Below are 72,089 nucleotides of genomic sequence, written 5' to 3'. Positions count from 1 at the left end.
CTGCGACTTTGAGCGTATCTATCTATCTATCTATCTATCTATCTATCTATCTATCTATCTATCTATCTATCTATCTATCTATCTATCTATCTATCTATCTATCTATCTATCTATCTATCTATCTATCTATCTATCTATCTATCTATCTAGCCGCCTACGACTTTGTGCTCTGCTGGTCGCTTGGTTAATCGAATGTACACCAAAGTTGGTATGGTGTAACATGACTGCATGACGAACATAAATGACAAGTCATAACATGAAAATCATGACACGCATATCATGTACAGCATGATTTACATGCCACGCTCATGGTGCGCTGGCGGCCGTTGCGCTAGCTTCATATACACCAAAATTGGTTTCTTGCGACGTGACTGTGTAACGGACATAAATAATACGAGTTAACGTGAAAATCATGACACTCATGTACAGCATGACTTACGTGCCACGCTCATGGGGCGCTGGCGGTCGTTTCGCTAGCTTAATCTACCCCGAAATTGGTATTGCGCGACGTGACTGTGTGACGAACATAAATAACACGAGTTAACACGAAAGTCATGACACATGTCATGTACAGCATTACTTATGTGCCAGGCTCATGGTGCTCTGGCGGCCGTTTCGCTAGCTTGATCTACCCCGAAGTTGGTATTGCGCGACGTGACTGTGTGACGAACATAAATAACACGAGTTAACACGAAAATCATGACACACATGTCATGTACAGCATGACTTACGTGCCACGCTCATGGGGCGCTGGCGGTCGTTTCGCTAGCTTGATCTACCCCGAAATTGGTATTGCGCGACGTCACTGTGTGACGAACATAAATAACACGAGTTAACACGAAAATCATGACACGCATGTCATGTACAGCATGACTTACGTGCCACGCTCATGGTGCGCTGGCGGCCGTTTCGCTAGCTCGATATACACCGAAGTTGGTATCTTGCGACGTGAATGTGTGACGAACAAAAAAACACGAGTTAACATGAAAATCATGAAACACATGTCATGTACAGCATGACTTACGTGCCACGCTCATGGTGCGCTGGCGGCCGTTTCGCTAGTTCGATATACACCGAAATTGGTATCTTGCGACGTGACTGTGTGACGAACATAAATAACACGAGTTAACACGAAAGTCATGACACACATGTCATGTACAGCATGACTTACGTGCCAGGCTCATGGTTCTCTGGCGGCCGTTTCGCTAGCTTGATCTACCCCGAAGTTGCTATTGCGCGACGTTACTGTGTGACGAACATAAATAATAGGAGTTAACATGAAAACCATGACACGCATTTTGCTAAACGACACACAAGACGATGTATGCAGCTCTTTGCTGGCTGCTTCGCATTACATCGATTCCCACAATGCGTGGGATCTGCCGGCTTTTTTTTTCTTAATGCGAAGCTTAGGCACTTTGGGCGTTTCAATATACGTATCTATCTATCTACCTAGCCGACTACGTCCGGGTGCTCTCGTGATCGCCTCCTTAGCTTGGTGTAGACCAAAACTGGCATGAGAGAGTAGGAGGGTTTGACGAATATGTCTGTCTCGTCATGACATGAATAACGTGGCATTTCTGTCGCGTACGTCGTCAAACCCTTTCCTCCAGACACGGGTGGCACATACCCATAAGGTCACAATTTGCACGGTAAGCGCGCAGGGGCCACAAGTTATTGACAGTTTATATCTTCTAGGGACGGCGAGAACAGACATTGTTGATGTAAATGCGAGAGCGTATAGAAAGACCGATATCGGCAGCGTTGACCTGGCGAATGCAAATAATAAAAATCAGGATCCCAGCAGGAATCGAACCCTACGCCACGTCTTGACACTGCTTTGGAAAAAGACCCTATGCAGGCGTAATGTCAATGCAGCGTTACTTGTGGTTGCAGTGCTGGCTATCTAATTTTATAACAAAGCAATAAACATTACATATGTACTACTATGATACAGGCGTCATGTCTTGGTAACGTGAATTGTGGTTCCAGGGTTCGCTCCGCTTTCATAGAAGTCTAATAAGCAATACATTTGTATTCCTATGATTCAGCAAGCTATATTGAAGCGTTGCTCGACCCCGGAGGCATACGCTAACTAAAGTTGCGTATGATATTCACATCATCGCACCGTAAAGTGCACTTCGTTTCGATAGTACTCACGTATCTACGTTAAAATGAGTGCTAACGTTACGTCAGACCATAAGTTACCCTTTTAACGCCCCTGTAATCGACGTCCCTGTAAGGTCACAATTTGCACGCAACTACTACGCTTACAAAAACACCTAAATCCACCTCGTAACGCTTGGCTGAAAGCCAAAAAAAGTCAGGCCATATCCACGAAGCGAAGATGTTAGAGGACATAGGCGTATCTACCGTGGGGCAAGGGGGGCGCTAGCCCCCCCACTGAGAAATGTTGAGGGGGCCGAGCCCCCCCCACCCCCACCCTCTTTGGACAGTGGTTATTGTCGGCTGCAGACTGGGAAATTAATAAGTCAGGCAACGTTTTACTTGAACGCAGCAATAACGTAATTATGTAATAAAATTTGTCCTATGAATCGCGCTCAGCGATTGCCCGCCTTCTACGCTAGAAGCCGGTTTGGGGATACTCCATCATAGCGACCGCGTGCAACGTGCGATCGCTACACGCATTCTGTGGGAGCGTCTGTAAAGAATTCTAAGCTTTCTTTTTGTCCAAGAGTGCTATTTTAACTGTAAACACTTCCTTCGCTTCGGAAGTGTTTACAGAAATGTCTAGGATGCCTTTTCTAGAGCGCCGACAGACAAACCTATGGGGAGCGCACCGAAGTTATGCTGCCTAGCGCTACGGCGTTATGCTGCCTAGCGATAGAGGGCGACTCCCTGACTCCTCGCCACCAATATTCTTGATTTCCAACCAATAAAAAAGCCCAGCGTATACCCAGCATGATCCTTCACTTCTGGCGGAAGGAATTGTTGATGTACGACGCTGCAATGGGCGTGGAAACGCACTTCGCAACCAAATAAAATATCAAACGATTTGCTCTAGTTGCTTTCACTGGTGCGACATGGGTTATCAAGACCCATAGCAAGCAAACGACCGATAAAAGCAGGATGCGTAATTTGTGATGTAGGACCTCTTTAAGGAGTCCATCAGGCTCCGAAATTTCGGGATTGAAAAGAAAATTTAGGTTTCCGTTTTCATTCTCTTTAACTTGTCCCCGACCCAGCATATAGCTGCCGTACGTCTGCCTTTTATCTCAGCCGCCGTGGAGGTACAGAGGTTACGGTGCTGACCAGAAAGTCGCAGGTGCAATCCTAGCCCTTGCGTGCGCATTTCTGGGAAGGCGAAATGCTTGAGTCCCATAGACGTCAGACTCTGGAGTTTCCAAGACGTGTGGCGCCACCTGTCGGAGAAGTATTGAGTTGTGCATAGACCGACTCCCTCGCACAGATTGCTATGGGACCAGGTGCAACTAGCGTGTGCGAAACAACGATTGAGCTTAATATCGCGTGTGTTTGCGCATTTAACACACAGAACGAAAGCTGTGAATTGCTCTCCGCTAGTCGGACGCGCCACCGTACCGTTACTCTAGTACCGTCGTGGAGTGCTTGCTGGATCACTCGCCAGAACGACGGCGAAAACAGCAGCAGACGAGACCCCTCCGTACGCTACGAAGAAACGCCGCAAAAGACGCACTGTTGCGTTGTGAATTGCCACGGACGTAAAAGACTGAATAACAACGTTCAGTTTTACCGATTTTCCATAGTTGTCGTACGAAGAAGAAACGCGAGAGCGCTGGATATGGGATGTTGCGAGCGTGTTCGGTAAGCGAAGTACCCGCGTTCTCCACAGCCGGTCGCATGAGAAAGTGTGATAATGTTGCTCTGCAGTTGTTTTGCGTAGCCCTGATGGAGACCGTGGTAACCTTGACTATGAAGCTCAGCAGAGGCTCTGACCGCGGTGCTTATCGTGTAACACGAAGTGAGCAGCTAGAGGCAGTCTGAAGACGCGTGATACGCACACCGCGACGAGGTGGTCGTCACAACACATCATTGCGGACGTACGTTTTGAAGGCTCAGAGTTCTGGTTCTAACTAGCTAACACGTGCGCCATACAAGTAAATCGCAGAATGTTGGTCGTGACCACCTTCAGGATTGTTTCGCCCGTGTCCTCCGCGGTTGCCGTAGCTATCTCGGAGGCCACGGTTTTGCCTTTGGTTGTACCCCGCGAAAGTGGACACGCACGTATCCCCATTTTGCAGTACAAAGAAACGGAAGACGACCATCAAGAGACCATTTGAGGATGCGTAATAAAACAGTCCAATGCACAGGAAGCGAGAGATGAATTAACGGAGAATGCAACTGCAAAGGCGAAAATTGCCGGGCCCATTCGTCCCTCATGAACGGAGTTTTGTACCACTGATCATAAGATGCATAACTAAGTAAATTGATTGATCGTGTATGTACCTTATCGCTGTGGCATTACGTATATACTCGACTTTGACGCATTTAGGCGCTAGAGAACGGGTGTCGGAGGGCTTGCCTCGAATTCGATGACGTGTGATGCTCGCTTGTACTTGCGAGTTGCAGCGCGCGGGAATAACAAACTTATTTTGCATTGTACTCGCAGTTCGCTTTGATCAGTTTCCTTTGTTTCTGAAGCGTGGATTGGCGGAAGAAGCTTTCCAAGTCCTTGATTTTCAGGAAACGGCGCCTCGACACCAACGAAAGAGGAGGGATATATTGTGGCCTATGCACATCCGCTTGCGGACGGCTCTCTTGCACTACCCAGTTAGTGCCAGGGCTGCGATGAGGGCGCTGGTGGCGGTGTTTTTCGCAGCGCCGCCTGGGCAGAGTCTGACGTCTATGTACTTAGGTCCACGTGCACTTGAAACCCTAGGTGGTCGACATTTCCGGAGCCTTCGACTACAGCGTGCCTCATAATCATACCATGATTTTGACATGGAAGACACGTGATAATATTATTACCTATTATTTCTTAAATGAACAAAACTGAAACGTCGGCAACCCGGTTGACGCAAGCAGTTGTTTATACCCGTGGTATACATACCGGTCTTGTGTTTCGACGTAACCTTTTTTATTTGATTTCACGGTAGATTCATTACCCCTGTAGCCATTGATCTGAAAATTCGCCATCTAAATAAAAAAGTGCCCATTCTTAATAAGACAATGTTTGGTCCTATGAGCCACCACAAATGGAACGGAGAAGAAGAAGAATATGTGTAACAACGCGTTCTTGGCCGAATATTGCATTCTTTTAACTCTAATCAGAATATTTTAATTCTGATTATCGCATTTGCTGCTGTAATCATTACTGCGTTAAATCCGGAATTCCTAGCCCATCCTCTGTTGTGGGTGCGTGGCATGTATTGAGGACTCATAACCATCATCAATGACTTCGTCTTCCGGTATGGCATGAAAAGAAGAAGTGCTGATAGGCTGCGTGTCACGGGTTCGACGAACGGCTACTCACTGTTCACTGCTTGCAAGTTTCGTCGTCTCTGCCAGCTACGCATTGCAGTAGATGAGTAAGACTTCTTCCATATCTTACAACAAACATTCTTGCACAATGTGTACTGTATATAATAGCCGATTGCCGGTTTCATGACAGGGGTGACACAGAAGGCGCCCCCTTTTTCATGTCACATGCATAGCAGGTCTAATGAGCGTTTATTTTATCCTAGACAGGTAGTATAATACTGGTATGAACCTTGCACAAAGAAACTTGCAGCTATTGATCCTAACAATGACATATATATATTTTACTCTCAATGCACAATTTCGCTCGACTGCCCCCCAACTCTGGTCAATGCCGGCCTCGCTGTCTAGCACACTGGCTGGTTAAATTTGAGGCGCTTAGGAAAATATGACCTGACGTGAATTATATGTGTGTGTGCGGCTGCTACTATATTTGTATACGTGTCGGTGGGGGCATAGGTCGGCAACTTCACTCATGAATCGACTGATCAGACTCACTCAGATCACGCCTTAAGTCTGAGTGAGTCCGTGTGCGTAACATTTTATTGAGCTTGAGTCCGAGTGAGTCCGGTTTTGAAAGATTTTAATGAGCCGGAGTCCTAGCGATTCCGGTTGAGGAAAATATTAGTGTATTAGTGAATGCGAGTCCGAGTGAGCCTGAAGCGCAAAATATATTACTTGAGTGAGTCTGAGTGAGCTCCACATCGTTTAACGACCTATGGTACTATCTACTCATCATCTGCCCATTACTATCAGCGCTATATTGGCTCACGTTTATACTCATGTCTATAGACATACTCGAACATATTTCAGCGCATTAGCTTTCACACGCCACCTCGATATTCATTGAGCAGAAGCGTGAGTTACGAAAAAAAAAGGGGGGGGGGGGCAAGGGCGTACCTTGATTTCTCCTCGCAAACTCTTTTACGGGAAGTTTTTGATACAAATATATCGTGTGAGTCGCGTCTTTTCTAAAAATGTCCATACTGGATTGCAACCACTGATAACTCGTGGTAGAAGGGTCGAAATCAAAAGGCGCCATGCAGAGCACCTATTATATGAGATATTGGGGTTAAAGAGCGTTCAAACCATGATCGACAAAGATAATTTTACGCTAACGGACTCATGAGTCGACTCACTCAGGCTAACGCAGGCTCAGATCGAGCCGCGAGTCTGGTCTGAGTGAGTACGTCTGACTAATATATTCGTGAGCTTGAGTCCGAGTCAGTGCGGTTGAGAAAACGTTTCGTGAGTCGGAGTCCGAGGGGTTCTGATTGAGGAAAACTTTCGTGAGTCTGAGTCAGAGTGAGCCCTGAGAGCAAAATATATTTCTTGAGTGAGTCTGAGTGAGCTCCAGTTCTTTTGCTGACGTGTGGTTGTGGGGAATGAAAAAAAAGAAAAGTGTGTGTGGCATAGTGGTTAGAGAATTGGACATCGGCAATAGAGGCCCAGTAGCCCCACCGTCGGAACATTCTGAACGGTTATTCATGTCTATTTACCTTTATCCATGTTCCTGTGCGCTGCGCTGGCTCCTGTCATGCACACACGTGCCTGCGTGTGTACGACACTACTCTATGTTTATGACGTCACTCGCGTCCACGTGTCGACACCTGCATAATACATTGCCCGCCCTATGCTCGTCGCACCAGCTAAGAAAATGCTATTCGTATTTATGCTATTCGTATTTAAGACATTCCATTGCAACGTAACCTGTGCTACGGAAGCAGAGGTTCTGCCTTCCAAGATTCTTGACTTTGTTCTTTTGGATTTAAAGTTAGGCGTGCTCTCGCTTGCCTTCTTTCGAAATGGCTTCGTCGAACCTTGTGGGGCGCTCTGCAAGCATCTTCAAGACAGGCGTTAGTGGTAGCCTGAGATGAAGGGCACCGTTTGTTATAGAATCATCAACGATGTAGGCTCTTCTTAAAATCTTGTTTCGGTGCCACCCTTCCCGTTTATTTTCTCATTCACACTAAATTACTTTTAACGAACAGGATTATGCCACTTGAGAAAAGAGCATGAGGAAAGCAAGCAATAGAACGATTTATCTAATCCATAAACGCACGCGCAGCACGAATAAGTCAAGCAGTTTACGTGCGAGTAAGCTCCTTTCTCGGCTTGTTTTCGTGGCTGACGCGAGAGAGAGAGAGAGAGACGAAACCTTATCACGTCTCCTTGCTGGTGACAAGGGAATCGGGAGCTGGGAGACTAGCCCTACCGCCGCGTAAGCTTTGCAATGTGGCGTATGAACACCTGAGTATATAGATGCGACTATACAGCGACTGTGTGGGGAATGTGCCTGACTATAGTAATCACCATGCTGTCGACTCGTTAATTAGTGACTTGTCAGGGGGTGGGTATATCACGGTACTTGAACCGTGATATACGGCAATGCATAAAATTCCACCGTACGTGGACCATTCTGTCATTTCCGTGGCCGTGTCAGGACTCGACTGCCTCGGCCTCAGCCTGCTGGGAGGTAGAGAGGTGGGTGAGTTGGAAACGATGCATTCTTGGAAAATCAGCGCGAACACGACGGAGACACAAGCTTTTCCTACTTATAGGTTTTTCTCAAACCGAAATATAGGGAAAGATTGTGCTGCCATTGAAAAGATGGCAAGAGGAGCAGCCGTTGTAGGTTGCTCGGTGAAGCATCGCAATCCCGCCGTTTCTTGCGCCGTTGGGTTTGTCTATAGGAGTCCTCTCTCCTGCGGAAAGGCGGACACATGCCAATAAAGTAATTGCATTAATGAATGACGTCGCCAGCACAAAAGTACCTTAAAGGGCCCCTCACCACGTTTGACAATTTTGAGCTGACGAGCGCAATGCATACACTGGGCGTTCACGATCACGAATGCCAAAATTTGCAACGCTGCGCGCCGCGGAAATGGGTCAAATTTCAAGCTGAACGCTGCTTGCCCTTACTCTCGCGGGCGCGCGCACAGACAATGAGGGGATGACGTACGTGAGGGAATGGCCCTACGTAGATGGTAGTGCTGTGACGCCGGTCCTCTACGTAGACGACTGTGCTCTGACGTCACCAACAGTAGCACGTGTCACTGCGATAATTATTTGACACAACATCTGTAGTTTGTGTAATTTGTTGCTTGAATAGATGAATAATACTTGAGAGGAATAATGAGACACACAAAAGCAATGTGTGTGTCTTTTTCATTTTTTCCCCCTGAATTGAGATGCGGGGCTAATGTGCCTCCGTTTCGCATGCGTTTGTGCCCCCGCGGTTAGCGCATCGAGCAGACGCCAGCCCTGGAAACGAAAGTAATGTTCTGGCGCGTTCGAGCACTCATTGTGCTCATTTATTTTACCGCGTCCAAGTAAACGTTAATGCGGCACTGGCTCATGATACCGCCACTCTCGTGCCCGTACAAATGTCGCAACTTTCATGCCCGTCCCGCAGAAACAGGCAGTACGCCACAGAGAACGTCGACACAACGCCCACGGCGGCTGCATTAAAAAAAATGTAGTGGCCGTGCAACGCCGCTCGCGTGCTCGGGCCGGGTCGGGCACGTCATGCGCACGTGACCATGCATGCGCATGACGTGTTCATGCGTATGTGTCAAGTGAAGAGGGCAGGGAATGGATTTGGCTTGCGAAGGCTGCACGGGGCAAGTGGCAAGGGTTTGAAACTCGCCTCCTCGCGTCATGGTTTCGCGCCGCTACAAATTATTGTTTTTCTCAGCTCGTAATGAACTGATTTAAAAAATTCTTGCGGCATACTGCTCTTCATTCAGCACACAACAACTTCCAGCGTCTAACTAAAATTTGCTGTGTGGCCTGATGAGGGGCCCTTTAAAGGGAACGGCGATGTCACGTCTTTCAGCTCATTGCAAGTCATGTGGGTGTAACCATTTTTTAAATAACACAGGCATTATGTTCAAGCACAAAGACGAAAGGGCTCGTGAGCTCATGCAAGCGTTCATCATCAAAATGATGGGTGATTATTGCATATCTGAACTTTCTGTTTCTTTGCTAGATTGCGAGGTCCGCACGCTTAACAATTTCTTTCACGTGACCTAAAATTCCTGGCCGCTGACCCGAAAGTCGTGGGTTAGACCCTGGCCGTGGCAGTCTCATTTTGATGGAGGCAATGTGCTGGAGGCCTGCGTACTTAGGTTTACGTGCACGTCAAAAAACACCTCAGGTGATCGAAATTTCCAGAGCCGTCCACTACAGCGCGCCTCAATCATAGTCATAGCGTGGTTAAGCACGTAAAACTTCATCAATTATTATTATCGTTTTCTTGCTTTGGATTGCGATTATGTCGGGAGCATTCAGTACGCGTACACGCAAAGCAAAGAATTTCGCAGAATTAGGGTATTGGTTTTGTTCATGGCCCACACCCTTAATACAACAATAAATTATTGTTGCCTAGTCTGCAGAACAACCTCCGAAACTAATATAAAACAGGCTATACGTTCAGCAAAAAAAGGCTAAAGCTCTTCGGGCTATTGTAATAACCATATGATTCTCCAATCAGCACCTTTACTTCAGGATCTCAAGATACCAAAACTAATGGCTCTGTTAAAGTACCGCTTAGTACTTGCGTACAAAACAGAGCTGAAAAAAAAATTACACACATTGCTACTATGGCTGACCTGACGCAACATGAAGCCGCCTATAATACTAGAAAACCAGATTATTGGAGAGTACCACATTCTCGTGCCAACTACGGATCTCAGATGTTGCGCTCAAGAATGCCTCGTTTGCTTAATGACAAGATTGTTGGCAATATTGATGTTTTGTCCTGTTCTTCTCATGCCATTCTTGATTTTTTTTCTTGTGTGTAAGTAACACTCCTTTCATTTATGTTATGCAGTTTAGTGACAAGATTTCTTTGTATTTTATATAATATGTGTAATGTATATCTATGTGTATTATGTAAACTGCTTGAAAAACTGTATTTCCGCTCTGCTGCTTCTGTGCTATATTTTCTTGTTTTGTAAGGGTTTTGGGGCTGGTCAAGCAGTTATGAGCCGTTTTTTCCCCACTCACCTTCCGCAAATTTGTACTTGTTTTTGCAGAAAATACATACATACATACATACATACATACATACATACATACATACATACATACATACATACATACATACATACATACATACATACATACATACATACATACATACATACATACATACATGCATGCATGCATACATACATACATACATACATACATACATACATACATACATACATACATACATACATACATACATACATACATACATACATACATACATACATACATACATACATACATACATACATACATACATACATACATACATACATTAAAGCTATAGGAAATGTAACTGAACACAACGAGCTCCACGTGTGCCTGCGCAGGAAGAAAGTCTAGTTCAAACTTTTTAATAATTATAACTAAATGTTTTGCATGTCTGACACGTAAGTTCGAAAACTATTCTTGCAGTTATCGCGTGGTCTTTTGTAGCTTTCTTTCCCTACTGAGTAGTTAACCAACTATCCAAACAGCAAATGATTTTGGACTTTCCTAGCTATTATGAGGCTTACTTGCCACAACATGTGACCAAGCTAGAACCTGAATCTTCCTTTCGTCTCCCCTAAGAATTTGATCTTGCGCCTAATATACGCAGGAATACAGGCCACAAAACAAACTAGCGTTATGATAAGTGCACACATATCTTATAGCGCGTCGAGTGTCGCTGCACTGTTAGAGCGCCACTTATTTGCCTGTGCTGCCTCGGCATCGGCGCAGGTCTTGAAGAGACAACGGCAAAGCAAGGATGCGCCTGAGAGGACTTGATAGTGCGGCCGCTGTGGTTCTGTGGGTTCTGCCTAAAATCCTTGTTCATGCTGGGGAAGCCCTCTCGTTCGAGGAGAAGACCAACAGATGGACGTTTCAAGCTGCGACGGATCGTCAAAAAAGGTGCCACACCTTTGTAGTTATCGTGTCAGCACTGACATCATTCACATTCTGTTATTCTGGCAGGGATGCAACCTACCGGTGTACTTCTGAACTATGTCCTGAAATTTAGCGACTGGCAGTGCTGTTTCGATAACGCCAGTGAGCTTACCGGAAAATAAATAAATGAAAATTCGTATAAATGCAGCTATGATTAGGCTACAGACTCCCACTGGTAACTAAAGCCGATCAATGAGAATTCCTTACCAGCTGAAATATAACTGCTTCCTGCTAACGCGCAGAATAATGTTCTCATGTATAAAATTACTACAGCGGTCAGTAACACGTCACAAGGATGATTCATAAATGCATATATGTGCGTATCTGCAGTACTGAAAGCAAGTTACTTCGCGGAAGTTAAGCAGATCAGCGGCTTTTTGACGCTTCTTGGGATTTAAAAGAGACAAAATAGAGCAGCTCGACAGAACAACTTCAGCTAACAGTCATACACTCTAAAAACTGCTAAGTGTAACGCAGGGGTAAAAAAGCCGACTTACTCTTCACAGCGTTCTTCTACTCTCGCAAAGCATCGGATGCAGTGAAATGCATTTTTCATTCTGTATGAAAGGAAATAATGAAATGTGCTTTATACGCCACGTTCCTCGGAGAGAGTGGAATGCCGATATACTCTTCAGGCATGAGAGAGTAAAATGCAGTTGTACTGCTGCTCCTAGTCTATATCGATGTGCTGGCATCCCGCGAGTGATGGCCACACATCATTAAGCACATATATATGCAGCGCAGAGTGCTGAATTTGTGTTGTGGCGCTTGTAGCCTGTGAGATACACAATGAATGTACGGCGACAGGAAAGCGATAGGAAGAAAACGTGTTGTAGGTATACCATATACATTCATTGCGTATCTCCCAGGCTTAAGAAAGTAAGAAGTAGATACGGCATGAATGTTGTTTTCGCGGCAGCCAATAAGCTAGGTAAGGTTTGTGCCGCTGTGCAGAAAAAGAGTTAGCGAGTAAAAGACAAGAAGCGGACCGATATTTGTTTCGCAATACGCACCAACAAATTCACTGATTGCCGTACAAGTGTGGTGTACAAGGTCCCTTTCACCTGCGGGCCGCTTCTACGTAGGACAGACGGGCCGATGCATTAAGCAGAGATTGTTTGAACATAAGAGATCGCTAACAGGAGGCTCACCTTCTACTCTATCTTTACATTGTCGAGAGTGTAAGTGCACGCCAAAATTCGATGAATGCGCAGTGTTGTACCGGCATAGAAATGAAGAAACGCGCGTGATGATTGAGACGTGGCATATCGAGAATAGTGGTAGCGCATGCGTGAGCCAACCGTCGATTAACTTGCATAAAGATGAAATCAAATGCCTTAACAGCTATCTTCCACGTAAACCCCCACGCGTGCAGGATTGATACGTTCGCCTGTTGCATGGGCATGCGCAGATAAGTTCTCGTGCCTTCGTTCTTTTCCGTCGTTGTGCGTCTCTTCAGTTGTTAGTCGGCGTTTGTGGTGTCGTGAATTCTTTCTTGTGTCTGCGTTTGCACGCCCTGTCTTTCTAGAATGTTCACTCAATTAACTTAGCGAACGCTGATGTTAACAGCGAATCTGTCTGGCGTTCCCTAATTGCAAGGCTATAGGCTTCATAGAACTTCTCCAACTCAGCAGGTCGATTTGCACACGCTAAGACTGACTGAGTGGTGATTATTATTATATGGACTCTCTCGGCTGGTTTTTGCCGTCGCCGTCCGTCGACGCCGCCAGGGCCCGTATATATATATATATATACATATATATATATATATATATATATATATATATATATATATATATATATATATATATATATATATATATATATATATATATATATATATATATATATATATTGTGATGACAAAGACTACGATGTTCGGGCGGCGCGGGCAGTGGTATCGAGGCAGAGGAAGAAGAGGTTCAGAGAATAGAACAGCTGGCCTGCAGCAAGGGTGCTGTCTCTGTCTCATTCGTTACAATGGCGCAGCCTACGACGCGAATCGAACCTTGGAGATGAAGCCACCTGCCATCGAGGGTCGTCGGCAGCACGGGTCACTCCATCTAACGAACGCCGTCCACGATTCCTCGATCATGGACTCCACGACTCGACCGCTGCTGCCGCCACGCATCGAATCATCCGCGGACGGCGTCCATGCCTCTTCGGTGGTTCCAGCGTACGACCTGCCAGGAACCATGCCATCACCTTCGTCTGAGAATCCGCACGGGTTCCTGTCGTCTGGGAACGCCCCATACGCTTTCTGTGACATGCGCCCAGTGCCCACGACTCTTCCAACGCGTGAGCATCCAAGGGACGCCGTTCAGGCTTCCTTGGACGTGGATGTTGCCGTCGGGAGTACTGCTACCACCGCATACTTCGCGGATGTGAGTCCTCGCTCTTTCTGCGCCTCATCCGACAGCGCCGCGGAGCTGTTGCGTTCCATCGCGCGACTCCGAGTCACGGTGAACGGCTTGGCAGCGTCAATCTCCGTGCTGTGTCCTGCCGTCTTGCCAGCACTGCACTCGCTAAATGCCGCGTTGGCCGCCGCCGCCGCCTTGCAAGACCATGAAGAGAGCTCACCCGAGAGCCGCAGAGAGCTGCGGTATGCCCTCACGGAGCTCTCATACCAACTCGGCTGGTTGGCGTCGTCATGCTCCGGAGTATCGCCTACCGTATCACAATCACCGGCTGCCTGCGAACTACCGGAGTTCCACGGTTTCCAGAACGACGTCGTCGACTGGGTGGCGACCGTAAACGCAATCGGAGCTCGCGAGTGCTGGACGGACCAGCACAAGTGGTGCGTGCCCATTGACCGCCTTCGGAATGGTGCCGCGGCCTGGCACAGGTACGAAGGCGTGCGGCAGCAATCCTGGCCGAGTGGAGCACCAGGCTCATAGCTGCCTTTGGACCAATTGACTACCACCTCGCTGCCACCACCCAGTCCAACCTCACCGCTACCGAGGATGGAGCTCTGAAGGGGCACCACCTCGAGGCTGCTACTGCGCAGTAGCTTACCACCACGACAACTCGAGACAACATTCTCTCCACGGCAGTTGGTAACGCGTTCCCCAAGCTCATCTTCCCTTCGGGACTTGGATGTGCCGGCTCCTCTGGTGCTTCACACCCTACCAATTCAGGAGGCGGACGAGTGCATGGCCATCAGCAACGTCTCTTCAGGCTCGGCGGAGCCACATCCGATCCGACTTCAAGCGCAAAAATTGGCCGGGTGCGCAGATGGCCACCTTGTGCTAAGTGAGCCAGATAATGTAGCAGGGGAACTCAGAAGCACAGCGCCGGAAGAGCCACCTATACCACCTCCAGAGCCGTTGGGCATCGATGAAAAGAAAGAGAGTAAGCGCCCCGTTGCTAACGTGCAGAATTTGGCTGAAGAAAAGCATTTTTCAGTCCTCCCAAAGCCACAGAATAATCGAAACGATTCTGCGGACGATCTTTCCGATTCTGACAATCATGCGGATGTAACAGAAAGGAAGCCACCCCAAGTGCCTCCCACGGGGCCTCCTCGGATGCTGTTCCGGCATCCTCTTCCGGGCATGCGGCCACCGTTACCTCTGCAACAAAGCCAAACCCGGCAGCTGCAGAAGCATGTTTTACCGTTCAGATGACGTTGCAGCGTGGCCGAGATCGACCACTGCGATGCAGCCAGGGTCGCCCACCAGACCCACTTACGGCAGGTCCACGAGCCAAGTCACAGCGTGGCCGGGACCGTCCACTACGATGCAGCCAAAGCCGCCCACCAGAGACACTGCCGGCAGCTCCGCGCGCTTGCAGTCATGGCCGAGTGTGATGACAAAGACTACGATGTTCGGGCGCGCGGGCAGTGGTATCGAGGCAGAGGAAGAAGAGGTTCAGAGAATAGAACAGCCGGCCTGCAGCAAGGGTGCTGTCTCTGTCTCATTCGTTACAATATATATATATATATATATATATATATAGATATATATATATATATATATATATATATATATATATATATATATATATATATGTATATATATAAGAGCCACAAAGAAAAACAATTCAGAAAAACTTTTTCTAAAGCGAGTAACCGAACGGGCGAAGACCTCTCGCTCCGCAGCGCGCTGCGTTAGACGGCTAGGCCACGAGAAATAAGTCTTTCAGCATGCTCACGGCGAGCTATTTATATACACCATTTAATTCAGCATGCTTTCTAGGTCACCAGCGAGATGGCGCGAAGTGCGCGCGGGGCGCGCTTTAAAAGTCGTCGCCCCGCTCCTGCCAACACCGATGCTCTTCGCCCTACTGGGCGTGGTCGCCTGCGCGTGCTTATCTCGAGGAATGAGGGGGGAGGGTGTATGTCTTGTGCTTTCTCTGTGATGTCCGCGCTGGAGTCACAGAGCGTGCGAAGGTCACTTTGCTCGCTGCATCGGCCGCGTTTGCGAAAGGAGCGCGCTGTTCAAAGAGAAATAAGTAACAACTGTGACAGTTCGCGCTCGTCCTGTGTGTACATGTGCGTTCGTTTCGTGCATCCTTCTTTATGTTTGAGAAGCGCGCTTCAAGTGTCCGCTGTGAAGCATGGTAGTTCGAGCGCTCGTCCTGTGTGCGTTCTTTTCGTGCGTCCTTTGGGCTTGAGCGACACGCTGGAAATTTCGAGCTGCTTTCCGTTCTTCGCGTTAAATTCCAATTTGTTGCTATCACATTCATTGCTTCGCCGTTGCGGCAAAACTGACCTTTTTTATCCATGCCACGCTCTCCCCTTTTCTGACGACTAAAGCATATTTTTTTGCAGACGGATATATTGCAAAGGCATATCCGAAGCCCTCAGCTTGCGAATGGCTTCGGTTTCCCTGGCGCGGGCCTCTGAATTCGCCCAACAACGTCGTGCCCATTCGGGCTCCATGTTTCGCTGGCGCTCCCGACTGGCAGCTTCTTACTCCGGAGAGCGCGCGGCTTTACTCATTTTCCGAACATTCCAGAACGACCGCTGTTACGCTCTTCAGTTGACCGACTCCTTTACCCCTCTCCTTCGCTCTGCCCTCCTGAGCTCGGCGCATGCCCTCCTCCTCTCTCCCTCCCCCTACTGCGTTGCACCTGCGCTTGGCGCTTGCTCACCCCTCGCTAGGCTATGCCCATTTCCACATCGGTGTGCCGCGCTACCACGCATCGTCGATGAAAAGCCAAGAACAGGGGTGCTATGGAGGATGACCCGAGCTTCTCGGGAACACGAGTTTTCTCCCAGCTCGCACTACGGCGGTCATGATAGGAAGACAGTGCGAAGCGCGCGATAGCAGCGTTGATAAAAACGGCTGCAAGACGAGCATGGCGTCACACACGCATTATTAATTCGCGGTGGTTTTCAAAAGAACACCTCGTCAACATTTTCAACAGTCAACATTTCAATAGTGCAGCCACATCAGCGTGATTGTCGCGCTATCTTTTTGCCCACTGAACATCGCGCCTCCCACAGGCGTGTTCGTTAGCGTTTGTCCTCTTTCGGGCAAGTTCTTTCGGTCCACCTGCAGCGTGGAAATTTCCACTCTCGAAGGCAACAAGGGCGCACACGCAGCACTCTCGCGCAGCTCGTTTCGCTTCTCTCGAGTGTTACAGATGAATAAATGGACAAGTTACTGCTACACGTCCAAAGATTTTTCTGGTGTAACGAATCGGTAGAAACAATGTTTCCACAAACAAGTAAATAGTAACCCGCCGCTAATGCCACCCCGCCGCTAATGCATTTCCCGCCGCTAATGCCACCAGAGGTGCTTGCTTCACGCCTGTGAGTGGTACGTCGTGAGCGCGGTGAAACTGAATGCGAGACATCGTAGCCACGTGATGGTATCGCCTTTGGTTCTTCGTGCGCGTGTGCATATAGTCTGTGCGATTAAGCTCATAGATGAATCGTCACGCTCGCTGGCGTTGCAGCGTGAGCACTGCTCCTCCCCAAGAGCAAGCGCGGTGGGCGGAACCAAACTGATTGACGCGGGAACTCGGGTACAAACTCGTTAATTCTGAAAAGGCCCCAGTTCAACTCATGACTGTCATAGTGCCGGTGTGCCTGTCAACGTTTCATGCGGTGGACATTAAGCAGCAGCTTCTTTGCATATAAAATAATTTGGTGAGCTTGCAATACTTGTGAAAGGCTGGAGCCATCGGGTGAGGTTGTGATCACCTAGCTTCCTCCAGCTTTTTACGTAGCTTGTGTATACTTAGTCTGCTTGGTCTGCTTCGGACTGAAGACCACCTCAGTTCAGTCTCAATTTTGATAGTGTTAATTAGCTAGGCCCTAATTAACATAATACTGAATAGTTATGTATTAATTGGTAGTGTTTAATCAACACGGCATTGCTAACTCGGCTTTAATTAGCGTAGTTTTAATTAACATGCAGCTCATTAGTGTAATCCTAGTTATTACGATCCTAATTAGCGCTACCTTAGTGAGTAGGGCCCTAGTTAAGGTATTATTAAGTAGCAATCCACTAATTAGCCTCATGTTAATTATTTTTTATACAGCTCGGCCTTATAGCTTTACACTGCTTTATTAGCATGGCCTTAGTAAGATGCTTACTAATGATCTCGGTCTTAGCATTACTTGGCTTAATTAACGTGGTCATAGATTGTCCTGGCTTAATTAGCTGGGTATACCGACCAGCCAACTAGCTAATCAGCCGGGCGCACGTGCTCGGGGAGCGAGAAGACTGTAGAGAAGCCTTGGGACATGGTAATGGGTTACCCTCTCCAGCGCCTTCTAGTGGGTCGTCCTCTTTGGTTGCTTGAAAAAGAACGCCGCTCGCGCAGGGAGTTCGTGCCTTGCAGTGACTGTCGCCATTACTCATTGCCGTTCAGTGCTGTCTATTAAACACCCTAACAAGACGATTAATAGGATGACGAAGAGGGCGCGCGCCGGCCGAGCAGCGCGCTAGAATGTATAGGCCGAACATGATGATACACGGCCTCTGTGAGATCCGGCCGCGGTGTCGTAAGGTGCTCGGCCGGAGCTAATCTCGCAATCTGCAGTGCTGATAATTCTAAAGGATACTTAGTGACAATAAACGCTTGAAAATAAATTTAAACAGCCCGTACCTCTAAAAAATATCGTCAGTAAAAGTTTCTGACACTTTTCTTGCATGGTACACTTCTGCACTTAGTGGAACGAGAAACAAATGAAAGAAGATGCCTCTGGTTTGAAGACACCACCCAACTTCGTCGACCGACCTTGACGTGACGCCACGTTCCAACGTAACCAATGGAGCGCAGCGCGCGCTGAGGGATGGATTTCACCTTTTCCCACTGTTGGCTCGTCCAAAAGGGGGGTTTCGCCAGAGCTCGGAAAGATTCCGAGTTTCGCCGAACTCGGGCCATCCTGCATAGCACCCCAAATTCGCTGTTTTTTTAAAAAGCCACAGCTTCGCCGCAAGGACGAAGCAATGAATGCGATAGCAGCAAGTTGGAATGTTATGCGAAGTAAGGCTACCAGCTAACTCTTTTATCATCCCGCATGGCGTAACTCAGCCAAAAGGCAGCGTAACGAAACGCGGCCCCTACATCGAGCGAAGCTACCCTCCTTTCTCAACGCAAATTCAGTGGTGAGGAGACAGCATATACAAAGATGTTAGCCGTATGCTGATTTCTGTCTATATATATATATATATATATATAAACAATGAAGTGCTAACAAAGGACCCGGAAGTAAAAGTTGAAAAAAATCAAGCACGTAGGAAAATTGTTCTGTAAAGGACTGACGTTTCGGCCGCGGGACCGACCTCCGACGAAGGCCGGTCCCGCGGCCGAAACGTCAGTCCTTTACTGAACAATTTTTCCTACGTGCTTGATTTTTTTCAACTATATATATATATATATATATATATATATATATATCGAGCGGACGAGCCCGCCCGGTAAATCAAAGTACGGAGTTGCTGCTGGAATCACGCATATTCCCCCCCCCCCCTCATTTCAATTACAGCATCAGTGCTCTTCACTGTTTATTTCAACTATTGTTCGTAGCAATAAGTGCGAATTTACTGGAGTCACTAAAAAGCTTAGAAATTTAGCATATTGCTGCTCTCGGGGTAGGGGTCTATCATAGGACTGTCGTTGGCTCTACGTCGGATGGTATTGAAATTTTAGCGCATGCCATGAAATATCACTGTGTAAGAAATTTTTTGCTTTCATTCTTTGACATGTTCACGTGGCTGTGATTAGTGAGGGTGAACGCGTAAGTACAATGTGGTTTTCGGTAATACCACGTGTGTCTTCTGTCTAATCTTTTACTAGCGCTCAGAAAAACCTATTCAAGATGTGATATCGACAAGCGCACATTGCTACCTTATGTAATGCCCAGGAGTCGTAAAGGGCTTTATGGACCTGAATAGTAAGATTTTCCTTATTTTACTGCCGTCCTCGTTCCCAATATTTTTTTTTTATTCCTTCTGCTGGTGGATTGCAGTGGGCGGTATGACAAGGTCTTGCAGACGTTTCAGTGAGCTCAACAACGCGACCATGCCATGTAATCGCTTGCATGCCAGTTAGTTAGCTAGTTTATTAGAAGCAGGCTGCGGCTCTATATCAAGGCTAATTTGAATAATAAAGCTCCTAAATGTTAAACTCTGATAGGTTCTATTTGCCATAGTCGTGCCGTGATTATTAGGAACGCCTTAGAGGCGGAGATGATATTTTGACACCTGTAGTTCTTTAATGTTCACTGAAATCTAAGTACACAGATGTTCTTGCATTTCCCCTCGTTAAAGCGCATGGCTATTGTACTTTGTCCGCGTCGTGGCTGGGAATCAAAATGGCGCCCTCGTGTTTAGCAGCGCAACATCACAGCCGTTGAGCCACCACGGTGCTTATAGATTGCTTATCGATGCGTTTGCTCTGTGTGGCATACGCCGCTGAGTGTGAGAGAAAGCAAATACCATAAGAAATATGTACGTTCATGTAAATAACTGTGTTATTTACATCGATTGCAGAATGACTACAGTGTCGGCGAATGTGGACCGGCCCCACACAGAAATCAATGGCTATGGCGGTGAGTAAACGCAAGGAGTCTCTACTTCTTCTGTTCTAAGCTACTGGAATAAACTTACACTGAGGTTTCCAAGCAAACGAAAAATCGTTTTTTTTTTTCTCGTGCACCTCCAAGAAGGCCATTAACACATACTTGTAAATTTTGCGACAATATTGCATGCATATTGGTTACAAGAATACACTTGAAAAAAAAAGTCACGAGTCTCGTCAAAGCAGCGTCGTTCATGCATTAAAATGACCGTTGTAACGGAAGTCATGGAAACGTTTACAGGTGAAGTCGATGTTTGCTACGCGTATCGCTTTATTGTATGCTAATCTTCACACCCAAAATCTGCGCGCGTTGTATATCGGGCGCAGTTAATGATAACTATGTAAAGACATTTCCGATAAACATTAAAGATCGCCTGACGCATATAGCATAAACCTAAATTGCAAGTCAGCTCACTCGAGGTGAAAATTACTTAGCAAACAGAACAGCCCGCACGGACTCAGAAACTCAAACAGACGTTTGTTGGCGTCCGCATGAGCGAAGAACTTCAAGATGGCTACTTGCTCTTGGTCGAACGCGCTCAAGTGCTCGCTGGCGCAAAGCTCGTCGTATTCTTCTTATGGGAAGAACGCGGGATATGCAACAACTAGCTTGCGCAAGAAATAAAAATGCACAAGTGAATAATTGACAATGGTTTCCTGATTAACTTATGAGCAAATATTACGCGGTCATTTCTAAAGCCAATTTATCCTGGACGAATGTCGATACTAACATGGCAGTTTCGGGAAAAGTAAACTTTTAGATACTGTGGAGGAAATTCAATATTGCACTATAGTAAAGGTACGTTTTATGTATGACGTTCCAAAAATAACTTAAACGTTATTCAATTGTGATTCCACTTGAAAAAAAAAAAACGCACGTCCGAAAACTGATTTCGTTATCACTAAGAATTACAAAATAAGTGCCACTCAGAATCTTACTGTCTACCATTCCTAAACTGCAGTATTTCTAAACTGCAACAAACTACAATTTCTGGACGTTATCACTTTTGAGATTATATACAAATTATTTGGAATCTGTAGATGCAAATTCGAGTCCTCATGAAAGCAATGTCCGTCTCCTGAGTAACTGTAGTCAAGAAGTTACCATATGCTATATACACTCAAAGGGGTAACATTACCAAACATTTTAAGGATAAAAAAAGTATTCTCTATAGCCTCGTACTCAAGCGCTAGAAATCTCACCGAGGTGTTTCAATTGATTAGTCAGTCAGTCTAGCTTCAGTATCATAGAAATCGGAATGTGTGCAAAGACCTACCTGGTAGTGTTGACAAGATCAGTACATCATTATCTTGTAAGACAGGGTACTCAAGGAAAAATAAAGCCTACATTGTTAAGAGTTGTTGGGAGTTTCTAATTTAAAAAGCCACTGGCTGGCTCAGAATACATTGATGGAAACCAGAAAGAAAATTTACCTTCGACACGTGTTGCTCCACGAAGACGAAAGTTAACTTGAGTACGGAATACGAATACTCGAAACATATATCATTAGAGATTGTTTCGCGCCAGAGATTTCTGAAAGCATCATAACTTGCAACGCCATTTCCTTCAGGTCAAGGATATTTTACATACCATGTCGCGACTGCGAATTAACTGAGAGCAAACAATAACACGCTATGTTCGCTTACGCGGAAATGACGCTGGTTCAACGCCCTTTCGACGATACCTTTTTCAATGAAGGTTCCTGCGTGAGCGCGAGGTCCACGAAAGTGAAATCACGTTTAAAAACCGAGAGGTAGCAGCACGATTTTCCTTCTTTTGCGACGCCCCTCCATGGTGGTCTAGTGGTTATGGCGCTCGACTGCTGACCCGAAGGTCGCGGGATCGAATCCCTGCCGCGGCGGCTGCATTTTCGATGGAGGCGAAAATGTTTGAGGTCCGTGTACTTAGATTTAGGGGCACGTTAAAGAACCCCAGGTGGTCCAAATTTCCGTAGCCCTCCGCCACGGCGTTTCTCATAATCATATCGTGGTTTTGAGACGTTAAACCCCAGATATTATTATTTTGCGCCAACAGTCGTTCTACAGGCTGTAAGAGCTCTCGTTTAATATACAGCACGGCAGAGGAGTTGGCTCCGACAAATTTTTGCTAACATGCCATCGTTACAAAACACTGGGCTAATGGCAATGGATGGATCTCAGTGCATTCAATGACTTCGGGTGTTCGTTTTCCTGTGCCGTAAGAGGCGTCTGTTGTGACGCCTGTGCAGCCGCTTTCCTTGGCAAGCGCTGCCTGAACACCTCCGACTGCGCCTCCAAGTTCATCGAAGGCCTGACGTGTAACGCGGACGACGACGGGGAGCCCGGGAACTGCACCTGCCCTGACTACACGCCTCTGTTCTTGGAGGAAGGCGGCATCTACAAGTGCAGCCGGGGTGAGTTTGCGTCGCTTCGAGAAACGCCTGGCGCAATGTGGGCGTTCGTATACAGACCTGATTCCCTACATTATCCATTGTCAGTGCAAGCTATTTGACAAAAAAATTAGAAAAATTGGCCGCGTATCTGCGTGCTTCGCTGCAAATGTCGTCTAAAGATGATAGAAGAGGCGCTGCGTGAGATATGGACGCCATCTGGCAATACGTCGAGAAACATGAGTGCTGCGTTGCGGGCTGGTAGTCCCGGCGCAGCAGCACGCGAAGACCGGCGGTGACCAACGCGACCGGCGGGGACGCCAGCCAGCCCGTACACGCGGTTTGGCGCGAAGCGCCGAAGCAGAAGAAACGTCCGCACTCAACGAGTACTCTCCGCACACTCTTTTATATACACGTCCACTGGGTAAATCAGGAATGCCAGAGCCGCGTCCCATGCCATTCATACAGTGCTATACTGAACCGAAACCGAAACACAACAATGAGTTCGTGCAGAGGGCACGGAGGAAGGCAAGTGTCAGCGCAGTCGCATTTTCAGCGCAGCTTAAGAAACTAGGGTCTCTATAATTACGTATCTATGTATTTTCTATTAAAGGAACACACCACCTAATGCTTACCTAGTGATGTTGCGCCTGAGATATGCGTAATGTTTGCTTTTTGATCAACAATGTACACAAGTGTGAACCTAGTCAGCCGTTCAAGATGGCTGGCCCTTGGGCAAATGGTTCAACTTTGGTCGGGTGGCTGAATCGAGTGACGTGCCGACAAACAGAAAGACAGACCAAAATTTCTGCGATTAGGTTCCCCAAGAAAGACTATCCTCTTTAAAATGAGTTTCTGGCAACAAAGTGGATTCTGGACAGCTTCTGTCCGCCACACTGGCGTCTTTCGGCGTAAGAATTACTTCATCTGGCGGAGACTTCTTACAGAAAGACCAAACATAAGCTATTATATATTTTGTCATGGTATTACCGCCGAGATCGAAAGTATAAGATTGCTGCCGAGGGATTTTAAGAGCTGGGGTCCCGAAGCGCAACGAGCCGTAAACGCTTTGCATTTTTCTGTGCTCTCCGTGGTTTCTTTTGTTCGGCAGGCATCGCCAAACAAAGTACAAAGAAATGCATGACCTTGGGTACCTATCATTAAAACCCTGCAATGGAGAGTTTGGTGGCGGGTACCCAAGCGGCTTGCCTACCGAAGCTTTTGCGTTCTTTTGTTTTTTCGGTACTTTCGTTGCGGGCGGCTGGTGAACAAAATGAAGCGACAAGCGTACAAAAGAACGCAAGGAACGTGCACCCCCAATGCTCTGGGGCCCCAACATTAAATATTCTGTAATACGCGCAGTCCTCGGCTCAGAGCAAAGGTGAGGGTCAGCGGAGGAGGCGGCCCCATCCGCATTGAAGACGGCCGGTTTCCCAACCTCACAGGTTTTACGCACCCAGTGCGCGCGACGCTGTCACAAAAGGTGTGGCTGCTGCCTTTCGGTACGCAACAGCCACCAGCACGGGGCAGTTCCGGGCAGACCATTCTTCCCATGGGCGGAAGCTCGGAACGCGTGTACTCGTGAGTGTACGTACGTTTAAGTGTGCGCTAGTGAAAGCATGTGTAGACAAAGAAGGCACGACCCTCTCCCTAACACGTACGGCCCACGTCTTGAAGTGTAGTGAAAGGTGATTGGACAGTCACCAAATTCGGCCGTTCTCTGAACCTGTCTAGCTTCGGGCATCCATAACTGTATAAAGGTGTGGGATATATTATCCCGAGGTTGCCCTTGTGGGATCACATTTGATCTGGACTCACTCATGATAGTCGTTGTTACTCCCTATTCTGACCACGGTTTGTTAGAACTGTGATGCAGTTTTGTAATTGACGCAACATAAGCCAAACCTTCGACCCCCAAGCGCTCGTTCTTCATAGAGGCCCCGATCCGCCGTTCGATGAACGTTGCCGCTCGCAAACAACAGACCATGGACGTGCAGCAGCCTTATCCGATTCTTGTCTGCAGAATTTCCAGCAGCACGAAGAGGTGTCTGAGCGAAGGAAATGCTCAAAAAGCAGAATGAAAGCAAAGTATTGCACTGACCCATATGGATTTCTTTTTTTGCTCTTCCGAATATCGGCGATGATTATTTCATCCATTTCGCGTATACAATGCATGATTGTGCGCTTGCAAATTTCATCTCGTCAAGCCGTTACACGTGTGACACGATATCGAATGAGCACTCTGTATTGCAGACGACTGTTCAGGAATACACCCGCTATCGACTATACTGTGTATAGTATGGATATTACGATGTTCCCGGAGCACTAGGCATCTGCCCGTAAAAACAGATACATCAAATTGGTGACGCTACAGGCGCCAAAAATTCGCCGTCTGCACAGCGCATGGGGACCTGTGTAGTGAGTGAGTAATAGAATTTGAGTGATATAATTGAAGCAGTTGCCTAAACTTCAGATTACTTTGTACGGAATGACCATGCATGGTCATCGGGAATAACGTATCGGCGTCTTATTTCGCTATGTTCATGTCGGTAATGAACTAAAAATAAATAAACGTTTACAATGCCTTCATGCCCATTGGAGGACTCCCCAGAAATGCTGTATCATAACTACTGAGAAGCTATTTGCTACCCTTCTTCCACTTTCTGTCGCCAAAAACAACAGAAACACGGTATGCTTCGCAATGGCTCTTTGTTGTCGTTTATTTTCGTTTATACTTTAAGCGCTCATTTCTTTGCGTTTGGCGTCCGCTTCTTTCGCCGTGTGTTTGTTTTTTCGCTCTACTGTGTAAACAAAGTCATACGAATCAGCTCATCAGTCTGTCTTGTAGATCGTTTCAAAAACTGATTTTACAAGCACAGTTACACGCTACTATCTATCCGAAAACGTTCTTGCAGCCGGCGCTCTGGGCAGCAGCTGCGAGCGCGTGGAGCAGTGCCGCTACAACAACGTGTACCTGCTCTGCCTCATGGGGAAGTGCATCTGCCCCAGTCCTATGAGGGTCAAGCAGGGATTCAAGTGCATGCCAGGTGAACAATCAAGCAATCGACATGGTTGCTTTTCTTTCTTGTCTCACGTTTACTGTCGTATCGTGTCGTATCGAAAGGGAATGTGAATCTGCGGTTAACGAGTCTGTTAAAAAATTTCGGGAATACCTCATTTCGTTGTGGTCTCAATAGGCTCATAAAGAATCACCAAGTTCCGTATAGCCGTTTAACGCAGTTCTTTGGTTAAACAGTTTGTAAAGATTTCAAAAAGGCCTTTTTTAGAGCGCAAACAATCGAAACATTATAGTAGCTCCATAGGTAGGAGGCACTAATTTGACAATCAAGAGCAAACAAATACAGAACTTCTGATACCTCCGTGATATTAGATTCATGACACTGTACGTGGTCTTCCTCGCACTGTGTCCCTATGAGGCACCTATGATATATCGTGTGTCTGAAAGTCTAAATCTTCAGGAGATTACCAGCTCAGCCGTGCGTGGCCGAAGAGGACGACCATGCAGTCTCTACCGGATGTTAGGAAGGGCACCGCAAGAAAAATGCCGTGATATTAAGAAGGCGCTTGCATTAGACTACTTCCTTGGCGGTGACTGATGGGGCACGCATGCGCAACAGCAGTAGAAAAATGTTGTAACACGCCGCTATATGAAAGGATGGCGCTCAAAAACTGCGTTACCTGAGCAATGTTGCTTGATCGTGATAGCCCGATCAATTTCTATATGACGATGTACACGATGTGACCGGCGTCTCTGTGGTATAATATTTTGAATAGCTTAGGTGGCGAGCTAGTGTACGCTCCCAGCCCAGGACCTTTTGACAAGGAATACACGTCGCACGGTTCTCTATTCGCAAAAAAATGTCTAGAAGACGAGGAGTGGCACAGTCACCATTAAGATAGTTTCAGTGTATTCGAATAAAGACGTGGTTCTCGGGGGCGGCTCACCATAGGGACGACAGCTTGTCCTTTTCTCTATATTTTGATGCCGAATCCCTAGAGAAAGGACCTTTAGAGGTGAGACCGAGAGGACTTTACGAGTTCTCGACCGCATCTGTGGCCTGGAGGACTTTTTTGAAGCCGCCGTTAGGTGAAGCTGTTGTGCGAAGCCTAAACATACCCGAGACCCAGGTCGTGAGGAATGACAGACCAAAGTGCCCGGATCTTTGTTGTGCGAAACTTTTGTAACGGTTGCCATGTTGACACTGCCTTTGCCTTGCGACGCTGCCGGCCACTGATTTCTTACGTTTCCGACACTGGACCGGATCATGGAGGCCCTATTTGAAAGGCAAAGTCAAGTACGCAAGGCCGTCACGCAAGTTATCGCAAACCTCGAAAGTCTTCTGATTGTGGAGCGCTCATCAGTACGTGAGCTGCAGAATATTCTGAGCTGCGAATTTTGAGTGAGCTGCGTGATTCAGTACGTGAGCTGCGAATTTTGAGTGACCAGTACGAACTTCTCAGAGGAATAGATGAGGAGGTAGAAGACACAGTTGATATCGATCATTTGGAAGCTCAGATGGAGGAAGCCGACTTTTATGTGCATCAGATAATTCGTGCAAGAGTCAAAGCAGAATTTAAGATAGCAGACACAATAAACGCTCGACAGTATCACTTTGAATGAATATGGAACTGGATTAGAGCAGAAGTAAAAGGCAGAATACTCTGTCCGTCTAGGTCACCGCCATCTAGTCATTACGGCTTTAACAGCGATCTTGTCGCACAGAATTCAGACGAGTTGACATCACGACTAATTGCCGAACGTGCGGGAAGCCGACCAATTAGCACTTCTACTGCAGAAAAAACAATCCGAGAAAGCCGCACAGAAGAACAACCACTTATTCCAAAGACCTGGTCCATGCCTTTAGAACTCTCCTGAGCGGGCACTGCTCATGAAGCTAATGGCAAGACATCTGCAACAACTCAGGTGTTCGTGGTGGAAGAGACTTCTATGATAGTATAGCTGGAAGACTTTGTAAGTCCAACAATGGTCCACAAGATATTAAGGATTCGTCCAAGCCAAAGACGACAGATTCATATGTTAAGTACTCACCGCCGTGCGTGCAAGTGTCTGGTAGAAGCAAATCAAGGCCAGTTGATACAGCGAAAAGAAACCACAAGGAAGACCATGACGACACAAGAGCAAGTCTCTTGTACTGCGCATACGCTCTGTTCTTATAGAAAGCTGCAGACGTCAAGGTTGAAGGCAATGCCGATGGTACATCTTATTTCAGCGAAGAATGCCGAGACAGCGTCACAGCCACAAATGAGACAGCCCAGACCAAGGCAGAGCGAGATGGCTGGTGCTTCGAAGATGAACAAAGCAAAGACGAGAAAATCAAGAAACTCTTCAAAAAGAGCTACAGTAGAACATCGTGGAAGAGTCGGCATAATGGATGTTCATGCGAACTGAAGCTGCTCATCGACAGTGTAAGTCGATCAAGAGGAACGCCTTCAAAAGCATCGGTGTGGAGCAAGCGTCGTAAACATCTCTGGAAGAAACCCGGAGGATCCCACCAGGACTGACTTGGAACTAATACGAATACTGGCGAACAAACAGTGTACACTTAGCCTCTGTGTGTGTGAGTTCTTTATCGTCAGGCGCCACAGCGGCTGCGCGGATGATGTTGAAAAGTGTGTAGAAGACGAGGAGTGGCACAATCATCATCAGGATCGATTGAATGCTCCAATAAAGAACAGGCCGACGGGGTAGGGGCGGGGTGGGGCTGGGAGGGCTTCCGCTACGGCTCAGCAAAAATAGACGGAAGCATTCCCATGAATACACTTATACTGTTGTCGATCGTGGGATATTAAACTTGGGGCGTTTTACTTATCGCCTGAAACGGCGCGTGACATCGTATGTTCAGACTACCCCGTAACAAAGAACAATGTCTAGCCACGTAAGCAGCTGCTTACATGGCTAAATGTTTTTGCTAGAAAAATATTTCCAAGACCGTAAACGTCCCCTCAAAGTTCGCTTGCTTTTGTTAAAGTGGGCCAAATGAAAAATGTATATAAAATCTATTTTTGTGTGTTGAACTTCGAGACAGCGCTTGGACTACTACACAGGGTCTGTTTATTTGTGCTATTTATTGATTGCGAAATTTTTGTTTAACTGCCAGCTACGTATTTCAAAAAACAACGAAAATATTCAGAGTTCGCGATTTTTTCGTAAGCTAACTCGAACTCTTCCATACAACCTTAATATTGGTGTGGTTTTTGTGAAAGTGTATTTTCTTACAAAAATGTTTAGATGTGAAGTTGACCTCACAACTTCGCGAAAAGAGTTTCTGAAGTCAGAGAAAATATACGACTTGTCGGATATTTGACCGTATTTTTTCATCAGATGCGGTCCAAGTAAAAATCCTCATGATGCGCCGTTTTATGGAAGACTTCATTGCTAAGTAATGAAGAAAGTCTAATCAAATAATTTTACGGAAGAAAATAATTTTTGAATTTTGCTCTCCGAACGCATCCTGCATTTCTTTCTGTTGCCACTTCGCCGCAAAGTACGTGGTCTCCCTTGTCACTGATACTCGTCCCAGGAGGCGGCAAGATGCGAGGTGTATGTCAGCGGCTCGTGAGCACCCGAAGGTCTTGTCGCCTTGATCTCAAGGCTACGAGTAATGAATTCGCTTTACAATGTCAGCTTCCTTGGCGGGCCCAATAGGCTAAGTATAGACGCCGGACAGCAGATTACGGTATCGTTGGCACATGGGCTACAGAGCCGTCTGCACAACTAGTATACACATACCAAAAAATAACGCTCATTCTATGCACATTTATTGCGATAGCAATTATATGGACAGTCTCGACAGGTTTTTGCCGTTGCCGTCGCCGTCATGTCCTTCTGGTATGAAGTCCAAATTGATAAGATCCCCCCGCGCATTTTATGTTCTACCGCGGGTAAAAGCGCGCGAGCGGTGGTGACGAACGCGGCTGAAGCAGAGATGAAACGAGCCGGCCAATTTCCGTCGCTCTGAGGGTGCATGCGATAACATCACCCCGCTCGGGAGGCCTGCCGTCGAAGCAGACAGGAAACGCCACACCCTTCTTTAACGAGTATGAACAAACGCATGCATCCTTCGTCGCTCGGAGGGGGGGGGGGCGTTGTCGCGTGGGCAGCAACTTTGAACTTTGAATTTAAGGGCTCGGTCGCGATCGCTGGCGCGCGCGCTATCTTGACAGCCATCACAGCGGGCGGCTTGTATACCCTTCTACGTGCTGCGCTCTCAACGGGAAATGACTTAGGAGAGCATCTCTCCCTGGAGCGGCCGTATTCTCTTACACGAGCGTTTTGTAGTTGCGCGAGATCGGATACGAAGCAGTTAGCTGCCAGCCTCACTTAATATAACACTACAATTTGTTGCTATCGCATTCATTGCTTCGCCCTTACCGTGAAAATGTGACTTTTTCTCGTGCATACTAGTTGTGCAGACGATTGAAGTCATGTATTTTATGTGTTAGTTCCTAAAAGGAGCGCTACAATATATACATTTAGTATTCGCATTGCCCGTAGACTGTCACGCCACCAAGCGATGTCAGGAGGAGGGTTAGCAGACGACAAACCGGCAGCCGCTCCATAATTCAGCGGTGCTATCCCGATTGTCAACGCGTTGGTTGGAAAGAAACACTACGACTTTGCATGTTTCGTGAGTCTGTGAAGAAACCGCGCCGTCCGTGACAAGATAAATTTGATTCTTTCTTGCGAGACGCGAAGTTTTCGTGAAAATACGTGGTGAACCACCGTGGGCATGTCGTGCTGCCAATGATGGCACACAGCGTACACATTTCAGCTCCGCGAAGTTTACTGTGGCCACGCAGGTTAATGAAATGCTAGTGTCTGTCTTTTTTCTGTCGAAACTCGCGCTATTTCGCTTGTATATAATATCCGTCGGCGTTTTTATATGAAACCCATAACGTTATACGCGGCGTGTCGCGTGAGCGCACGATGTCCTCTTCTGTGCTGAATAATATCAGGGCCTTCGTAATAAATAGCTGATACACTAAACAAAAACGCCTTACATTTTGTCAGGAAAGAGCTGTATCAAAATCTTGCGACCATTTAGTCATTTGGGACTGCATTCGCTCCATGGCTATCGTGAACTACGACCAAGTACCGCCCGCGTTGCGGGCTCTATCTTGTCCTCAGCTGACGCATTGTGACGGTGATTAAACGTGATTGATTGATTGATTGATTGATTGATTGATTGATTGATTGATTGATTGATTGATTGATTGATTGATTGATTGATTGATTGATTGATTGATTGATTGATTGAATATGTGTATATCCACGTTAGTGGACCTCAGCTGGCGAAATTTGATCGGCAGCCCCGCTGTCAACGTCGCCATTCACCGTATGTGGCTTTCATAGCCAGCGCTACATTGCATCTTGGTTACTTTGTTGATAGGTGGCAGCACATAGGAAGCAAAGTGCTCCCTGAGCCCAGAACGTGTAGAAGGCGAGGCAGCTCACGGGGGAGGAAATTGTTCAGATTGATTTTGACAGCGACGTTGAAAGAGACTGGGCACCTCAACGACGAGGATTTTTCACTGGACATTGACGACTGTGATGTGAAAGCACCAATAGCGACAGCTTCGAGGAAGATGCTGCAGCAGCTATTCTCTTTAACGTGCTCTGCCGGTTAACCATCTGTACGGCGAGCTTTTCACAATCGTAAGCCACTTTGACTGTACTTGATGTGCAGCAGTGTTGAGATAAAAATAAAAGCATAGTTTTTCTGATGCGATGCACGTAGCGCAACTTTTGTGGTCGCATGCTGCCAACAACCTCGACGAGCGGACGCGAAACGTGCAATCGCGTCCACAAGCCGCGCAGCTGAGTTGTCGAATGAACTTGACCATTAGCGTCCGAACGGCGTCGTTGTTTAGAAATTCTTCGACGTTGCGACCAGCTTGCGTGTGCATTCGTTTCGAAGTGCACATCAAAACTGTAACATCCCAGAGAAGTGAACTGTGCACTCTGCGTTATTCACACACAAGTAATGAGGACGGAGCAACACCTTTAGAAACCGTCGTCACGATAAACATGCGGTCCTGTGCAGCAACGATGGCGTAACTCGCTAGCGGCACGGCAAATCCAACAGGCAGGCACGGTACGTATACTTGGAGTGCCGTTCCTTTCATGCGTTTTCTGCAGCGCGCAGAGGATTTTGTAAAGCATCGTTGATGCACGGTAACGGAGCCGAATAATAACCTCTTACACCACGGAAAATAATCAGGTAGCGAGCGTTTCGCACTTTAAATAGTTTGGACAAGCATTTTGACCTGATATCTACTTCAGCGCAGTTCATAACCTCGTCCGGTGAAAGTGGCACGGGCCGTACATCCGCACGCCCTATCTGTTCCTATTCTAAGAAACGGGTTGACCCTCCTCCAGGCGCCATCTTGTATCGCACTGCTACCTATAGTTTGCGGCCGTTGCGAATAAGTATACGAAGAGCACCCAGACGTAGGCGGATATATATATATATATATATATATATATATATATATATATATATATATATATATATATATATATATATATATATATATATATATATATATATATATATATATATATATATATATATAAATATATATATATATATATATATATATATATATATATATATATATATATATAAATATATATATATATATATATATATATATATATACATATATATATATATATATATATAGATAGATAGATAGATAGATAGATAGATAGATAGATAGATAGATAGATAGATAGATAGATAGATAGATAGAAATGGTCAAAGTGCCTTCGGTTCAGTATGTCATTGCCTTTGGTTCGCTCACTAGGGCTTCGCATCTCAAACAGACAAAAAAAAGTAAGAAAATAGTAGGTCTGACACGCCAACGCCGAGCGTAGCTTGCCCCCTTTTTCGCAGTCAGTGAAGGGCTCCAAGTTTTTTTTTCTCTATTGCCTGGGCTAAACACCGACGCCCGTAGAAAGGGCAATATACAAGGCGTCCCAACTATCACGCAGCACGATTTTAAAGAAGAGGAATGACGTTACGCAGTGCAAATCCAGTTTATATTGCTCCTAGTATACTGGAGCAGCCACTGCTATTTTTGTCGTTAATGAGGTTTATTAATTAGCCATAATTATATTTTTGTAACTCCTACTCACTTGATTATCAAAATGTCAATGAGGCATATGTAGGCATGTTCAAATGACATCTCACTACTATTTTTAACAACGTACTAATTGCGCGCTCATTTTTTCCGGTTGATAAAGAAAGCCCGCTCAATCTGAAAAGTGGCACGTGACTAGACTGTGGCGCGCACCAGAAAGCTGCGCCCTCAAACAGGCTCCCTGCAAGGTAGCCAGTATAAAAGAAAAAAATATATATATTGATCGCCCCATCTGCCATTCCCCAACCGAATGAACGAGCCGCTTTGGTCTCACAGAGTCAGGCCGTAATCGGAACAGCGCTCCTGCCGCGTTATGAATGAGAACAGTCGGCCGTGATATAAGGATAATGGTAGTGGCATACAATCGAGTGCAATGAATCCCTGCAAGATGGCGACGCATGTTGGCGCCCGACCGCGAACCTTGCCAAAGTGCGAAACGCTTGTCTCTGACAACGGACAGCAGGCAAAGCGGTTGCTTGCAGTAAGCTTATTTCAGGGCGCTGCTTTCTTTTGCGGGCGGGAGCGTAGTCACCGGTTATTTTTCATATTTCGCGGGCTTTCCCTATCAGCCGGAAAAAATGAGCACGCAATTAGTACGTTGTTTAAAATAGCGCAGTTAGATGTCATTTGAACATGCCTAGATATGCCTAATTGACATTTTGGTAATTACGCGAGTACTTGTCGAGTTAGCAATACAGTTATTACTAATTATTTAAACATATTTAACGAAAAAGTTTGTTGTGGCTACTCCTGTCTACTGGGAACAATATGTACTAGGTTTGCTTCGCGTAACGCCGTTCTTCTAGTTTTGAATCGCGTTGCCTGGTAGTTGGGACGCCCTGTATATGAACCGGACGAATGCGTTTTGCATGCGGTACAAAACACATAGAAAAGGAGAACGCTTTCTATGAAGGCTTTGTGAGATCATTCGTGGTCATGGAATATTGAAATATGGTCCTTCTCTAGGACAAGATGCAAAGCCGACGTGCAGCATTGGAAAATTCAGAATTTCTTATTACTTCTGACGGCAACTGTGTGCGATAAGAGATTCATCGGCGGTGAGAGTCGACAAGCGCGCTACGGGTCCGAACGGCGAGGAAGCATCTAGAAGCAGAATCGCCTAGAAGCAACACCGGCCAGGAGGAGAGTGAACAGAGCATTGCTGATGCGAACAGGAGGGAAGCTGGTTGTCTTTACGTATGCAATTTATTTTACCAGTAGCGTAGCCAGAAATAGTTTTTCGGGGGAGAGGGAGGTCAAGCGTACTTTATGTATACTCGTGCGTGCGTTTGTATGTGTGCTTGTATCCCCCCTCCCGCCCCTGCCTACGCTAGTGTTTCTTGCAGCTAAGCTGTACGCGATTCGTATCTCAGAACTCATCTCTGTTCACAGGAAGCTACGTCCCGAAATGATGGCAGCGCAGTAAGCGCAGTACGTCTTTAACATCTTTTCAATGATTGAGATGTGCAAATGTCATCTAGTGACTCGCACTTTTAACTTCATGATCCAATCCGTTAAAAGACGTACGCCAAGTACGATTACTTACAGCTCCTTAGAAAATAAGTTTGATTCTTACAGTATGAGCTGACCTAAAGGAAGTGAACCGCGTGTGCAGCCAGTGCCATTTTGAAGGCTTCAGGATAAGGCATAAATGGCGTAAATCAATTGGCACTCGCCTCCATTCGCACTCCGCTGCCATGCTGCTTCCTGCGGGATACCACCCGCGATTTTGAGTGACTGAGGCAACTGAGGTATTGGCCGCGAGATCGAGCGGAGTCGCTACCTAGCGGCTTCTGGCTGAACCGCGCCTAGTGTGGATTGTTCCATGCGTCGTCTGCTAGCCACGTTTTGTTTGCATGTGCGCGTACGTCATGCAGGTCCTCAAAAGGCGGTTTGTTCCGTTGCGTTAGTGCAACTTTAACCGCTCGTACGTATGCTTAACACGATGTAAAGAAGCATTTGGCCTTCATCGACTCTATATGTACTGGAATAAGATCAGTGAGTGGACTTCTCGAGAGTGCTGTGTGTTGTCGTCGTAGCCTCCGTTCACGGGAGTCATATCAGTGTAGGTGCCGCTCTGTGGTTCAAGCGCATTGCAAAGTGCACTTAGCATTGCCCTAAAGATGAGAAGTATTAAATTTCATGTGAATATAGCCTTTTAACGGCGCGGTGGTTAAAAAAAAAGGCTCGCATGTACTTGAGCGTTGTAGTTAGGTGTTGTTTATATGTTACGCGATGAGCTTTAGTTGTGTACGGTCCTGGTCTCACTAGAGAGAAATATTTATGTTAAGTCACGTCTGACACTTCGGTAGTTAAGTTGTCCCCTAAAAAGAACAGAAAATGAAATGACACGGAAATCGCAAAACTGAGTTGCCTAGCGCAATTTTAACCTGTTGCGAAATTTATACAAGAAAATTACAGCATATCCACGGAGTGAATGATAATGAGTGGGCGAAGCTGCGGAGGTTCATCGGTAAACCGTGAATCTTCCGTGAATTCTGCCCAGTACATCATCACCGACGTGAGATCGGGCGCGTTTATACTAAAGGTTCGATGAGTTATGACGACTTGCAGCTCACTTTAATTTTACATGTACGCTGTGAATTTTCATTGTTTAGAAAACCATTGCTTTAGAAAACATCTGGCGTCTTTCGTTAAGCAGCTGGCGTCTTTTCGTTTTGCTTTAGAAACATCTGGCGTTCTTTCGTTTTGCTTTTACAAAACATCTGGCGTCTTTCGTTGGTTTATTTCATCAATCAACGGCGTTTTGAACAAAATTTTTATTGTTTAATCACGCACAGGAGAAATCTCACCAGGCACTACCTTGGAGGTAAACAATGGCTGCTAATGGGAATGAGAGACATGAGAAGTCGGCTTTTAGCTAACACTTACGCTTCTACTTCTACTAACGTTTCCTACTGGAACTTGCCAATGGCTGCTAATGGGGAATGAGAGACAGAAGAATTCGGCTTTTAGTTAACGCGCACGCTGCGAATTTTTTATTGTTCAACAACGCACAGGAAAAATCTCCCACCGGCACCACCTTGGAGGTCAAAGCGTAAGACTTGTTACGCACTACGACTACGAGGGACGAACGGGTGCCGCCTTAAGGAGCTTCGCCCCTAAAACGCCCGTGTACTTAGATTAAGGTGCGCGTTAAAGAGCGCTGATGGTCAAAATTAATCCAAGCGGCGTAGTTTACATTTATGTCGTAGTAATTTCACGCGAAGCCACATCTTTTTTCTTTACATTATCATGGGTGTTTGTGTTGTATTGTTTAGATTGACTGAAGGCAGCGGACATTATTCGTACGAAAAAACATACTTTGGTCCCGTTAAATAACCGGACCTTTGTTCCATTACTGTCGTGCAAGTAATCAATCGAAGAAATTTCCGTGCTGTACAGTTACCTGTGTGTACTGTTACTGGAATAAAAACAAGCGTACGGGTTAAACGTCTCCGTAGCGCTAAAGCGCTGTCAGCCACGTAGCTTTCCTCAGTAAACCTATCAACTGTTCTACATTTCGTGGAGAACTGAATAAGTTATGCGAATGAATATTTGAGCACGCGGTGCACAAAGTGCTATTTCAACTCATCGCGCAGGAATACGGTATTTCTTTTTGTTGACGGGCATCCAAATTAACAAGAAGTAAATAGTTCATTCACTCGCGCTATACAGCAGTGCGTAGTAGATGGAACACAAGCTAAACATGTACAAATAAAACAACAAGAAAACGTCACCCATTGCGAAAACGCAGACTGTCGCCGAAGGCGAGCAACCCGTCCGTTGGCCGAATGCGCTTCTCTCACAAGTAATTGTAACGTTCGGCGCGCTTCGTGCATAATCGCTCACAACGAAGCGCTGTTGTGCAGCTTTGTATACACGCCGACAACCGCCTATCCACACTAGCACGGCGACGGTGCTGCCACCTGTAGCCCGATCTCGCGGCGAATAACTGAGGTTACAGCGTATGTGAAAAACACACGGTGCGGCCTGCCGCGTGGAGAGGATACTGCGTCGGGCCCTGGTGCCCCTGACTGCCGCCGCGGCGCCACGAGTGGGGGAGCCTCTAACATAGATTTAATCAATGTAGATAAGGTATTAGGCCAACATGAAACAAGGAAGCTTTTTTTTTCCGAGCCTGGTGGCAGACATGTCACCGCCCCGTTACAAAGGGGACGCTCATAGCATCCATCCATCCAAAGCGAGAGCGCCGGAATTATTGCGGCAGATCGCGGCTTGACAGCGCAGCTGCTATGCGCTTGTTAGTTTTTCAAGGGTTACAGTAAACTTGCTATAGCGTTAACTATATTGGTAACCGTCCTACCGAATGTGCACCGGCGATGCTTCAACCTAAATATAGCAAGTGTTAGTGTTATCTGAAGAGGTTGCTCGTGCGAGTTGCGATTTTTCGCCTCATGTTTTCTCTCTTTTGTTGCCGTTGCGCTGTTCACCCTCGATAATGCATGTTTGTGCTACAGTTATTTTATCAACAGGAGAGTCGTTCATTGACAGGTGCGGTTGTATTTCCGGAATGACTATTGCTCACACCTTAGAAACAAAAGCTTTGTGAACATCAGGGGAGTCATAATTGCTTTATTGCACGTGCGTGAAAAAAGGATCACTGTGTTATTAGAATCACAGCCGCAGCACTTTCCTGGCCAGAGGTTTTTGCTCCAAGCGTACGAGACGCTCAACAGACATATTAAAAATTCCTGCCCAGTTGGCAAGAAGCCTTCGTAAGAGCTTTCTGATGAAAACTTTGCAGACTTCCATGGCGTGGTCGTCCGTCCTGCAAGTCCACTTTCAGCACTTCCATGGTCATAGAGAACAGCTGATCACCTTTTAGACATCTCGTGAAAAAATATCCGACAGGAATAATATATCATGTTGACAAGCCTCTTATTACAAAACATTGTAATCGGTTTGCCACTTGGGGTACCGCTGTTGAGTGCTCTTCTTCACCACGGTCAACGAAACCAAAAAGTTTGTCGACTTGTCGGTCGTATATGACCCTCTGCTGTATGGCCATCTCGTCAACGATCAGGGAGCAGAACGCTTCTTGCTCTACAGTGAGACCCTTGAATTCGATGCACAGCCGCTCCTTTATCGACGAAGTGACGCCGATTCCGCCTGTTAAATGGCCTACATATTTCTGGAGCGCTGAGCGACAAGGGAGCTGATAGATATTTCTGGACCTTGCATGCTCATAACTTTTGTTGAAGCATGCCTTCCAAATTACACGTTCTCTTAGAATGACGTCACTGTAGTTGGGCTCCTTCGTCGAGAAACTGCGGAATTGGTTTCTAACGAACTCGGCAGTCTTGTCACCTTGCGCAGCACCATTGAGAACCTTCATAAAACAGGCAATGTCCGTGTTATTTTCATAAAACTGCGTGCGCTCTTGAGCCTCATCCACTTTTTCTTGAAGGGCCTGCAGTGCTCCTTTCATATGAGCGATCTTCCCTTGGAAGCAGCGCGTCTTGTTTAGCTTCTTCTGTCAGTTTAACAAGGGAGAATTTAGTTTGACATGATGCATCTGAAAATGATGCCATTTCCACAAACGTTTCATTCCCTAGTTCAAAGTTGTTGGGCGTCCTGGCTTCAGTGTTGTCACTTGACGAGCCGTTTTGGCTAATGACGAAACGGCTATTTTGAAGCAGCATTGCCCGAGCACTCGGCACGCGACTGCGCATTATCGGCTTCTATTTCGGAGCGTGGCCGCTTCTTCCTCGGAGCAGGCGTGCTCCTCGTGCTCATGTAGCTCGGATAACTGAGGAACACTGTCGGCACAGCCGTTGGCAAAAGTATCCTTAACTTCTCGGTCTTCTTGTAGTCCTGCTCCGTAAAATGCAAGGCGCACACCAGGGACCTGTCATTAGGCTGCCATACTTTTCCCTTCCCGCCGGGTTCTTCACGGGAATTGTTTCGCAGCCATGCTGCCCTGCGTTCTGCGTTACTGGGAAACTCGTGGTAGCGTATTTGCGGGTCCTTCGATGCATTCGTGGAACACAACGGCACACAACAGTTACGCGGCATTTTGCCTAACGTATAAAATATCACACATGCGCAAACTGTCTTGAGTGACACTCAGTGCGAGCGATTCATGTGGAGAAAAAGAACCACTACCTCGACCTACCCGCTGAACGCGCGCTCCTTCCCGCCCGCGCGTCGCGTGGAGCCCTCCAAGCCCTCCCCTCCTACTGGCGCCCTCTTAGCGAAATGCGGCGACAACTGTCAACTCCGCTTCTCCGTTTCTCCGCTCTGGTCCATTGCCTGCGCCGCGACGCGGCAGGCCGCACCGTGTGTTTTTCATCGAGCGGCCGTGGTACCACCATAGAGAGAAAAAAAAAAGTTATCTATAGTATTACCGCGGCGGAAAAGAGCGAGTGCAATTTTATCAAGCGGAGCGTATTCTAGATTTCGGTGGCGGCAGCGTTGTACGCCATGAACCCGGTGCCGGCTAGTGTTCAGAAATGCGGCCCTCGAAGACGTGGCGGTCGCATGCATATTTTTATGTGCTCTTCCACGCTCCCTCCATCGTGGGCACGGAGGAAGGAATATTTAGAAGGCGAAACTCTCGTTAGAACGGTCGCCGGCGGGTGTCCAGGTAACGTCACAAAAATACAAAAATAACATGCGCCGACGGAGAAACTTCAATTGGTGGCACCTTGCGGCGCGCAGCCGCAACCACAAAAAAAAAAAAGAAGAAAAGAAGCGGTACTGGCCTGGCGAGCACGCCCGCGCGCGTTCTCTTTCGCAGCGTTCGTGAGCAGACGACAGCGGCGTTTGCTTCAGCGGGCACGCATTTTTTTTTAGTGTGTGTGTGTCGACTGCCTTCGCAGTATAACCTTTCTTTAATAACACTGCTGCGCACAGTAGGCTTTTTTTCGGCATTTGCTAGCCTAATATGGAACGCAGGGATTTTGTTGAAACCTTCAAAAGCGGGCGCAAGTCTTGCAGGAAAAAAGTGGAGCAACAAACGAACGCGCTCCGCGTCCAGGCTCCGTGACTGCGGCAGAGCGGGAGCAACGCGTGAGGCCGGTTCCCTCGCAAACCGAAACGGCAGCAATCCCCTTGCGTGCCGCCAGACGCCGCCAGCATGAAGTGGCTCCACAGCACGGAGGAAGGAAAGAGTTCTTGCCTTCCTCCGTGCTCCCCAGCAATGTGACGTTATCTGGTCGCTTCAAGCGGCGGAGTTGCGCCTCCTAGGTGTTTCTTGCTCCGTGATCGTGGGCTTGTCGGCGAAGAGCCTTTTCTGATGTGGCAATTTGATCTTTCATCGAGGTCATACGTCATTTCTCTTCGCCACATTTCGCAGTCCCCTGGATGTTGCGACGTGCTTGGTTTCGGGAAAACTTGAAAAGCGCGAACGACGGAGACGAAACACATACAACAGGACTTGCGCTTAACTTGCAACTGGCGTTTGTTGGAAACGAACATCGTGAAATACCGCCGCATCAAGCTCATGCATACGCACTCATTATCCCACAAAACATAGCGTGGGTCTATTTTGAAAACATGACATATGACAACAAATCTACGGTGTATCAATGTACGTCGAAAGAAAAGCCACTTCATTTTCTTTTAACAGCAAAGATGGGCTGCACACACACTTATCACCTGCTTTCTTTATCAGGTAAGCCTCGACGATTTCGTGTTATGTTTTTGAACTGCCTTTTTTTAGAAAAGTGGTGTTTCAAAATAAAGGAGTACAAGCACATTGTTTGCAATGTTCTGCCAAGTGGCTACCGAATCCCTTTCTGACATCGTTATTGTGCTGTCTCGCCCTGTCATTGAAGCACTGACTAGTCTGTCCAATATAGACACGTCCACAACTCAAAGGAATATGGTACACTACGTTTGCAGTACACACAGTGTAGACAGTCTTATGATTGGTGTGACATCTCACGCGTTTCTTGGTCCTTTGAAGGTTGCAGACAGCTGATAGTCTGCAAGGCGTAGAAAAAAACTAGATTGATATTATGTCAGTTAGATATCCTCTTCAAGTTATGAGACACTTTGTGAAGGTATGGAATTGCATGCACAGGCCTTTTGTCAAGATGTTTTGTGGCCCGTTCCTTTGGCTGTTTTGATTTCTTCAGCAATGTCTCGCATACAGATGATACAACATGCACTGGAAAACCTGCCTTCCTTAATCTGCTAACTTGCTTGGACACGCTTGACTCCATATGGTGAACGCATGATTTGCGCAAGGCATTAATAATACAAGTAGAGGCTATGCCTCTTTTTATTAGCATTCAGAGTGGGCACTGTCCAAGGGTAAAACACTTTTCCTTGACCTAAGCTTATAACTCCAACAGGCATGACTAGATGATGAAAAAATAATCGAAAGGTCTAGAAACTGGGTGTGTGATGTTTAGGACGGTTCGAGCACTTCCCCTATTGTGCAGCGGCGCAGGAAACAGACAGGGAGACGTGTTTAAACATTTATGTACAAAGTGAAAGGATATCAAAAGTCGGTGATGTGGGTGCCGTCGGGACGACGACCACAGCACATGAGGAAGAAGAGTCCCGTGACCTCACGACTTGCGAGCAGCGGTGGCGTCGTCTAGAAGATGCCGGGACCAGCGTGACCTCGGACCTTGTATCCGACGTCCTGATCACCACCCGGGAGTAGCGGTTCCACGGGCGGGTTCTGGCCAGCACAGCGCCGTCTGCGCTGTGCTGGAATGCTGCTCGCCACAGCTGCGGTTCGGCAGCTCATTCACCGGCGTTCCACGCCTTGGCCAGGCACCGCCAGGTGCAGCTCGGGTACACAGCTCATGGGCTCGCGGCCCACGTCCGAGTCTGGCGCGTCGCTCGGTACGGCTCGGCACCGCTCGGCGACCCTCGATGCAGTCAGCAACTCCACCCCTGGCACCTGGATCCTTGGCCACCCTGGACCTCGCCCGGCTCCGTGGTCCTCCGTGCCCACTCGTCTCGGCCGGCAGGACGTCCCGCTCGTCCGAGCTCAGAATTGCACGCCCTGGCCCGAACAGTGCGAGCGCGCCTCGTGCCACCGTGCCACCGCGCTCTTCTTTTCTTCCCTCCGTGCTCGGTGGTCCGCGCCGACGTTTTCGCGCTATTTACACATGACAGGGTGGAATTTTCATTGGGCGATTCAACCGTAAACCTAAGCCCTTCAGAAGGATTGCTGAACAATGTGAGACATTCTGCTGCTGCATCGTCAAGGCAAAGGCCAGGTGATCGTTTTAGGACTAATAAATAGTCATCGACATACCTAAATATACGAATGATTGGCATTCCGGTTAGTTTCGCATTTATACGGTTGTCAAGGGATGCCAAAAATGTCGCATAATATGGGGGCTATTGATGAGCCAAAACAGATGCCTGTGCTTTGAATAAAGTAAGAGCCACTATGAATGATGGCTGTCGAATGTAGGTAGAATTCTAGCAAAGTTAAAAAATTGTCACAGTTCATGCACACGGAATTCTGGAAAGCAAGTTCACCAGTTTCATTGATTTTTTCACGCACTGAACTCAAGATACCTTAACGCGTCAGAGAATAGTACAAGTCCTCAACGTCTAGGGAGAAACCGATTGCAGCAGATTCGAGACCACCTTGTAGCTCCAAGACAATTAACGTCTCCTCAATAAGAACGTTGTATGTGTTTCGTCTTCGTCGTTCGCGCTTTTCAAGTTTTCACTAATGATAGACCAACTCGCCCAAACCAAGGTATTGTTGCTTGGTTTCGCTTTTATGATGATTCCCGCGCATGCGCCTGATGATTGCTGGAAGTTTCAAATGGTTTCTTTCCTGCAATGAACTTCAGTTAGTTTCCAGGTTGGTCCTGCCGCCTTCTTTCTTTCTGTGCGTTGTTTCCTTGCTGTATTTTTTTTATATCTCCAAGCTGGATATGAACGCATGGCCGTCGTTGTGGCCTTTAGCAACGTAAGTGTCGCGCTGATAAGGACGTGGATGAATGTCTGATGCCTGGCACTGAGGAAGGAAAAAGTTAGGAGGGTCATTTGCGCAATGCCATGGAAAGAAAGCAAGCAAGGGAGAAAAGTAATGGGCCAGGCGCGCACACGCCAAGCGTCGCTTGCTTGCTGTTCCGTGTTAGGAGGAGGAGTCCTGAATTTTTTAACAGACTTTTTTTTATTATCCGCTGGTTTTTGATATGTGCATATCCGTGAGGTGCTATTTCAGTGCTGTCGCGAAAGAAAGAATTATGTCATCCCCATGACGGTTTCGAACGTGAACCTGTCGGCTCCCCAGCCCACCACGTTCGTGCGTCCTCCATCCCCTCCTCACACCTCAAAAATCCCATCCGATCCTGGATATTTCTTATTTCATTTTTTGCTTATTTCGCGCGATAGTGGTTGCGGACACTGGAGGCGGCGGACAACTGCGGCACTGTTGTAGTGATCTCATAAAAGCTTTCGCTCTAAAACGTTGTTGAATTAACATCAAATATATGGCATGCTTGACAAGCTTTCTGGCTCTATCGCATGTATGTGAGGCTGCATCCTTCCGAACTCGTAGTTCGTATTTTTGTGGCCATATTTCAGATGGCCACAAATATGGGAATCGTTGAATACCCTTAAAGTATTTCGGATACGCCAATGCATTTATTTATTTATTTATTTATTTATTTATTTTATTATTTGTTTATTGCAGCGCAGTGAGACAGTTTTTGTCATATTAGTCGACAGCGTTATGCACTAACACACAAAGGGTGATTTTTTTGCAGTGCCACTCGCCTAAAGGCTTATTGAATGGCTTTATATTAAACCGCACTTCAACGTTTCTTTTCCTGGACCATGGGGTGAATATGCTACATGTGCTGCCAAACGGTTTACGAGATCTTTAAATCTGCAGAGCAGTGTGCGCAACCGTATATCGAAGCGAAAGCCTTAGATGCCTCATCAAACGCGAAAATTGATCGTCGGCGTCCCGCGTCGGCGGTTTCAACACGAGTGATGCAAAAAATCATCACGTGATGACGTCATCATATGACGTCATCAAAACGTCATTATGGTGACTGCCTCCGTGATCGGCCAATCTATCACGGAGGCTGTGCACAGCCAGGTGAAGTGCGAAAAGCTTGCAATGCCTCCGATGCTGGGGGTACTGCAAAACCACGTCAGGTGCAGAAAGCTTTCTAAGGAAGGCGGGGGAGGATCAATGCATCGACTGTAAAAAAAGAAGATAGCTTTCGCCTTCGAGTCGTCTTTGGCGGTAGCATAAGGGGCGCTGTGAGTTTTTCAAACCTGAGCAGGGCGCTTCGAAATAAAGCCCTGAAGGGACTGTTTCTTCGGAATCGGCAGAAAAGCCCGCAGCGAATCTGACGACTAAAACGAACCTAGCGCTCTTACGAGCATCCTATAAAACAAAAGATGCATTACTTGCGACACGTATAAACCTGAAGAAAGACAACATCACTGTAGCAGAGGATTTCTCACCTGCTACACGTGCAGCTCGGAAAAAAACTACTTGATTTCGCCAAGAGCCAACCAGGGCCCCCCAAACATAAATTGAGCTACAACAAGCTACATTTAAACCAGAAATGCTACATGTATGATCCAGACTCTGACGCAATCATAAACATTCAAAAGCATAGTGCACGGACCAATTCCCCTTCTGCAACTTTCAGAACCTAGGAATGCGCGAGGGGCAGTGGTAATGTGCCTGAAGCTTCCGTATCATGCCTTTTTACTAATATCAGAAGCGTCCTTAATAAGTACAACTCCCTATCATCAGCTATCGACTCGTGTTCCGCTAAAATCATCGCGTTGACAGAAACTTGGCTCAACGCGCATGTGTGCGACACTGAGATATTTCTAAACGCTGATCGCTTCTCTTTTTTTCGCTGTGACCGTGGTACACAGAGAGGCGGTGGCGTGCTTCTGGGTATTTCCAACGATATCCCATCATCATCTGTGCACGTTCAAACTAATCTAGAGATGGTATGGGCTGTGATAACGTTTAGTCACCAGAACGTAGTTATTGGAGTGTGTTACCGCCCACCCTCGCCCTCGTCTACATTCAGTAGCGATCTTCAAAATGCTATTAACATTGTTACTGCACGTTTTCCTACCTCTCCGCTGCTGTTGTTAGGCGACTTCAATTTTCCTAATATAGCTTGGAATTCCCATTCCGCTTCAATTTTTCCACTCTCGTCCCAAGCTCGCGAATTCTTAAACGTTTGCTCGGTATTTTCATTACAGCAAATGTGTACTCAAGCAACAAGAATAGCAGCGCACGCTTCAAACACATTAGACTTAATACTAACAAACAGTGCGGATATAATTTCACCCATAACGTACCTTGCAGGTCTTAGCGATCATTTGCTCCTATATTTTGACATTAAATTAGCCCGCCCGAGAACAAACAAAAAGAAAAAAATGATACGTGACTACAACAGGGGTAACTTTGAGGCGATCAACAATGAACTTTCTAACTTCACCGATCTTTTTCTTGACGGTTTCGACGATCGGAGTGTCGAAACTAACTGGAGCATGTTTTCAGATAAAATCACGCAGCTCACTGATCAATACATTCCACACCGTATCGTAACCAACAGCTCAAATGCTCCCTGGTACAATAGCCATATCAGGCGTTTATCAAACAGAAAAAAGCGTTTCTTTCGCGCCGCAAAGCTTTCGCCTACTAGTGATCGCTGGGCTTTGTACACAACAGCGTCTGCGTTGTACATTCAAGCCCTTCGAGATGCAAAAAAACATTTTCATTCACATGTACTGCCCTCTATGTTGACCACTAATGTTAAAAAATTCTGGCGAACAATTAATCCCTCAACCAATGACGTTATCACGCTGACCGATTCCTCTGGTGACCCCATTTCATCGGATGTTTGTGCCACAGTTTTTAACCGTACATTTGCTGAGAACTTCTCAGCTATCTCGGTTATTCATACTCCGACAACTGTCAACCATACTTTTGAAGCTATGCCACCTATACTAATCAGTACATTCGGTCTTCTTAAGCTCATTGATAAACTTGGCCTTCATTCAGCACCAGGATGTGATAATATTGGTGCGAAGTTTTTGAAAAACACTTCTACCTATACTGCGTTAATCCTGTGTAAACTTTTTCAGCAATCACTTGATCATTCCGTTCTTCCAGAAGTGTGGAAAATTGGGAAGGTCATTCCAATTCACAAGTCTGGCAGCAAAACATCTCCTCTTAACTATCGCCCCATTTCTTTAACCAGCACATGTTGTAAAATGTTTGAGCACATTATATTGACCAACCTTGTCAGTTTCCTTGAATCAAACTCTTTCTTCTCTTCAGCACAACATGGTTTTAGAAAACATTATTCATGTGAAACTCAGCTCATATCATTTACTCATGTACTACATCAAGTTCTAGACCGATCATCAATCATCGATTGCATATTTTTAGATTTTTGTAAGGCATTTGACAAGGTATGTCATAAATTACTACTGCTTAAACTAAACAAGCTTAATATTGATAATAATTTACTGAAATGGATTGAGTGTTTTCTTTTAAACCACTCACAATTTGTTTCATTTAATGGCTCTAACTCTGAATTTACAGATGTGTATTCAGGCGTTCCTCAAGGCTCAGTCCTTGGGCCTTTATTATTTCTAATCTATATTAATGATCTTCCTTCCGTTGTAAACTCGAACATTCTCTTATTCGCGGACGACTGTGTCATTTTCAGAGAGATAACGAATACTAACGATTCTTCCTTACTCCAATCTGCTCTTGGTGCAGTTGCTAATTGGTGTAACGAATGGTTAATGAAGCTAAATATTAATAAATGCAAAGTCATGCGCGTTTCTAGAAAATCTTCCTGCCCACCACCATACTACATTGATAACATTAATTTAGAATCACTCACTTCATATAAGTACCTCGGCGTGTACATTACAGCAAACCTGAACTGGTCTACTCATATCGAGCACTTAATTAACAAAGCTAATCGCATGTTAGGCTACCTTCGTCGAAACTTTTACCATGTTCCTCCTTCCGTGAAACTCCTCCTTTATAAAACACTAATTAGATCGAAATTGGAATACGCTACACCGGTCTGGGATCCCACCCAAGCAAACTTAATTTATGCTCTAGAAATGGTTCAGAATAACTCCGCACGTTTCATTCACTCTAATTACAGCCGCACCGCCAGTATAACTTCCATGAAATCAAACCTTTCCCTCCCATCATTATCATCGCGCAGAAAAGTGTCACGCATTGCCTTGTTTCATAAGACGTATCATCATCCTGCACTACGCGATCGCCTCATCCCTGAGCCATCTTATGTATCCCATCGCACAGATCATCCTCATAAAGTCGGACTCCCTTCATGTAATACTGCGCACTTTTATCATTCATTTCTACCACGAACTTCTCGCGATTGGAATGGCCTTCCCGCGGACGTCGTGAACATTATTCATCATGAAGAGTTCCGTAATTCCATAGCTAACATTGTATACTCAGGCTCTTTGTAAACTCACTGTAAATTCACATTTTGCTCTATTGTTTCATGTGCGTTTTCTCTTACTTTTTTTGTTTTTTTACTTTTTTCGTTCCTTTGTTTCTTGTTTTTTGTGTCAAAGTGTTGTTACCATTCCCCCTCTTTAATGCCTCTGGCCCTGAGGGGTATAATAAAATGAAAATGAAAAAAAATCTACGACGCCTTGCTTTACTTTCTTTTTTTATTTTGTGTTGTTATTGAGCACTTGTCTTGTGCGTTTTGTCACTTGTGAAACATCACCTTTTGTTAGCTGCTTTCCCATTTACCAGTACGTGTAACGAACCTGCCCAACGAGCCATACTTCACTTGTGCATTTATTTTCGACTTTGGTAATATTGAAGCGAATAATCTGATAACTCATATCAAGTTTGATACATAAAGTGGAAACAATATTGCAGAGACCAAGCTCGGGGGCAACTGCTCCACTGTCGATAGCTGCTTCACGCGCAGCAGCGTCTGCGTGAGCGGCACCTGCAAATGCCGGATCCACTACGCCCAGAAGGGCACCGCTTGCGTTTACGTGGGTAAGTGCACACGGCGGTGACAACCATTCCTCGCGCCTCGTTTATATTATATTACCGTTTGTATGTAAAGTGAACTGTGGCAGTATCATTGCTGTACTTTTTTTGTATAATGAAATATAACTTACGGAACAGGGTCTCGTACGCGTCGCATTATTCTAGGTTTTCTATCGTCACTTTATTCACAGTACACTTCTGTGATGCGGTGAAGCACAGTCGACGTGCAGTGAAGCTCACTAAGAACGGCAAGGATGCACTGCCACGAGGTGCTGTGGTTGCACACGGCCACGCGCTCCCTCCGCCCTCTTCGACAGTACCAGCACTGAGGCGCTTAATAGTGTACTGACAGTCCTGCAGAGAAATTCCGACGTGCCCGTGCCAATGCTGGTGGTTGTTGTAGGCCATCGAAGAAGGAGCGAAGAGCGAGTGATCGCGGTCCCAGAGCATGGCACGTACGCTATCGGTCCGCCAACTTTAGTAGTCTCGAAATACAAGAAATGTTTCGGCTTCTTCTGCGGAGTTCACAATTATCGGTGATGACAGCGGGATGTGAATTCAAGAACACACAGGTGCGCATGGTTGCGCCGTTAACGACCATTGGTTGAAGGGCACCATGCTTAAAAGAGGAGTGAATGCAGTCGTGCTTGCAGCACCCTCCAACCGTTCCTCGTGAAACGCAGAACTGTTTCATTTTCGAATGTTCTGGTAGCCTCGCGTGTTGCGTCAGCAGGGCATACAAGGTGGTCTAAACAGAAGGATTAATTGCTACAGCCAAGTCATGTGACAACGCTGAAGGCCTAACAGAGTGTGCTTATTAGCCATGGCGGTTACCTTGTGAGAGGAGACAGCGCGTGCGTGTGCTTAATTAAGGATGCGCGCTTGGAGGTTTATGGCGCTGAAAAACGCGGCAAAACTTTGAGATAGCGCCTGGAGCCTTCTTTCATTCTGCATTTATGTACTTTTGCGTCATATCGCGTATCAAGCGCTAGAACTGTAGTCATGTGGTTCAAAAGCACTAAGTACCGGTGTAGTACTCGTAATATACTTCGCCGCATGGTGTCTATGTTTCACCACAATACATTGTGTATGCCTCGCCGCATAACGTCGATCTCTAGCAGAGAAGCTGACTAAAAAAAAAGCCGACTATTATGCAAAGCGTGCAAAACATCATAATAATTGCTGGGGTTTAACGTCTCAAAACCACGATATGATTATCAGACACGCCGTTGTGGAGGGCTGCGGAAATTTCGGCCACCTGGGGTTCTTCAACGTGCACCTAAATCTAAGCTCACGGGCCTTAAGCATTTGCGCCTCCATCGAAAATGCGGCCGCCGCGGCCGGGATTCGATCCCGTAACATGTCTGTCAGCACTCGAGCACCGTAACCACTAGACCACCGTGACGTGTAAAGTGTGCAGCACAATTGCACTGCATGGACAGCAAAAATCGTCCAAAGGCTATATGACTGCCATTATGAATATTATGCATATGAATAAACACACCTTCACGATTGAGTGAAAGAAGGTCCAGAGTCTCGTTTCTTTGTTGGATACAACCCACTCAAAGCCAACAAACAATATCAAGCCAAAGAAAGCACAGGACACCTTATTTGTTGTTCCTAACTGTGCTGCAATAATTATGGCATAAATGGAGACATACTGGTCGAAAAAACACATTTGCTCTTGGTGGGGCCCAACACCACAAATATTGTGCCGTATCCTTTCTATGGATTCATTCAGGGGCGTAGCCAGAGATTTTTTTCGGGGGGGGGGGGGGGTTCAACCATACTTTATGTATGTTCGTGCGTGCGTTTGTATGTGTGCGTATATATATACGCAAGCAAAACTGAAAAATTTCGGGGGGGGTTTCAACCCCCCCAACCCCCCCCCCCCTTGGCTACGCACCTGGATTCATTGTATGTCGGCTTTCATTGACTTATACGGTCATGACTGTGTCTTTTATCTGGCGTGCTTATTCTTCTTTTATGTGGAGCGGGTACGGCACTTAAGCTGACTGAAATAAGAAATATTAGATTTTTGTGAGCGCCGTCATCCATACTTGCATTAGGTGCGCTGTGCTGTTTTGGCGTTCAGTAGATCAACCGAGAAGCGGAATTCGTACACGCCTGCAGAAAGCACGTGTTGTATTTTGGTAATTTGACGGTAAACACTGCTCTACAGCCTCTGCGTATGCCTTGGTCTCTACTTGTGCATTCTTCTAATTAAGCTCCAAGTCGACTCCTGCTTCAATATGGGAATATCAGCGGCTGACAACCTTTTATTATGTACGAGTCCGCTATTCATACAAGTCGTTTCATGTGAAGCGCCAGCTTTCGAACTCCAACGAAGCTTGAATGAAAACTACATTTACGCCAGCTAGTATTTTATAATCTTTGCTCACTGCGTTGCAAATATGTAGGCGGAACCGTTTACGTTGACGAACTGCATTTTAGTGATGTTGTTGAGCGCACACATTTCAATCGCTAGAAGACCGGTGTGCGTGAGTTCACTCTCCTTAGCTTCGATTACAACATATTATTATGTAGCAGGACGTCAACCACTCTGAAGTTCGAACAAGACAGGCTGTTTTCTCTTCAGGTTGCATTCCATTGTTTCAAGACCTCTCGCAGAAGGTCGCGAGATAATTGTTTTGAAAACAAGGTATTTGTAGCACTCTTCCACACACCTTCTTTAACGGCTACTTTGGGCGATAATGTTTCTTTTTCTTTATTTAACAGCGCTACCAGTTTTAGGTGATTTGATTTCAGGAAGACCTCATATTCAAGTTCAGCGCAGATAATGCCGTGATAAAATTCACCGACAATTGCGATACCAAATGCAGACGAAGCAGTTCCACCGCTTGCCTATCTCAGTTTTCAGAAAGAAAGCTTTAAAGGGCCCCTCACCACCCCGCGTTTAAAGACGAGGGAGTGGTTTTCCTCCTCGCCTTCGCTACCCTTCCTAGAGACCATATCTCCCCCTCGCCACTTATTTCTTAAAAGCACGTGTACCATGTCAGCGCTAAGCGTTGACCCTGTCAAGATTTCGCGCTTGTCGGCTACACGCTGGCATCTCCGTTTGCGCAGTCGCAAACAAAGCAAATGAAGTGAAATCAGTTGATCATGCACGATAGTCATGCGAGGCAAGGAAAAACGGATGGACGGCTGCATGGCAAAGCAGTGCGGGAGACAATTCACATCTGATATTTCGCGTATATGGACCATTCGAGGGTATGTACTATATAGACGTCCCGGGAGTCACTGTTCTGCGTCACGAGGTGCGCCAGAAAGACGAGAAACGCCAGGAGAGAATATTGCGCTCGTTTTTTTTTGTATTTTTAGAGGCTGGTGAGGGGCCCTTTAACACGGGAATGCGCTGATCCTGCGGAGCGTGTTTTACAGCGGCGATGGCACAGGTGAATGGGAGCTTACGCAGCGGTTTTTCCGATTATGGTATAGACGGATGGATGGATGGATGCTATGAGCGTCCCCTTTATAACGGGGCGGTGACATGTCTGCCACCATGCTCGAAGAAAAAAGAAAAAAAAAAACTTCCTTGTTTCATGCTGGCCTAATACCTTGTCTACATTGATTAAATCTATCTTATTATACATTATGCAAAATTGCTGCCATCTAGCGGCCGCCATAAGCATTTCCGCCATGTTTAAGGCTAAGCGCGCTCCGCATGTGCGCACGCGGAGCGTGCGTATCAACGTGTGGCGGATGATAGGAGCGGCAATGCCAACATATTTTCTTGTGCCGTGTTGCTCAGATTGAGGAAATTGCGATGCTGAAAAAATGGTTTCCAGGAAACTAACCTTCATGTTATTAGATTTCCTCACGGCCGACGAGAATCAGCAGATCGTTTCGTTGCTCCGGCTACTGCTTATGACTAACGCCGCATTTACGCTCGCCGTTCTTAATATATGCGGTATGTGACAGCATCGGCACTCATCAGAGAACACTCTTTCATGTCATGCCGGAACGAGACAGTTTTCGCGCCGTGTGCTTACAGGCACAGACAGACGCTTCGTGTACGAGCTTCAAAGCTGCATCGCGGCTTCTCGCGCATGCCCGCGCCGCTGTTGACATTACCTTGTTTATTGCAATGCGATAACAGTTACATCTTAGACAGGTAGCTCGTGTGCGTCATTGATTCTCAGCGAACGGACCGATTGTACTGCAGCGTGTTGTTTGTAGTTTGTTTTCGATTGTGGAGTTTAACAAGGTAGCGTTCGGTGGGATGCTATGCGCGCGTATTGCTTCACTATGCGTATTTTTCAAGCATTTCATGTGGTATCACTGCCAGATTCAGACGGGTGGCCCGGATATCCTGACCGCCCCCCACCCCTTACTTTTTTGTTTCATTTATACCCCCAGAAGAGCACATCAGTTGCTCCCAAAATCTGATCACCCTTCGGAAAAGTCATGTATCCACCCCTGTGTGCTAAGAAATTTTAACAGCTGCTTCAAGTGCCTGTCGCTTTTCTTATGAAACTAAAAAAAATGCTATTCCGGGAAATGTTCAGTCGGCGTTCAGTCGGCGACGCAAAACTGCCTTGCCGCTACGGGTTGACATTGTAAGGCACCAGTAGGCCCCGAAAGCGACGATGTGCACGTGATTTTGGCGTATCGTGTTATATAGGAACACATGTCGGAAGGATATTCAATAAAACACCAGCTGATCGGCATCTACTGCTCGGAGACACAACACTTTTCATGTTCACTTTTCACGTGCGTGAGATGCGCAAATATCTTACATTTTAATCGTGCAGTAACTTTATACATAACATACGTTGGTGACTAAAGCTGCGAAATATTTTTTATTTAAAAAATAAAAACGAGGAGAACACCTTTAATTTGAAATTAGGTGCACAATGCATCAGCTCGACATAGGCTGTCCCTTACGAAATACGTTTTAAATTGGGTGTACAGCACTTTCTTTCCGTCATGTCTGTGCCTAGCCGTGTCGCGCGTTAACGATTCTTCCCATCCATCCAATACTACACGCATAATATTCAGATAGCTAACAACGCTTTATTCGCTACATTGAAAACAGACAGACCAAATTTGTAACCTAGCGCAAAGTTTCATTCTCTTCGATGGCAGGCCTACATGTGACTCGCGGTGCCAAACTTATATTTTCTTCTCGCTATGAGGCAGTTCTTTACACGTAATAACCGTCAACGTAATAGCTAGGAAATGCCGGTAACGTGTACAGGCCCTTACACACTCGTCTGGCGTTTTTATGCCCCGATTGCCCACTGCCAAAGCAGATACAAGAAAGAAGTTATAGCAGCGACAGCAATAGGATTCGGCAACAAGCCTCCAACATGGCGCCGAATGGGTAGCTTCGTCAAACCTCCGACAGATGGCAGCAATTTTGCATAAGGTCTATTGGTGGACGCGGTCAGCCCATGCCTCAGGAATCATAGTTTGTTTGCAATACAGAGGGAACTCTGGCGCTAGTGTCTATGGGAGCTGCAACGCGTGGCGTTTCAGCCAGCATGGGAATGATGGCTCCGTGTGGTCTGGAGCCGCTTTGTCGCAAGACGAAATTCAGCAAATGTTCAGCAGTTTCACTTCCCCAACTGGACCTTTTTAGGCTCACCAATTCAAATCGGCTCACGAAGTTCACAACTATCCATTGTTTTATCCGAAAAAAAAAACGCCAAGACACAACAATAAGCAAAGCCACAAGTGCGTTCCAAGCAGGAAGATTAGGCAAATCCGTGTATTAACAATCATTCCCACCATGGTGGCTGAACGACTGCAGCGCCAGAGTTCCCTCTAGGTAACTGTAAGAAACTTTACGTCAGTGATGACCGGGTGACGGTTCGCGCTGCTATGGCAACATACTGTAACTGCTCGCCACCGTCGATCACGTCTCGCACTGCATTCCACTTTACTCATCAGCTCTTTGCCACACTCTCCTTCTCCACTTTCCTCCACCGCTTATTTCGCCGTTCATGCAGAACGACCCCTACCATCAAGTGGTGCACGTGCCGGTCTCGTGGTTAAGGCATGTTGGTTAAGACATTTCATTACTATCTGTATAAATTTAAATTGCGTACAGCCATGTAGTACATAATCTTTTTATGCTCCCCTTAGGCAATGCCCTGTTGAGCCTGTCAGGAAATTTGAAATCTTCGCTTAGCATGCGTGTTTAGCCCACTGGACAGGGCACTCGGTTTTTGAGCGTGGCGTCATAGTTTGGAATTCTTCACCACCCAACGTCTTTGTTTACTTCCTTTTTGATCGTTCGCACTGCCGGTTACGCCAAGGCCGACACTCTAAGAGACGCGCTATGAAACACGTTTACGATAACAATTTCACTCTAGCATAACTAAGTACAGGTGAACTTTGCGAGTTAACCCTTTCGGCCCTGGCGGTGTCAATTGACACCATCACACAACATTTCCCCTAGCACCTCGAAAATGAAACAGAAACTGCCCATTCTTGGGGGAATACTTCTTCAATCATCCTCACTGCGATTGACACCAAAATTGTGACGCGCTTGCGGAGCTGGAAGCCGCAAAGAAGAAGCTTGTCCGAAGTCATGGGTGACGCTGTGGCGGGGAAGCGCCATTTTCGAGTCGACGTACTGAAGCTGTTTCAATGAGTATCACACTGAAAAATGAGACGTGATTCACATTTTGTGTGCTCTAGTGAATAACAGGAAAAAAGATGTCATTTTTCTCATTTAACAACCGCTGAGCCCTGATCACCTAATTTGATGTCATGTCTGTAAATCCATTAATACTTGCACTGCGGGCTCAATTTTTTGTTTGTGGTCTTATGGGCTCATAACTATTAGGTGAACAAGCACAAAGAATGTCCCCGACCAAAATAAAAACTCCAGGACTGAAAGGGTTAAGCGCCGCTGTAATAATTATTAGTGAAGTGAGCTCCAGTGTAGAACAAAACTGAAAACGACGCAGTGACTTGAGTAACACAAAAGATCAGTAGCGTCAAACTATCTCATTAGGAACATGAAAGATGCAGCACATACAAGTGACATGTACCATATGTGAACACTAGGGCAGAAAAGAAGACCCCGTTCGTAGAGCTGTTACTCAGTACATACATTGTGAACCAACTAGCCCAGCTACAAGTGATGATCTACCTTGTCTCATTATGAACTTATTTGCAGGTGACACGTACTGGAAGATCGTCGTGGCTTACATACTGCCGTGCATCGTGGCCTTCCTCATGTCCTCCATCGTACTGCTCGCATTCTGCAGCGTCGTAACGCAGCGTTACAAAGAGTAAGACCGAACTTTTTATGCATTTCCTGTTGTCGGCGCAATTTATTGTATCTGCGTCGAACTCTGGAGTGTTTATTGAATGAGTGAATCAGTAGTTTATTACAATAAGCGGTTTTGAGTAGCGCATACAAAAGCAGTCTTATCGGAGTTATATAGGCATTAAATAGCCCTCTTCTCATTGTACAGTGGCGCTCAGTATGACTTGCAACACGGGAGCACGTGGCCTCGCTACTTCAAAGACTGCGCATGGCTTCAACTTGCCCTCATTTCCTCAACTGCAAATTATTTTCTCATTTAGGACCATCTCTAAGTGAGGGAACAGCAATTAGTTATGGAAATGAGGGCAAACCGAAGCCATGCGCAGGCTTTGTAGTAGCGAGGCCACGGGCTCCCGTGTTACAAGTCATATTGAGCTCGGCGGTACATACGACGTCTGCGTTAACGCGTGACCTTTAACAATGTACGATGCGTTGAAATATCGAGCGAGGTTAATCCCACATGAACTTTTCTACTGAGGCGTGAGTTAAAAAAGGAGAACGTTGAGGTGCACCTCAGTACGCCATGCCCGACCCTATTGTGGTTTGGGCACGCAAAAATCCGCAAATTTACTGAATTCCAACACCTCTGACAAAATGCGTTTCTAGTGCGTTTGTAGTGCAACACGAATGAAGTTACTGTTTCTGTGTCACGTTCAGGTTACTGTTCCGACCAAGCAGCGCCAGGAGAAATTTTAGTCACCGTAACTGCACAGATGATTCTTGTTTCTTTTTAAGTGCGCAGCACCTTAGGGGCTCGGCTTGTCGTCCATCCATAGATCTCATGTAGCGTGGTCATGCTCAAAATCAAGTGGTCGATACAAGCCTAGAACAAGGCTAGCAATGCACAAAACTGGCATAAAATAACCGAACGAGGTTTCAAATAATATAAATAACAGAAATAACCAGAAATCAATCACAATAATTACCTTAAAATCACTGAAAAAGCTTCAGAAACATGCGGCTGACTCCGGCACCGCGCAAAAGAGGGCGCCACTGCCTCGCGAACCGCACGATTTCTCCTCTCACTGGCGCGGCTCCGGCACTACATCTGAAGGGGGAAACAACATGACGGAACTCGCTGCAGACGACACGTATCTCAACTGCCGTAACGAGCAGAAAGTCGACAGAGCGCGTCAAAAAGTATCGCGCATGTCGCACACCGAGTTTGCGAATCTCCCTAACAAGATTCTACTCGTACCGGGGCAATCTTACATGCTTACCTCAAACATTGAAATCATCGACAGTTTGGTAAACGGAGCAGTGGGAACTGTACGAACCGAATTCAATGGGTGCCCGTGCTAACCGCTTTCTCAGGTTTCACACTGGCGAAGCTGCATTTTTTTCAATAGAAGCTAAGTTTGATGTTTGCTAAGCGCTATACTAAATAGGTGGTTGTTGAAATACCTGACAGATTTTATACTAATGGCTGTTTGTGAGCAGAAATAATGGTCAACACGGTGCTATACTTTTTTTCGTGATGCCGCATAGCCCTCTAGCTTTCTGTAATTGATGTTTTATGTGTGTGGGCTAAGAAAAGGCATTGCCATCATAGTGGCGCCCATGTCCCCTGTATCGTTACGCTCTAGCTGTTGTTGGTGACAAATGCATCCGTCAAATTTCAGCTTTCATTCTGATCACCCGAATTGCACGTTAAGATCAGTCAGCCGCAGGTTCTAAACGCAGCACCGCCGAGAAATTTTGTTCAGTCTTTTGCTCCTTTATAGCGATTCGTTTTGCGTAACAGAGTGATGGGCACATTTCCCCGTTGAGTCGGCACATAAGTGCTTACGCATTTGAAATAATGATTCATTGCCCTATCGAAAAATCTCATATGACACGTATGACACATATCCAATAATCTCGTACGATCATACGAGAACACATATGATTCATATGGGTTCATACGAGATTATTGGATACGAGGCATACGTGTCATATGAGAATTTTCGATAGGGTGGATGTTAATATTTTCTCTGTGGAGCGTAAGGTATGCAAATGTTTCAAATGATTTTTTTGTTACCGCAAAGTTTAAAAGCGCACCAAACAACAACCGTATGCTCAATAATGTGCTGAGTGATTGACTTGAATGTGACCAATGTAGGCTGCCGTAACATTCGTTTAAATGTTACTGATATGGCAGCATGACATAAATACAGTACCGGTTTAGAAGTACAACTACGGAAAAGGTACCAGGAATGAAGCAAGGCGCTGGTAAACCAGACAGGGGCCCCTCAGCCCTCCCCAGACTGTTTTGTCCAGCATAAGATACGTATATTATCAGTCGACGCAAGACGACACTGGCCTGCCCATTCACCCCTAATACTTGAAAACAATAAGACGTCCTGTTGGGCGAGTTGGTGATCTATCATAGACGACATTTCTTAGCGCAAAAGTGGAAAAGAAAGGAATTAAGAAGAGAAGAAAAGAACACAGTGCACACGGCGAGCGCTACATTAGCGCTCGCCGTGTGCGCTGTGTTCTTTTATTCTCTTCTTAATTCCTTTCTTTTCCACTTTTGCGCTAAGAAATGTCGTACTTGAAAACAGTTTCCCACCACGGCACTTATAAGCAAATACCTGGAGCAGACTCACGATTTTATGAAGTCAATGGTTTTGTGTTGTAGCACTGTGTAGTTTATTTTGTGTCCTTTGTGAGCGCATCTGACGACCATCCATCTTGATAAATTTATCGCATCATGATAAGGCTTGCAGCGTAGTGAAGCAGTAAACGAGTACACAAGCTAAGCGTTTCTTCTTGCATCCTTATTTCCTGCGGCATTACGCTACCTTTTCTTGAGCGATGGCAAACCAAGAAGCCCACATTAGTGTCCTTGTCAATACATTCCCACACAACCGTTCTTCTCCGCTATGCAGCGTTCTGTGGGGCCACAGGACACCGGCGGACGAGCCGCGAATCGCGTCCGACTCTCTGGCAGCTGATCCTAGCAACGACCCCAGCAGCGGAGCTTACTCTGCCGCCTTGTCGAACGAGACGAGGCGCATCGGATCTGGCAGCAAGGTGGCCAGCACTGAGAGCTTGGACAACATGACCAGGACTGGCACTCCATTTAGGCAGGAGGTACAGAGCCCCTGATTGAAGCTTCTTCGTGCCGACGCCTATTATATCTGGCTGACTGGGAATCTGAGTACTTCGACCCAACGGGACAATGACTCAGTGAGAAGTTGCAAGAGCGCAAAAGTGATATCGAAAAATTACTCGGTGGATGCCCTGCTTTTCATTGCATCGAGAACGGGTGGAAGTCTGCGTTTCGTAGGTGCAATTTTTGTCGTGGGGCAATACAGCAGAAAAAATACGATATAAGCAACATATGGAGAAAATTTAGTAGTGAAATATTCGAGCACACTATCTCTGTCGCTCTCTATTTAAAAAACTGACATTAATGATAGGTCATGTGCGCTGCTCCGTCGTCCACATGATGCCATGCTCTGTTCGCCATGCACGACATAACCCATATTAAAAGTTTGTATATGTTCTCGAAATAAACGGTTGTGTACTAACCCATGCGTTGTCGTACCGATTTTTCCATTTATCACTATACTCAGATTCCCAGTTTTGAGGCCGCCGTGCGAGCAAGATGTGCAGTTTTGTCGCTGCTTACGCAATATTCTGTGTACGAAAACCAACACTGCGATGACATAAAGCTAGAAAAAAAAATTCGGCAGATCCCACGCGTTGTGGGAATCGGCTTCATGCGAAGCAGTCAGCTAGCACTTCTATGCTGTATTTTATGGCTTTGAGCCAAACGTTATGAGGTGGATCGACATGTTTTTGGAAGTGTAGTAGCTGTGTACACATCATGGGCTTACCAGGCACGTCGACAACACTGGCGTTTAAAGGGTAACTTATGGTGCGACGTAATGTCACCCTCACGTTAGAGCATATACGCCAGTATTATCGAAACTGCAATCATGTGACTATCATACGGTGCAATCATGTGACTATCAACGTAACTTTCGGTAATGTATTCCTCAGAGGTCGAACAATGCTTCAATATAGCTTGCTGAACATAGGAATGCAAATGTAATATTTATTAGACTGCTATCAAAACGGAGCGAACACTGGAACCACAGACGTTAATCTAATATGATGCCTGTGTCGTAGGAGCACATATGTACATATGCTTATTGCTTCCTTGTAAAATTAGAGAGCCAGCACCACAACCACAATCATTACACAACCACCGACATTACGCGTGCGTAGGCTGTTTTTCCAAACCAGTTTATATACCTGGCGTGGTTGTGTGGTAGAATACCTGATTGCCACGCAGAATGCTTGGGTTCGATTCCTGCTGGGATCCTAATGTTTATTCTTTCCATTCGTCGGGTCAATGCTGCCGATGTCACTTTTTCTTAGGATTTTCAAGTTATTCATGTCATGACCGGACAGTCATATTCCTCAAATCCTCTTACCCTCCCATGAAAATATTGGTCTACGCCAAGTTAAACAAGCGATCATGAGAGCACCCAGAAGTATTCGGCTAGATCCAAAGGTTCGCTAAGAAATGCTTCGCATTGAATACCTACGCAAAACCGTCTGTAAAAAGCAGTACCACTTGAGGGGAAGGAGAAGTATGCAGTGACACGCGCAAAGGCAGCCTTTGAAGTTTTCAGCTACTCGAGCATTTCAGACAAGCAGGTTTAGGGGAAGATGAAGTCTCGACACACTCGCTTTTAAGAAGTCTTGAAGTAGTGAAAATATAGAACAGCAATGTCACTGCAGCCAAGGTTCGCACAAGAGGACCTGTCTACCACTCAGCTTTTGAGGGCGCGGGAGAGTGGGCAAGGCTTGCATAAGCACGCTGCTAAAGGAAGACGGCAGCCGCCCTGCCATAGACAAGTTCATTTGACGAAACCTTGGCTATTTATTCATTGCTGCCAACCACCAGCTGGTTGGGTAACATGTGCTGTGAGCCATTTTTCCGGTGATAGAGAAGATGTTCCAGGACGTCGTAATTGTGAGTCGTGACCTGAGAATGCTAACCCGTTCCGCTCCTAAATACGATGCTTAAGCGCGCTCGAAGTTCTTAATCTACTTTGCTATAATATGTAAGAAAGCGCTGTTAAAGCGCTTTCTTACATGAGCTCTTTAGGCAATAGCTATACTACGCTTGGCTGTCATCTCGCGGAGGCAAATAAGTCTGCTCGTGTTCAGTTTGATATCGTCAGCAAATCAATGAACCATATTTAGGTATCGTCATTGCCTCTCCGTCTCAGACGTCAATCCGAGATAGCTTCCGCTGGCGTTCACCATTTTGTACAGCTTTGATCGCGCAAGTGAAAGAATTTCCGGCACACTGCGCCATCAGAAAAGCTCACAGGCTCCCTTATGCATCCGCCTCAGCAGACTCGAAGGCGAAAGCCATCTTCTTCTTCTTCTTCCAAGTCGATATATTGAACCGTCCGCGCCCCTCTTCGAAAGCTTTCCGCAACTAACGTGGTTTTGCGATGCCTCCAGGAACGGAGGCATTGTAAGCTTTCTGCATCGCACCTTGTTTTGCACTGCCTCCGGGATCGGACCACATATAACGAAGCAATGACGTCACCGTGTGACGGCAGAAAGTTTTGCCATATGTGACGTCATGATGACGTCATATGGTCTCGTCACCGCCTGATGATGATTTATTGCATCACTCGTGTTGATACCGCCAACGGGGGACACCGACGCGGGACGCCGGTGAATTTTCGCGTTTGGTGAGGCATCTAAGGCTTTCGCCTTAATAATCGAAAAAACTGTTGCTTGCTTCTGTAGGAGAGTTTATCTTCGAGCACTCAATGAGATGCGTCATATCGGCATCGAATACAAGACACAAACAATACCTGAATATTTGGATCAGACAGCACTTTTTGACATGGCAGTAGTCACACGAGAATGTTCATCATTGTGAGATGCAGTTGCATAGACTCAGTGACTTGCAATTAGAATTTCGTTTTAAAATGTACAAAGAGAAAATGTCTTTCTGTGTGTGTAATTATATTGCCTCCTCTGCTTTCGGAATGTTCATATCGAATAGTTCGACGACTTTGTCCTCGCATGTTTAAGCTAGAAAGTTTGTAAATGGCTATGAAAAATTGAAGCTAAGAACAGACGAAAGACATTTCCAAGGTGTTCCAGTCGAAAAGCTCGCAGACAACTGCGCTGCGGTTTTCCCACTAATAACAGCCGAGACCCAAGAAAGCTAAGGAAGTTCCTAGCAGAACTCTTTGGTGTGCAGTAAATAACCGATATTTCTGTCACGTATCTTTTTGTAGCAACGGAGAAGCTGGGGTAGCGCTTCAATCATTTGCTTTTTAAGCATAAAACAAACCTTCCCGAATGGGGCTTTAAGAAACAAATGCGCCAGTTCTCGTTCACTTAGCAAAATCGAATACATCAAAATAATTTGCATCTTCTGCAGCCATCGTCTATGCAACGTTGTCATGTGCGTTACAAATTAGACGAAGGTGCAAGAGGCAGGAAACGTTTTAATACAGGCAGCTATGCTTACGTTGCGCAAGTAAGTGAGAGTACCGCATTGATGATAATTGACCATGTGCATCGTAGTGCTTTCCTGCTCGTGGTGCTTTCATGGCAGTAGACAGAATGTAGTTTGCCGCCTTGTTTCCTTTGCCCTATCCCAGCCAATAGAGCAACGCCTCTGAGTATCTGAGTTCTGAAGAAAACATCATAGCGCAAAACGACACAATGGTTGATTGTCGTTTTTTTTTGTCACTTTGCGCTACGGTTTTTTTGTTCAGAAGTCATGAACCAACTAGCCCAAGAGAACGTTTTACTAAGTATCTCAGCACAACCTCCACCAATGTTTTCATCTTGACTTGGTGGCAGTAGTGACTGCACGGCTGCATGCTGTCAAAACATCCAATTTACTATGGCACAATTCTTAGAATATGTCAGACAAGGATGATCCTGCCAAAAGGTGTGTTAGTGCTGGCATAGATCTTTAAAACAGCAAGAGAACTGTTTCAATGCGTGAAGAAATTGCTATCTTGACGCGAAGGAATTGTAGGGCAAAAACCTTACATGTCTCATAAGTCGAAAAGTCCGGCGCTTTACATTGGCGACACGAACGGTACTAAAATCACGTCACTTGACGTCATCAATAACCTGATCATGACGTCATCGCATGAAATGGTCGCTTGACCAATGGTGGGCCGGTCTAGGCGGTAGTGCAACACCACGTGAGGTGCAGAAGGCTTCAAGCGGGAGTGAGGAGCAATGTGATCTGCTGAAAACGTCAAAGTAATTTAATGGGGGACTGGTGTGAGAGCCCAGGCTTTCGCCTATGCCCTTCATAGAGTTCCGTAAATTTATTGAGTTTTTTTTATTTTATTGATAACGAGTAATGTATCCCTGAGAGATGCTTTGGAAATGTATAACGAATATATAGTTAGTGCACGAACGTCAAATTGGCTTCACCTCGTTTACCTTTCTGCGTATTTTCTTGCACGCCAAGTGTTATCTCGCTGTAATGATGGCATTTGTAAGGGCGATGCGCTAAGAGAATTTATATCAATTTTTTTATTTAGTATCGCTCTTACTCCGTCAGAAATTTCGTATACTATGTCAAAATATTCCTTATATACGACGAATGCCTTTGCTATGTGCTGAGGCAAAATATCTATGAATTCCGCCATGCCTATTTTGCATTTGCAATAGCGAAGCGCCTTTTTCTCAAAATGCCATTTTTCTGCTCAATTTACTAAGCGTTTGTATGGCTATGGGTCCGTTTACAAAAACACGACGAGGCTGTATGAAGAAGCCCCATTGCCGGTTTGTGCCTTGCGTATAAGGTGTCACTTATCGCCTCGGATTCTCATTCCGTGAAATTTGCGCAAGGAATTGTGCGAGATGCTTGAATGACAGACTAAAAGGAGCCCAGGTAAAGACTGGGCCTATATCGGGATGCGCATAGTTGCGTGCAAAGCAACGACAGTTGTTGTGAGCCTTTTTGTAAGGAACGTTTCGTCATGTTTAGAGATGCAGATCAACGTGCGCCGAATATTGTGGAGACAAACCTGATTGCAAAAGCCCGTGGTCGCTGCGGTAGTGCCCCATCTGTTCCTCTGAGTGGAAAGAACTTGCTTATCTTGACGCTGCTGGCTTTGAGATTCAGTTTGAGTTTATTGAGCCTAATCATGGAGGGACAATGGACGCGATCCTTTAATGGAAGAAATTCAATGTGATCGCCTTGTATAACGTAAGTAAGAAAGCTAAAAAACTGAATCAGAAGCGATTGCGAGACATAGAAATCACGTTCGTCATTGCATGGTTTTGCAACCTAACAAGCGAGTATTTGAAGAAAAAAAAAAAGAAAAAGTCACAGTTACGCCTCAAGGACGAAGCAATGAATGCGATAGCGAAAAATTGAAATGTCACAGGATGAACGGCAGGCAGCTAGAAACTTGCTGCACGCTGCTCAAGCACAAAGGACGCAGAAAAGAAAACACACAAGGCGAGTGCGGACAACTGTCACAGCTCGACACTGCTCAAGCACAAAGAAGGACACACGAAAAGAACGCGCAGGTTTACATAGGACGAACGCAAACTGTCAAAGTTGTTACTACAACTATCCACTACCTTGGCTCTTCTAGCTAGCAGCTCACATCTTTCACAAACGCAGCCGCTGCAGCGAGCAAAGTGACCTTCTTGCGGTCTATAGCTTCGACGCAAACTTCGCGGTGAAAGCACAAGACGTACAGTCGCGCGCTATTTAAAGGTTATCCCGTGAGCGTCGATCAAGAACTACAACAGCGCCAGGGCCCAGAATCCTCTTTCGAGAAGAGGGGGGTATCAGGCAAGCTTCACTCACTCTTTTTGGCGTTTCTCAAGCTGCGACCACTCCCGTCTAAGGAAGGCACATTTTCATTTCTTTTTTTTAAATGGCAGTGCGATATATTTTGTGCGAATTAGCAAGTCGTTGAAATGAAGCAGTGCCCAGCGCCAGCTTTACCTTATCTTTCCCATCAATTTCGTTATCGTCCGCGGCGATAAGAGCCAACGGAGCATGCGCTTGATCGCAACCACTGTGTGTATTCTTACATCGTGGTCGCAACGAATGGTAGCTCTAAAATAGAGAGAAAGGGTTAGAGTTCGTTGTAGGGGCGAATGTTGTAGCACAGAACTGCCAACGAGGGAGAGAAGACTGCGTAATCTTGGTTTTCACTGTTTAGAGGCGTGCCGCTAGGTCCCTGGGACGCTTGGCCGGTGGACGCTCGCGCGGTAACTTTCAAATCGCGCTCGGCTGTACAAAACTTCCTCTCCAGAGATAATCGTGCGAGCACGGTCGACCGCGCCCTGTACGTCACAGTACAACTCGGAGGCGCACATCCCAACTCCGGTGAAACACTAGAGAGTTTTAGAATTGGGGACACAAGAATTTGCGAGCCGCCAGGACGCAAGCCATTCTCGGACTCTTGCGCTCGCGTTGTCCCAAGACCATGAGCGCCTTCCTTTGAGCGGCGAACAGGGCCGGAGAGCGCGCGACCTCAAGAGAAGAAAATAAAGATAGCGCCTGTCCTGTACATCTTTGTTCCTTCGTAGTCCTTGTCGATTTCGCGCTATCCAATTTTGAAGATAAATACAGCGCTTGGCAGTGGCACGTCAAGCCACAGCTCACATTCCCTGCGAGCGTCGATTCTGGTCAATAAAATAAAACTTCATTTGGGTCTAGATGGTACATATTCCTGAGGCTAAAATTAGAGCGCGAACGCACTTCTTTGTCCTTCTTACTTCTTCTTTACTTCTGTGTCGCTGCATCCATCTGAATATGATTCGCGTATCTAATACACCAGAATTCTTGTTACACGTTTTGTTGTAGACCTATTATTGTGTGCGCATGTGCGGTAAGGTTGCCTTGGGCATATATATGCATTGGCGTATGAAAGAACAAAGTATTTGTTAGTCAGCGCTTGTGTCGTACGTTTCTTTTCTTCGTGTCTTCTGCGTTTGCGCTGTTATTATAGCCTCAGGATTCTAGTCATGGTGTAAGGTATATATTGTGATTCTGGTTCAGCCGTCTCGTTTCTTCCCTCCTGTGACATAAGCCTACAACAGCCAAAGCGTTTCCACTAGCTCGCGCCACCACGAGCCACAGGACGCTCTTCTTTTTCCCTGGCCGACTGGCCACGGGTGGCGCGGCGCCACAGCTCCAAAATGGAAAACTAGTGTGGGTTGCCAGCGATACGACGCAAACGCAGCGCGGGTAAGGATGCAGCATGACCCGCGTCTCGCGTAATTTTAATTTTGCCACGTGTGGCGTCCCGTACGTTTCACCCAACTACACATGCGTTTGTATTCTGCCGTTAGTGTCCTAGAGAACGAATGACGCATGGCGTATTTTTCTAAGGCAGCACGCTGCTGAGGGACGAGTCGCTAGTTCGAATCCCCGGTCTAGCGCTTCGGAATTTTTTCTTCTGAATTATTTTTTTTTGTGGTTTTCATTTATATGCACATACACATACGGGACATGACGGCAACGGCAAAAATCCGCCGAGAGTGTCCATATAATTGCTATCGCAATAAGAAGAAAAACGGGTTAGGAATTGGGGTATGTGTGTACAATAAAGGCATATGTTCGAACCCCAACATCCCGCACATGATTCTGTACACTTACAACAAACGATGCAAATGAGAATGCTCGCGGGACCAGAGGGGAGCCGTGACAATATATATGTAGAGAAATAGCGCAAAGCAATAAAGCCACTCAAAACAAAAATGTACCAACAATTCAGGAGAAAAATAAGCTATACTGAAACAGCAATAATATTCTCACGTCTTCTGATTCAAAGTGTACTAAGGTAAACTAAATTTGTGGCAGACAAACTGCACTGAAATGGGGTGGTCATGTTACCGAGTTGTATTTCTTGTGCACGTCACTTCGGCGCTATGATCCAAAGAATTGCTATAAAAACCAGCTCTCAAAATGCGAAGTTAAATATGAAAAAGAAAGAAGAGTATTTATAAAGTGGCGCTTTACGAGACGGGGTTGTGCTTGCTTCCGCTATCACTGGCTTGAGTAATTCGATAGACTTTTGATGGAAGGATGGACTTCATGCATTCCAAAAATTAGGGCCCCTTCCCCTATGGGGAAAATGGGCGCGAGCGAAGCTTGGCGTGTGCGTGCATGACCTACTATTTCTCTTTCTTTCCTTCTTTCTTTTCTTTCTTTCTCTCTTTCTTTCTATCTTTCTTTCGTTGTTTCTGTCGCATCGCGCAATGCTTCCTCCAAAGTTCTTGCTTCCTCCATGCCCGGAATGGAACCTTCACCGGCGTGCTCAGCAGCGCAACACTTATGTAGCTACAGGCAGCAACGACGGCGTGCGTGCAACTATGAAATAAAAAGCGATGAAACTCGCCGATGAAATGTGGCAACGTGAAATGACATGTGACATCGAGAAAGGATCAGATTGCGATATCAGAAAACCCTGATCGGCGGCAAGCCCACGATCGAGAGAGCATCAATCATTGGAAAACGGAGCATACAAATATGCGTGTGACCGGCACACATGCGAGGGCCTCATTTGTGTGCACCCGCATTTCTCTACACGCGCCGGCGCCGTGTTTTTTGCAAACTATGCCGTCGCCCCCACCGCCACGGAAATCTGAAACTCGTAGAGACGGAATCACACTTGTCTAGAGCGCCCGGCTGGCCGCTTCAGCTGCCGTTTTCTGCACAAACATGCAAAGACTGACGCCGTAATGTTACCTAACATTGTCATACCGCATTCCAGGTCCTTCAATATGAACAAGTATGAACAGAAGTATGAACAGAAGTATTCAAGTACGAACAGAGGTTTGTAGTAACGTGAGGTGGCAGCTACGGACAACAACAGCACCCACAGCCACGCGCTCCGCCGCTCTAGACAAGTGTGATTCCGTCTGTAGAATGTACTACACGGCACAGTGGTGACATGGCGGTGGCCACTTTGGTATGGAACGCCAGGTTTTGAACGTTCCCATAAATGTTCAAATCCATGGGCAGAGTCTAGAGCGGCACAGTGACGAGGACACCGCCACCGAGGTTATCAGTAGTTTTCGCTGCAGCTCACAGTGTGGGAAAGCCAGTTTGCAAAGACATTTTCTTAAAGCTGGCTTCACTTCTGAACACGAGTACATTGCTGGGTAGACATTTTTTCAGGGGTAATATAAGCCGTGTTTTATATAGGCCGTCCTACGGCAGGCAATATAAGCCGGCCATAGGACGGCTTCGCCTATTGCCAGTGTACCAGAATGTAGGTATGTCATAGTGATAAGAATGTGCGCCCTGTTCGAGAGAATTTTGTTGAAAATGTTTCATATATGCGCGAAATGTACCGAGCCCAGAAATTGGTTGACCTGAGTAGTTGCCTGTACTGGATAGCTTGAAGAACCTCAGACGATGTCAGTTCCGCATACTGGACAAAGGCTATGCCGACTCGCTTTTGTAATACACTGTGTGTTTGTCAGTTCAATTATGTGGAAATAAAGAAAGTGGAAATAAATAAAGAAAGAAAGACACAGGCGCGATAGCGCAGTGGTAGAGCATCAGCCTCACATGCAAGAGGTCCGTGGTTTGAATCCCGGTGCCGGACAATTCCCAACAGGATTAAAAAAAATCCGCGTGATGATGGAATTCTGTTAAAAGGCCTGGGGTGCAGCCTCACTGGCGACCACAGCCAGCAATGCACTCCCTCACCAGAGCAGGGTTGGCCACCCTGGCGTAGTACTTGGCCACTACCTCCCACATGAGTACACCAATTAACCCTCGGCCCTCAGTACCCATCGGCTGCGAAGCAACTGGCCAAGACGGCGGTCAGACCTGCAACGCAGCAGAGGGTGCTAAGAGTCTCTGGGTCCGGACAGGCCGCCATAGGAATCAGAAATTGGCTACGTATAACGCTAGAACTTTATCTAGTGAGGCAAGTCTAGCTGTACTATTCGAGGAATTAGAGGATGTTAAACGGGATGTAATAGGGTTCAGTGAGGTTAGGAGGCCACAGGAGGCTTATACAGTGCTGAAGAACGGACACTTCCTATGCTATCGTGGCTTAGCTGACAGAAGAGAACTAGGGGTGGGGTTCTTAATTTATAAAAATATAGCTGGCAATATAGAGGAATAATATAGCATTAATGAGAGGGTGATATGTATCGTAATTGAGTTTAATAAGAAGTACAAGATGAAGGTGGTACAGGCCTACGCGCCTACATCTACCCATGATGATCAACTGGTTGAACGCTTCTACGAAGACGTAGACGTAGTAAGGTAAAGACACGGTATACTGTACTGATGGGCTACTCTAATGCAAAGGTAGGTAAGAAGCAGGCTGGAGATCATGCAGTTGGGGAATATGGCATCGGCTCTAGAAACGCCAGATGGGAGTTACTAGTAGAGTTCGCAGAACGCAACAATTTACGGATCTTGAATACCTTCTACAGAAAACGGGCTACTCATAAGTGGACGTGGAGGAGTCCTAATGGCGATACTAAAAATGAAATAGACTTCATAATCTGTGTCCACCCGGGCATTGTAGAGGATGTGGAAGTAGTTAACAGGATCCGATGCATTGAGCATAGAATGGTAAGATCTATAATTCAACTAGACTTGAGGAAGGAACGGCAGAAACTGATACGCAAGAAGCCAATTAATGCACTAGCTCTGAGAGGGAAAGTACAGGAATTCGGAGTTTCCCTTCAGAATAGGTACGTGGATTTAACCGAGGAAACCGAGCTTAGCGTTGATGCAATGAATGATAATCTGACTAGTATCATTAAGGAATGTGCAGTGAACGTCGGGGATACAGTCGTTAGACAGGACACTGGTAAGCTATCCCAAGAGAAGAAAAACCTCATTAGGAAACCTCAAGCCATGAAAGCCTGAAACGCAACAGACAAAATAGAGCTGGCGGAGCTTTCGAAGTTAATCAACAGGCGTAAAGTGGACGACATAAGAAAGTATAATATGGAGAGAATTGAGCATGCTCTAAAGAACGGAAGAAGCCTCAAAGCTATGAAGACAAAACTGTGCATAGGCAAAAATCAGAGATGTATGCATTAAGATACAAGGAAGGCGAGGTCTCAACCAATATGGATAGAATAGTTGAGATAGCGGAAAAGTTCTACAGAGATCTGTACAGCAGCCGAGACAGTCAGGATGATAACGTAAGAAGCAGTCATAACCCAGAGGAATCTTACATCCCACCAGTATTGACAGGAGAAGTAAAGAAAGACCTAAAGGGAATGCAAAGTGGCAGAGCTGCTGGTGAGGATCAGGTAACATCGGACCTGTTGAAAGACGGTGGAGAGATTATGTTACAAAAACTGGCCACCCTGTATTCGAAGTGTCTCTCGACAGGGAGGATACCAGAATCTTAGAAGAATGCCAAAATAATCTTGATCCATAAGAAAGGGGACGTCAAGGACTTGCAAAATTACAGGCCCATCAGCTTACTGTCCGTTGTCTACAAGCTATATACAAAACTAATTGCTAACAGAATTAATACCACAATAGAGTTCAATCAACCAAGGGACCAGGCAGGCTTCTCAACAATAGACCATATTCATACTATCAATCAGGTGATAGAGAAATGCGCGGAATACAACCAACCCCTATACATAGCCTTCATAGATTACGAGAAGGCTTTTGATTCGGTGGAGACATCGGCAGTCATGCAGGCACTGCGGAATCAGGGCATCGAAGAAGCCTATATAAACATAATGGAAGAAATCTACAGCGGATCAACAGCCACTATAGTCCTCCGTAAAGAAAGCGACAGAATCCGAATAAAGAAGGGCGTACGGCAGGGAGACACGATCTCTCCAATGCTATTCACTGTGTGTTTACAGAAGGTTTTCGTGGCCCTAGACAGGGAAGAATTAGGGATAAGAGTCAATGGAGAGTATCTCAGTAACCTGCGATTCGCTGATGACATTGCATTGATGAGTAACGCGGGAGAGGAATTACAGCTCATGATTGCTGAACTGGATACGGAAAGTAGAAGAGTAGGTCTGAAAATTAGTATGCATAAAACTAAAGTAATGCGGAACAATCTTGGCAGAGAACAGCACTTTGCGATAGGTGGCGAGACACTGGAAGTTGTAAAGGAGTACATCTACTTAGGACAGGTAGTAACCGCGGAGCCGAAGCATGAGAGCATGTGAGGGAAATAGCTAGAAAAATAAGGATGGGATGGGGCTCATTCGGCAAGCATTATCAAAACATGAATGGTAGTCTACCACTATACCTCAAGAGAAAGGTATATAACAGCTGCATCTTACCGTTACTTACCTACGGAGCAGAAACCTGGAGACTTACAAAGAGGGTTCAACTTAAATTGAGGACGACGCAGCGAGCGATGGAAAGGAAAATGATATGGGTAACCTTAAGAGACAGGAAGAGAGCAGGGTGGATCAGGGAACAAACGGGGGTTAAGGATATCATAGTTGAAATTAAGAAGAAATGGATATGGGCCGGGCACGTAGCACGTCGGCAGGATAACCGGTGGTCATTAATGGTAACTGACTGGATTCCAAGAGATGGCAAACGCATGAGGGGGAGACAGAAAATTAGTTGGGTAGATGACATTAGGAAGTTTGTAGGTATAACGTGGCAGCAGAAAGCACAGGACCGGGTTGATTGGCGGAACATGAGAGAGACCTTTGCCCTGCAGTGGGCGTAGACAGGCTCATGATGAAAGAAAGTGGGGTGTGGCGTAGTCGAAGACACTTGCCTTCAGAGCGTGGTGGCCTGTGTTCAAACCGCAGCATCGGTAGCCACAATAGCATTGCTACACAAATATTTTCCACTCTAATACATTAGGTTCATCCGCTGCACCATAGAGGGCGCAGGGGTTCCACTTTAATGCCAAATCAGGATGCCTGAGATTCAGATCCAGAAGGAGGCCAGATCAGGATTCCTGAGAAGGCGAAGCTACAGAAATTTTCTAATGAGGATGAATCATGCCTAATATGTGGGAAGGGGCCACGAACCGTGGAGCATATACTAATTGAACGTCGGGGTATCAATTCAATTTTCAATTCAATTCTTAATTTGCAGACGTGAAACATACAGAAATATCAAAACTGGTTGGACCCATAGCCAAAGGCTAGTTGCGGGTCCAAAAAGATGAATAAATAAAAGTTCTATATACAAAAGAAAGATATAATACACACATATACATAGCAATCGTACATCCTTAATTTGCACGAGCGAACAAAGGGAAAGCGAAAGTTTGGGTAAGTGCACGATTGTATTTAACAGATCTAGCTAAACTTACGAAACACGTGTAAGCAAGGCAAATTCTTACATTCTTATGAAAGGTTAAACATACATGGCTAATCCCCCAAAAAACAAATCACTGGTTGAGAATGGTCTTTCATAACAGGTTTCAGCAAGTTACTGACACACACACACCAAAATGACATCATGGTTCTTCACATTGATAAACGCTGTTCAGAGCAAGTAAGTATTTTTTTAGCACTGATGGAAAATTATTTGCTTGTTGTATTTCTGCTGATAGTTTATTCCAAATTTTTGGCCCTGAAAACTGTAGCAAACGTTGTCCGTAAGCGTTCTTTGTTGGGGGAAGATTAAAGTTTCCATATACTTGATTTCTGGTCACACGAGAGGATGTGCAAAATAAAGAAACATGAAAAGGCAGGTTGTTTTTGACATTGAAAACACGTGGCAATTTTTAATTCGTGTTACCTTATCATAGGGAAAAATATTCATTTTTATAAACAAAGGCAGACT

General features: G+C 46.1%; 1 protein-coding gene across 1 annotated transcript; it reads left to right on the top strand.

Moving 5' to 3' along the window:
• The first annotated feature begins 20,391 nt into the window (after positions 1-20,391).
• On the top strand, positions 20,392-58,849 carry LOC119397234 (uncharacterized). The gene is made up of 6 exons (XM_037664668.2): positions 20,392-20,449; positions 22,707-22,871; positions 25,763-25,894; positions 47,920-48,045; positions 55,193-55,307; positions 58,219-58,849. Exons 1-6 carry the CDS (start codon positions 20,392-20,394, stop codon positions 58,436-58,438), a joined length of 816 nt encoding a protein of 271 aa, XP_037520596.2. The 3' UTR covers positions 58,439-58,849.
• The last annotated feature ends 13,240 nt before the right edge of the window (positions 58,850-72,089 follow it).

This window comes from Rhipicephalus sanguineus, chromosome 6, assembly GCF_013339695.2.
Source record: "Rhipicephalus sanguineus isolate Rsan-2018 chromosome 6, BIME_Rsan_1.4, whole genome shotgun sequence".
Taxonomy (NCBI): Eukaryota; Metazoa; Arthropoda; class Arachnida; order Ixodida; family Ixodidae; genus Rhipicephalus; species Rhipicephalus sanguineus.
This window is presented reverse-complemented; position numbering and strand designations above follow the sequence as displayed.

Bases quoted from the DNA above. Each gene is read 5' to 3' on its own strand.
- LOC119397234 (XM_037664668.2), top strand. From the start codon at position 20,392: ATGACTACAGTGTCGGCGAATGTGGACCGGCCCCACACAGAAATCAAT. The intron at 20,450-22,706 runs GTGAGTAAACGC...ACGCCTGTGCAG, and splicing joins AGAAATCAATGGCTATGGCG to CCGCTTTCCTTGGCAAGCGC. The intron at 25,895-47,919 runs GTGAACAATCAA...ACAATATTGCAG, and splicing joins GGGATTCAAGTGCATGCCAG to AGACCAAGCTCGGGGGCAAC.